General features: G+C 43.1%; 8 protein-coding genes across 8 annotated transcripts; 4 read left to right on the top strand and 4 right to left on the bottom strand.

The window, feature by feature from the left end:
• Positions 1-22,318: 22,318 nt before the first annotated feature.
• On the bottom strand, positions 22,319-29,341 carry J4E88_006339 (uncharacterized protein; the record flags this gene model as incomplete). Its single annotated transcript, XM_049399965.1, has 3 exons — positions 22,319-24,482; positions 24,540-24,667; positions 24,719-29,341. The coding sequence occupies 3 exons, from the start codon at positions 29,339-29,341 to the stop codon at positions 22,319-22,321; spliced, it is 6,915 nt and encodes a 2,304-aa protein (XP_049254276.1).
• A 608-nt stretch (positions 29,342-29,949) lies between these two features.
• On the bottom strand, positions 29,950-31,894 carry ALV1 (5-aminolevulinate synthase, mitochondrial; the record flags this gene model as incomplete). The annotated part of the gene is made up of 2 exons (XM_049399964.1): positions 29,950-31,475; positions 31,555-31,894. The coding sequence occupies 2 exons, from the start codon at positions 31,892-31,894 to the stop codon at positions 29,950-29,952; spliced, it is 1,866 nt and encodes a 621-aa protein (XP_049254275.1).
• Positions 31,895-32,769: 875 nt separating this feature from the next.
• J4E88_006337 (uncharacterized protein) lies at positions 32,770-34,199 on the bottom strand (the record flags this gene model as incomplete). Its single annotated transcript, XM_049399963.1, has 2 exons — positions 32,770-33,702; positions 33,762-34,199. 2 exons carry the CDS (start codon positions 34,197-34,199, stop codon positions 32,770-32,772), a joined length of 1,371 nt encoding a protein of 456 aa, XP_049254274.1.
• Positions 34,200-34,607: 408 nt separating this feature from the next.
• Positions 34,608-36,146, top strand: J4E88_006336 (uncharacterized protein; the record flags this gene model as incomplete). The annotated part of the gene is made up of 1 exon (XM_049399962.1): positions 34,608-36,146. One exon carries the CDS (start codon positions 34,608-34,610, stop codon positions 36,144-36,146), a length of 1,539 nt encoding a protein of 512 aa, XP_049254273.1.
• A 1,953-nt stretch (positions 36,147-38,099) lies between these two features.
• On the top strand, positions 38,100-41,310 carry J4E88_006335 (uncharacterized protein; the record flags this gene model as incomplete). Its single annotated transcript, XM_049399961.1, has 4 exons — positions 38,100-38,424; positions 38,475-38,604; positions 38,652-39,088; positions 39,134-41,310. 4 exons carry the CDS (start codon positions 38,100-38,102, stop codon positions 41,308-41,310), a joined length of 3,069 nt encoding a protein of 1,022 aa, XP_049254272.1.
• Positions 41,311-42,858: 1,548 nt separating this feature from the next.
• Positions 42,859-44,498, top strand: J4E88_006334 (uncharacterized protein; the record flags this gene model as incomplete). The annotated part of the gene is made up of 3 exons (XM_049399960.1): positions 42,859-42,917; positions 43,053-44,262; positions 44,316-44,498. 3 exons carry the CDS (start codon positions 42,859-42,861, stop codon positions 44,496-44,498), a joined length of 1,452 nt encoding a protein of 483 aa, XP_049254271.1.
• A 2,290-nt stretch (positions 44,499-46,788) lies between these two features.
• On the bottom strand, positions 46,789-48,211 carry J4E88_006333 (uncharacterized protein; the record flags this gene model as incomplete). The annotated part of the gene is made up of 2 exons (XM_049399959.1): positions 46,789-46,852; positions 47,748-48,211. 2 exons carry the CDS (start codon positions 48,209-48,211, stop codon positions 46,789-46,791), a joined length of 528 nt encoding a protein of 175 aa, XP_049254270.1.
• A 2,770-nt stretch (positions 48,212-50,981) lies between these two features.
• On the top strand, positions 50,982-52,087 carry ERG3 (c-5 sterol desaturase; the record flags this gene model as incomplete). Its single annotated transcript, XM_049399958.1, has 2 exons — positions 50,982-51,250; positions 51,301-52,087. 2 exons carry the CDS (start codon positions 50,982-50,984, stop codon positions 52,085-52,087), a joined length of 1,056 nt encoding a protein of 351 aa, XP_049254269.1.
• Positions 52,088-54,560: the final 2,473 nt, after the last annotated feature.

The following is a 54,560-nucleotide window of genomic DNA, read 5'->3' as shown; positions in this document are numbered from 1 at the left end:
AAAGTACTACTACTTAATTTATTCTTAACTAATAAAGTAAGTACTTACGCTAGTATCTATAAGAGTAGTATTCTTTTACTATATACTTTATTATTACTTTAGCCTATATTAAAACTATAGCTAATAGCTAATATTAGTTTATAGTCTATAAAGAGTAGTATCTAAGATATAATAAGTTCTTTAGATACTACTATTAATAGTATAGAAAGTAGTAGTAAGCTTTTAAACTTTACTTTATTAGACGTAATATTATAAAATCTTTACTAAGTTATACTATTATTACTTCTACTTATAATTTTAATTAGAAGTATCTAAAAATTTATCTTATTAGTCTTATTATTATTAATAATATTATTATACTTCTTAGCTTTATTCTCTTTAACGTTAATTACTACTAAGAGTAGAATATTACTTAATACTATAATAGATTTACTATAATAAAGTATATTCTTATTAAACTAGTTATAACTTTTCTTACTATACTTATAGTAAGTATTATTATTCTAAAGCTTATACTTCTTCTTTATAGTTTATACGTCTTAAATTTTATATTTAGTATAGTAGTTTAACTACTACTTTTACTTAGGTAACTAATTACTAGAAACTTATTAATAAAGCTTAGAGAAAAAAGCTATAGTAGTATTAGTAGTCTAATCTAAGTAGACGTTCTAGAAAGCTTTATTAATACTATAAGTATATTAAAGAAACTTTATAAGCGTCTTTTAGTTATTAAAAATAGTTACTATTATATTACTAAGGTAAGTATTTATAAGCTTATAGGCTTTTTTAATTAAAGTCTACTAAAAGTAAAAGTAGAAAATATTAGTAATACTAAGAAAATAAGCTTACTAAACTATAAATATTTTACTTTACTTTTAGTATAGACTATTATTTATAAAAGAAGTTTTAGCTTTACTAAACTAGTTATATATTAAGTAGATACTATTAAGAGCGTTTAAGTACTATATAAAGTTAGTAATTTTTATTTTCTTAATAATAAGCTATATAGTACTACTAATATACTATCTAATATAAGTAATATAGAGCGTCTTATTAAAGATAGTAAGATACTTATTAATAGCTATCTTACGCTAATACTTATAGTTTTAGTTAGTATTACTTTTAAACTCTAGAATATCTAGTATTTTATATAAAATTAGAGCTATACTTAGTAAATAAGTTCTATCTAGTAAGCTTTCTATTAATATTTATAGAGTAGAGAAGTAGGTCTAAAAGCCTAGTAGCACTAATATATATAGGTTCTATAGATATAAAGAGAAGATAGTAGTTATAGACTATAATAGTATTACTAACTACTTTAAGTTCTAGAAGAAGTAATTATAAATTATATAGATATTATAAAAGTTATAAATAAAAGAAGTATCTTAGTAGTTATAATAATTAAGATAAAGCTCTTAGTAAGAGTCTAGTTACTTATAGCACTTATACTAGAAAAAGAAGTATAGCTTATAGCTTAGTTTATAAGCTAGTAACTTAGAGAAATAAACTTTCTATTTATACTAAGTATTCTATATACTTAAAGTAGTCTAGTTAAGCTATTACTAGAGATAAGTAATCTTAGTATCTTTAGTCTTAATCTTTATCTAAGTATTAGTATAGTTTTTAAACTTCTAGTAGTACTTATAATACTACGTATTTATATTATTATTAGTAGTATTAAACTTAGCGTATATTACGTTAAATATAGTAGTATTAATAGTATCTTTAAGATAAGTCTTTAACTTATCTATTTTAAGAAGAGTAGTATTATACTTAGTAACTATAGCTTTATAAGTTAGATATCTAGTAATTTTATCTAAATTAGTAGAGAACTATAATTAAGTTATAGTCTTCTTAAGCTTCTTATACTCTTAATACTTTACTTAATAAATATTATAGCTAATACTATTAAAAGCTTAGAACTAGTTAATAGTTTTAGATAGTTTTTTAATACACTAGTTTTTTAATTTAATAAAGTAAGTAGTATTATAAAGTATAGTAAAGAGTATAGTAATATAGAAATACTAATTATTATAAGGTAGACTTTACGCGTAAAAAGATAGGCTAGTTAGAAGATAGCTTATATTTAGAGTTAAGAATAGTAGACGTAGAATCTAAGAAAGAAAAGGTCTAGCTAGATCTATATAGAAAGAGAGAGAGAAAGCTAGTAGAAGCTAGTACTAGATAGTACTAGCTTATAGTAGTAAATATTTTTTTTAAAGAGTTTAGTAGCTTTAGCAGAGTCTAGTAGCTTTAGTAGAGTTTAGTAGCTTTAGCAAAGTCTAGTAGCTTTAGAAATAGAGATATTTAAAGTTAAAGTAAGAAGATAGCTCTAAGTAAACCTATAAGGTTTATAGAGGCTATATTCTTATATATACTTTTCTCTTTAAAAAGACTATAGCTAGTTCTCTAGCTAGATCTACTAATAGTAAAAGAAAAGAAAAGAAAAAATAAAGAAAAAAGTTAAAATTTTAACTATATTAAAAATTCTTAGATATAGCTTATAGTTTATATAAGCGTATATATGTCTATATAGTTTCTTATATAAAAAAGCGCACCTCTAAGATATTTTCTACTACTCTAACTCTAGAACGTAAAATTTAAGCTAAATAACGTTTTTACACTCTATAAGAGATAGTGTTTTAATTAAGGCTATATTCTAAAAGACTTAAGATAGTAGAGTAGAGATACTAAGTAATTAATAGTTAACTATAGCGCTATTTAATAATTAGGTATAGTATATATTAATAGCGTAGAGTTTAGGTAGTAAGTGTAAAAGTAGCCTTTATCTCTTACGTACGTAGACCTCTTTAGAGGCTTTTTATACTAAAATTTTATTACTACTAGTATAATTAGACTTCTAATTACTAATATTTTTAGGTAAAGAGGTCTAGTCTAAAGATATATTAAGGCTAGAAGGTTTAGGCTTATTAGAGAATTTCTAGTAGAAAAGTTTAGTATTATAGTAACTAAGATAGTTACTAGCTACGTACTAGAAGGCTTTAGAGAAATTAGTCTATTTAATAAGGTAAGCCTACTTTCTCTAGATCTTATTTACTTCTAGTAGAGCTATGTTCTTAAATAAATCTATAAGCTACTCTTTATAATACTTACTAGTACTATCTACTACTTTTACACTAACTAGTTAAGTATAAGCTTAATTAGAAAGAGCCTTAGTAGCTAATAGGCGTAGTAGTTAGAAGTAGAAGACTAGAAATATACTATTTTAAAGTATTTTATTAGAAAGCTTTAATTTGTATATATATTCTTTATAGATAATATAGATAACTATATAGAGGCTAGCTTATTAATATATAAGTTTCTTAGAACGCTACTTAGTTTACTAGTTAGTTATACTTATATAGACTTTATTACTAATAAAGTATAGTAGAACTATATAGTAAGTAGAATTAGCTTAAGTACTTTATTCTTACTATAACTATAGAAGTTATTTCTTTAAATAAGCTACTAAGTTACTATAGTAGTTTATTATTTTCTTAGCCTATAATTATTAGTTCTAGATAGGTAGAGAGAGACTAGCTTTAATATCTTTAACTAGGTAGACGCTACTATAGAGGTAGTAGCCTAAGTCTATAAAAAATAGAGTTATACTAATACTTAAATTAACTATATTATTTATCTAGAACTTAGTAATATAAAGCTAGGTAGTCTAGTTATCTTGCGCATAGTTAATATATTACTATAGATAAGTCTTAAGAGACTAATTAGCGCGCTTAGTTTATCTATCTATTTTAGAGTAGTAAGTAGTAGATAAAACGCGTTTAATTCTTAATCTCTAGTAAATATGCCTTTAAAATAGAGCTATAAAGTTAGTACTATAATTAGATATAATAATAAAAAATAGCTTATAATTTTTAAATATATCTATAAAGTAGTGTAAGGCCTTATAAGTAGTTTGTCTATAAGTAGAGTAGAAGAGCTTTTATTTAGTTAAGTAATTAATAATAACTAAAATATTTTAATACTCTTTACTATTAAGGTAGAATAGAAGTAAGTCTTAAATAAAATTAATAGTTAGATCTAACTATTAGGTGTAGAGAATAGAAAGTAGCTATAGGTAGCTATGCTTTCTATCTTATAGGCTCTTTATATATTTATAAGTAGTATAAGCGTTATAATACTACGTAATAGACTAGCTTATTTTAGACTAGTAGTAGTAATTATATATTAGATAAAGCGTAGACTAAAGACTCTTATAACTAGTAATCTTATAATTATAGTATAGATTAAAAATTTACCTCTAAAGTCTAGCGTCTCTAGAGATATAAAGCCTAGTTTAATTAATAAAAATTTAATAGCTACGTCTAGTACTAATAAAGGTAAGATTAGCTATACTAAAATAGTAGCTATTCTTATAGAACTATTTAGAAAGTTTAGTATTATAACTATTAATAGCAGTAAAAGCTTACTAGACTATAGAGTTATTCTTATAGGTAGTATCTAAAAGATTTTTAGTAGAGTAGAAGTTATCTTTATAAGTAGAAAGATTAGAATTATAAGCGCTTTTAGGTAGTAGAGTATCTAAGTTATTAAAAACAGCGTTTTTATTAGTAAAAACTATATAAAGAATATACTACTATTCTAGATTTAAAAAGAAATTAGACTATATAGTAGAAGCTAGCGTATAAAGAGTAGTAGTAATTACTAGCTATATACCTAGTAAAAGTATCTTTAGCTCTAGAATAATTAAAGTAATAGTATAACGTAGATCTTTAGAGTCTAAGAGAATATCTTAGAGTTAGTAACTAAGTGTATTAGCTTTAATATTTTTAATACTAGGTACGTAGGTTATCTTAAAGTTAAACTAGAATAAAAATAAGAACTAGTAGACCTAATATTAGGTAAGCGTCTTAGTAGTTATAAATATTTCTAGGTTTTTATAGTTAGTTACTACTATAATAAAGTAGCTAGAACTTATAAGTTTAGACTTCTATTCTTTAAATACCTAGATAATTTCTATAAGCTTAAGATTATAGATATTATAGTTATATTCTATAGATAAGTGTTTCTTAGAAAAAAAAGTAATAGGTTATAAAACGCTCTAACTATTAAGTTACTTTATAACTCTACTAGTAGTCTACGTAGATATATTAGTAGTAATATAAATAGGCTTAGAGAGGTTAAAATATTAAAGTACTAGACTTTTATAGAAAGTAGCTTTTAGTATATTAAAAGCTTTCTAATACTTAGAGGTTTATACTAGTAGGTTATAAATAGTATATACTTTACTACTAGAATTTTTAATATTTAGTATAACTTTAGCTTTAATTAACTTAGTAAGTAGAAAAGTAATAAAGAAGTAGCGCTTAATAAACTGCTAGTAGAAGCCTATATAGCTAAGAAAAGCTAGTAATTCTTTTACGCTTTACAGCTACTTCTAGTTATAAATAGCTTCTACTTTAGATAGATCTATCTCTACACTCTTATTAGTAATAATTATTTCTAAGAATTTAACTCTATTTATATAAAACTTAGATTTCTTAGAGTTAATATAAAAGCTTTATTTTTTTAGATAGGCTAAAACTTTCTTAATATAGATAATATACTTTTTAATAGTTTCTTAATAGATAAGAATATTATCTAAGTAAGTAGTGTAGAACTAATCTAAGTATTTAAAGAGTGTGCTATTAATAGCTTATTAAAAGGTTATAGAGGCGTTATAAAGGCTAAAAGATATAACTTTATACTTATAAGTATCTATTTAAGTAGTAAAAGCTATAAGCTACTTAGAACTAGGTTTTATCTAAATATAATAAAAAGCGTAAATAATATTAAACTTAGAAAAAATAGTAGCCTTATTTAGCTTAGCTAGAGTCTTATAGAAGAAAAGAATTAGGTACTAGTTCTTAATAGTAGTATTGTTAAGGTTCTAGAAATCTATATATACTCTAATACTACTATTAAGCTTACTAATAATAAGTAGAGAGTTATAGATAGAAGAGTTATAAAAGCTAATAAAACTCTTTATTTCTATTTTAATAACATATACTTAGATAGCGTTCTCTTACTAGCTAGAGAAAAGACGTAGATAGTAATTAGAGATCTTAGCTCTAAAGTATAATTTAATCTTATAGTTATACTTAGAATGCTTAGATAACTAAGACGTAGTAGCTTTATTAAATACTAGAATATAATTAGTATATTTCTTAAAAAGTTCTAGTATTAGAATATTCTTAAAAGTAATCTTAGTAGAAGTACCTATAAACTTAGTATAGTCTTTATCTACTATAGCGCGCTAAAATTAAGAGTTTTAGAGCTCTCTAGTAGCTATTAAGTAAATAGTTAAATTCTACTTCTTATATAGCTTTTGTATTACTTTAAGTAAAACTTATTAAATATTAATCTTAGAAGTAGGCTTAGGTAGTAGTGTTAGCACTTTAGAATCTATAGACTTAGAGAGAACCTCTACGTAACTAGAAAACTAGAGTAGTAGTAGAGGTTCTATATTCTTAATAGTAATACTATAGTCTATTAAACTAAAATTCTATTTAGTGTAACTAGAAGGCTAGGTATTAGAAGAAGTTTCTACTTCTAGAAGGTTATGCGTATAATAGAAATCTAGTAGACTAATAGAGTCTATTTTCTTTTTCTTATAAATAACTAATAGTATAACTCTAGTAAGCTAATATAACTAGTAATAGTACTAGTTAGTAAATTTAATTATTTCTATATAGTAATTAAGTTTAGGTTAGTAAAGCCTTCTCTATTTAAATCTAAGTATAAGATTAAAAAGACTATAAGATTCTACTATATAAGTAGTTATACGTTCTACGTAGGTGTCTATTTTAAGAAAGAATTTAATCTAGTAAGTAATTAATTTAGTAGCCTTACTATTATAGCTCTTATATATAATAAGTTATAATAGTAAGATTAAAGTAAAGGCGTAGATTTAGTTTAAAAACTTTTTTAAAATAAAATTACTATCTACGCTATTATTAGCTAAGATCTTATACTTATAAGAAACTACTAGAGTAGAGCTAATAAAGAAAGAAAAAGTAAACTATTCTAAATTATAGAGAGTAATATAGCTAGAGCTAGTAGTAGATATAAAAGTAAATTATATAAAGCTTAGAGTTAAGTAGTAGTCTTTCTACTACTAGACCTAGGTTTATTAAAGTAGCGCACTAGTATTATAGATAGTAAGGCCTATAAATAACTTAGCTAGAGCGTTTTACTATAGCTATAGTTTAACTCTAGAAGGTAGCTTACTTTCTAGAGTTAGTAGTTTTCTAAATTAGATTTAGAAGCGTCTTTTATATTAGAAAGGTTAAACTAGTTATTACTATAGTTAGGCTCTAGAAAAAACCTAGCTTAACGCTAAGTAGCTTTAACTAGTTCTTCTTTAGGCTTCTTAGAGTAATTATAGGTAATATAACTAGACTAGTAATAAATAAAATAAACTTTAGACTTATTATTAGCTAGCTTAGAGGTATAAGGCTTTAAGAAAGTTAGCTTAGTAGTATCTAGCTAATCTATACCTTAATATATAGAAGCGTCTTTTACCTTAGAACTCTCTACTATAGTAGTGTTATTAGTAGTAGTAAAACTATAGTAATTATAATTCTAAAAGCGCTTATAGAAAGCTACTCTAGAAGTATAGTTAAAGTTATATATATAGACTATAATAGACTCTAAAAGCTAATAGAAAGCCTCTAATATAGAAGTAGCCTAAGATAATATATTAAGAAAATTAGCGTAGCGTAATAGAAGCTTACTTATAATCTTAATACTACGTAACTTATAGAAAATATAAAAGTCTATAGCTAGAATACTAAAGTTAACTTTAAAAAAGGCCTAGGCCTTAGAGTTAGTCTAAACGTTAATAGATATATAGAGATATTAAAGCTAGAATATTTTATTTTTATTTATAGTAAAGAGGTTAGAGTTACTTTAAGTCTAATATAGAATAAGAAAGTACTCTATCTTAGTAGAGAAAGTATAGCTATACTATAATTCTAAAGAAGAAAGAGTAATATAAGCTAATCTATTAGTATACTAGTAGATAGATTAGGCCTAAGTCTTAAAATCTTAGAACTACTTACTCTTAGCTATCTAGTAAGTAAATATACCTAAAAAAAATAAGTTTAATAATATAAAGTTACTCTTAAAGAGGCGTAGCTTAGATAGACTACTATTATTAGCGTTTATATAGACTTATATATTATCTATAAAATACTTTATTTTATAAAAAGTAGATAGAAGAATAACTACCTAACTCTTAATAATAATAAATTTATTATTCTTAGTAACTGTAGATACTAGCTAAGTAAAAGAAAAGAGCTAGGTAGTAGAAGTAGATTTACTACGTTATATAATTAAAAGTAGAAATTTAGAAGTAAAATCTAAAGAGGCTTTTATAAAAGTAGAAATAAGTATAACTAAGAGTGTTTAAGTAGGTAAATTACTTAATAAAGATAAAAAAAGTTATAAGAGCTATAAATTTACCTATTCTTTTAGAAGAGTATTACGTTAGATAAAATCTAGCGTGTTTTTTATCTTAGTAAGTAAAGCTAAAAGCTTAGTAGTCTACTTCTACTAGGTCTTAGTGTTATTAGTAGTGTTATTATACTAGATATACTCTTTATTAAGCTACGTAATTAAGTAGAAGTAATAAGTAGAAACATTTTTAAAATTCTTTTAAAGTAATTTAAAGTTCTTACTTAAGTAGATATAGTAGTTCTTAGTATTATAATACTCTAAAGTATAGTTAGCTAGAGTATAAAAGAGTCTAGAGGTAAGAGTAGCTAGATAGTTATAGTTTAAAGTAAAAAATATAGATAGGTTAGTAGCTTTTAGTAGGTATATAAAATAGAAGCTTAGAAAGGTTTACTTATCTAGATTAAACTTAGCTATATACTTAGTAAGATAGTTCTAGATAGCCTTTATAGAACGTAAGTAAAATATATATAGATTATTAATATTTAAAAGCTATTTACTAAAATAGCTAAGTATAGTAGAAAGCTATTATAGACTAGCCTTAGAGTTAGAATATACTAAGTATTAATAGAATATTATAAGACTTAGAACTTAAGAGGCTACATACAGAATCTAGAGGTTTATATAGTAAGTCTAGACCTTACCTATATCTTTCTTATTCTAGTCTAAGCTTAGGTAAAGCCTAAGACTATTATATACCTCTAAACTTACTCTTATTATATTAGTTAGAAAAGTAGCGCAGCGTTATAGAGAATACCTCTACGCTAAGGTTATAGGCCTAATAGATAACGCGTAGAAGTAAGTTTATATATATAGAGTTTTTAGACTATATAAAAATTTTACTTATATAACCTCTACTATACCTACGCATAAGATTATAACAACTCTAAACTATATCTAGACTAGAGTTATATTATAATTTTTTATAATTATAATATAGCTTTTATCTAAGGCCTTACTTATACTCTAACGTAACTTACCTTTATTCTAACCTACTCTAAATTCTTTACTTTATAACTTCTATACCTACCTCTTTTAAAAACCTATTAGTTCTAGACTATATCTATATCTTTTATTATAAGGTTCTATATTATTCTTATCTAGCTTATAGCTCTAGTACTATTTACTTTAGCTAGTTCTCTTAACGCGTAAAATAGTAGCACTAGTATTACTACTACTAGCGCCTCTAGTAGCTAAGATCTAAGAAAGCTAACTAGTCTCTCTAGATATAGCTTCTTCTATAACTCTAAGATAAGAGCTCTAATTAGGTCTAGACTATACTCTAACTAATATATAATAGAGTAAGTAGCGCTATATAAACTAGTATAAAGTTAAGAGTAACTCTAATAACTTTAACTTTACTAAGACTAACTCTAAGAATTATCTATATATTCTATATATTATACTACTCTTCTAGTTTAGAAAGTATAAGTATAAGTCTAGTACTAGTTTATTCTATTTAGGTTCTCTTAAGAGTCTAGACTATAAGCTAACTTCTTCTAGACTCTTTATATTCTTTCTATAGCTATTGCTTTATTAAATATACTAGTGTAGAAATGCAGGCATAACGTAGTTAAGTAACATAGTATTTAATTATAATATAGGTGTATTTTCTAAATACCTTATTTTATAGTATATAGTAGTATATATTCTTTTAAAGGTTTAGAAATTAAAACTAAGCTATAAAGTTTAACGCTCTTAAACCTTATACAAAAGTATAAAGGTAAGAAGCTAGAATTTAGCCTAGATTCTATAGAGAAAGAGAGTATATAAGTATTCTACGCGCTCTATATGCCTCTAGAAAGGTATTTAAAAGTTGCATATATATCTTATTACTTTCTAGAAGCTCTATACAAAAGTATAGAGTAGAGAGAGCTATAACTATAGAGAAATAGCTATAAATATCTAAGAACTTAAACGCATTTAAAGCTGTTTCTAAAATAAAGCTATAAGATAGTAAGGTAGTAAGGCGTAGTAGTTTATAACTCTAAATTCTATATGTAGTAACTCTAAATTTATTATATAATAGCTATTCTAATAGAAGAGTCTTATACGTGTAATTACACTAGACTCTTTAGTAGTTATAGAAAAGCGAAAATCTCTACTCTCTTATCTTTCTCTCTTCTCTTATCTTTCTTATTCTTATTCTCTATATCTTCTACACTTTCTAAATCTTTCTTTACATCTATCTTTCTAACTATAATATACTATAATATATTAGATAACTTTATAACTCTCTATATCTCTAAGATGCGTAGGTACTACGTACTATCTATAGTACTAGCTACAGTAGCTTATAAATATAGAAGTAGTAAGTTTAATCTTATAGAGTATATCTTAGTAGACTAGTAGTATAAGATAATTATAGATAAGACTACTATATACACTAGGCTAGTCTATAGATTTAACGTTCTTAATGCTGTATAACGCTACGCATCTAATGCTATATTTAGAATCTATATAGCTACCTTAGAATCTATCGCTATAATAGTAAGTAGTAGTAGTTCTCTAGAGTATGTAGACTTTACTAGTCTATAGTATTCTTATTAGCTAGACCTTATTAAGGCTTTACACTATAGCTTGCTCTCTAAAGTCTAAACTAACTTTATAGAGAATATTATATAATTAGATAAATATAAGGCCTAGATACTATAGGTTCTTACTATAGTAGAGAATCTTCTTAACGTAAAGGCGCTTTAAACTACCTCTATAGCTACACCTGCAGCTTCTATATAGGCTAGTAATTAATAATAATAATAATAACTATAAACCTATAATTAGACTAATAATATAAGTAAGATAGATAATCTAGATAATAGAGTAATACTAATAGCTTGTTAATAAGCTTATAGTAGGCTGCGCAACTAGTCTAATAGACTATAGATATATTTAAGATCTTTCTAGAGTATTTAGCTAGCGTATTAGACTATAGAAGATATATAGCTCTTTTGTAGCACTATAGATATATTACTACTACTAATTCTAGAATTTTCTTAAGCCTTTAAGTAATTACAACTATAATAGAAGTAGTAGCAGCGCGCGCTTTTAAAAGAGACTACGTATAATATAGTAGTACTACTACTACCTAGATATTATCTATATATTATTAGTAGTAATAAATAAGTTAATATAGATTGTAAGTCTTTGTTGTAAATATGTAAGAAAGAGAAGTGTAGGTAGGTAGTAAGAGGCGTTTAAGTTTAGGCTTAGTTTTAATAGCTTAAAAGTTTATTTATTTATTATTTATAATATAGTATAATGTTATAAGATATAACGTAGTAGGCTCTATCTCTAAGGCCTAGAGGGGCTTTCTATAGCTATTATAAGGTAAAGTATACTTTATATACACTTAAGTTCTCTATTAACTCTAAGCTACGCTGCGTATTCTATAATTAGAACTACTATATTAAGTAGAGTACTAGGCGTAGAAACGTCTATATTATAAATCTAGAGATATATAGTACTATATAGTCTATAACTAGAACTATACTAAAGTTTACGCTACGCTTTTATATTCTCTACTACTACTTTAAATTAACTCTTACTATAGCTAAGTAAGGCTCTAGTCTAGCTACTTTTTATAAACTCTTTACTTAACACTAGTATAAAGCTTTACGCCTATCTAATAACTAGATATCTCTATTTAATCTTTTTTAGAAGAATATAGTTATTTCTATAGTATCTAGTTATAGCTTAAATAATTTAAATAATCTTATACGTTTTATTAGTAGCGCTCTAAATGTTATTAGTAGTTAGTTTTAGTAGTAGAAGAATATATTTAGTAAGATTATAGTATAGGCTTTAACTTTCTCTACACTATCTATATATTAACTTTTATTAGAACTAACTTCTACTTAGTATGCTTTTAAAACACTACTACTAAGTAGACTATCTACTTCTAAGTAGCTTTAGTTTCTACTACTAAGCCTACTAGATTAATAACTAGTCTAAGAATAAATATAACTTAAATAATAAGAAGTATAGAGTTTCTACGTACTACGCTAACTACTATACTAACTTCTTTTATAACTACTCTTAAACTACTAAAGATACTACTTACTATAGTTACTATTACGTTAATATCTAGCCTAGCGCTATTTCTTTTCTAAACTTAAGTGTATAAGCTCTTTCTACTATATATAAGTAGTATAGTACTTCTAGATATAGTACTCTAGTATCTATTTCTATATAGAATTCTCTAGCGCTTTATATAGATATAGTCTACTATAGTACTAAAGCCTATAAGAATGTTAAGTAGAACTAGAATAAGCTAATAAAGAATTTTGCTAAGTAGCCTAGTAACTCTAAACTAGCTCTAGACTCTACTCTATCTACTAACTCTTTTACCTCTAACTAACTTTAGCGCTATATCTTAATATTATCTAGCTAGCCTACGTTTAACTCTAAGTCTAAGACTAAATTAGAGGCTTACCTTTTCTAGATTCTACTATTATTAACTTCTAGTAGTAATATTTTACGCTAAGGCTCTATTAAGTAAGAGACCTCTCTACTACTATATAATAACTATTCTACGCACTACTATATTAAAGGCTAACTTATTCTAGAGCTACCTTTCTAAAGCTTTAGCTACGTCTAGAAGTAGCTTCTACTTAAGAAAGAGCTTTCTCTACTTAAAAAGAATCTAATTCTATCTAAGAAGAACTTATAATAGTAGCTAGAGTAGAAATTTTCTAAGATTAAGAAAAAAATTCTAGAGCCTAATAAGTAGTTTAATATAAGTAGTAGTCTTTCTAATAAGTAGATCTATTATAAGATAGAGAATAACTAAGTAGACTTTATATACCTCTAGTCTAGGTCTATATAGTGCCTATAGAGTTACTATTCTTAAGATTTATAGTATACACTAAATAGCGTAAGCTAAAAGCTATTAAATTAACTTCTTTATTATAGGCCTAAGACTAAACTTATTATATACCTTTTCTTTTCTTATTATAACATACTAGTCTATTATAAAAATACGCGTCTTTATATTTAGATTTAAAATAATCTAGCGCTTTAGTTTTAAAGAGTTTAAGTAAGTTAACTTATATTAGCGTAATATAGCTAGTCTACTTTACTAAGGCCTTCTACTAGCTCTAACTAAAGGCGTTTTTTACTTATAAAACTTTCTCTACTATCTATTTATACAAATTCTTATTATTCTTATATAGGTCTACTATAGGCTCTAGTTATACGTCTATTAGCAGCTAGCTTAGTAGAGAATCTACTACTACCTACTTTACTAGATCTATATAGATAGTCTTATATAGATTTCTAGGTAGATCTAAAGTAACTATAAGAGAGAATAGCACTACTATTATAGTATACTTTACTTAGAGCTAGTCTAACTTCTTACTAGGCTAGTTTATCTTAATATTATATATAGAGAACTATACTCTATTACTAATCTAGAATTACTTTATAAAGTAGCGTAACTAGTTTATAGCTTCTTATTACTACTACTAGATAAAAATAATTATAGCTTAAGCTAGATTAAGCCTAGACTTTAGGTACTTTATAAACTAGATAGTGTAGCTCTTAGAGATATGCGTAAACTTCTTTTAAAGTAGAATCTACTATAGTATCTTTACTATATATTTATTAAGTAGTAGGTTTAGGCTAATCTTTATAACGCTTAAGTTATAGTTATTTAAGGTAAGTTAATACGCTAGAAGATAATTAGGCTAGTTAGTCTATTTAAAGTTTACTATTATATATAGCACTATCTATACCTTCTAGTTTATATACTCTATACTTTTATTAGTCTAGAGATAGTATAATATTAAGAGTAGCTAGTTTACCTTTATAAGCTTATATAAAATAGTCTAGAAAGCCTCTAACTAGTTAGAGCTATAGTCTATAATAAAAGCTAAGAGAAATCTATAGAAATACTACTAGTAGTTATAGAATATCTATGTAATATAGTCTAAAGCTATAAAAGAAACTACTTCTAACTAGATAAATTTTAATAGGTAATCTATAATAACTAAAAGATACTATAGTAAAGTCTTATTATAGGCTAGTAGTTTTATTATAAAGTCTATTAAGATTTACTACTAGTACCTATCTACTACTAGAATAGGCTATAATAGCTTTTAGCGCTTCTTCTAAGAGAAGTAGATAGCGTAGTAGTAGTAATTTCTAATATAATACGCAATATTACTTAATATACTATTCTAGTAATAGTTTTAGCGTATATAGTAGAAAGTAACGTTCTTCTTTAGATACTCTACTAGGCCTAACTTATAGGCTCTCTAGATTACTATTATAGTAAGTAGCTTCTAATTTAGTAGCTACAAAACGCTTCTCTAAAGTAGTATACTATATACGCTAATAGCGTAGTCTCTAATTTACTAAGTTATATTAGCTTTAGATAGAAAAGCCTTTATATCTAAATAGACTACTCTCTACCTCTTAATATAGCTAGAATTCTCTACTAGTATAGCGTTCTATAGGCCTTATATATAGAGATTAAGAAATACTAAAGAGCTTAGTAGAAGTATATTCTCTACCTAGACTTAAGCTATACCTACTAAGATCTAGATAGGTATTATAATACGCGTTAACTAGCAGAAATTCTCTATATAGTCTTACTTATAGTAGCTTAATATATTAGAGCGCGCTATAAGACGCCTAGGCTAATAACGTAATATATACTAAAATTTAGAGAGGTACTCTACCTAGTAATACTATTACTTACTAAGGTTTTATATACTAGTAAAGTACTCTAGATTCTTATAGTTAGTAAGAACTTTAAAAAGCTTATATACGCTAGTAAGCTTAGCTATCTATACCTTAAGATAACGTACTATAGTAAGTAACTTCTTATTATAAATAGTATAGTTATACTTCTTACTTATAAGAGCTACTAAATAGTAAGTAACTAAGTATAGAATACTTCTAATATACTATAAAAGATATTCTTCTAGAGTAACGCCTAAGTAGTTTATCTTAATAATTATTTAGTAAGAGAGGTTCTACTAATAAAGAATAAAGTCTATAATAAATATAGACTTTAATGTTTAGAAAGCCTAATTCTTCTCTAGTCTCTATTTAAACTAGATAGCCTTTTCTATAAGTTAGTAGAGAGAAGTAGCTACTTTAGAGAAGTTAGAAATAAAGTTATAATAAAAGTTTATAAACCTAAGAAAACTATATATACCTATTACTATTATAGGCGCTTGCTAGTTCTAGACTACCTAGAGCTTATCTAGGTCTAGATGTATAGCGCGCTCTGCCTTAATAACGTAACTAAAGTAGTAGACTTTCTTTACTATAAATACACTTTTCTTAAGGTCTAGGTTAAGTTAGGTATTACGTAGTAGAGTTAGAACCTATTTTACTTTAGTAAAGTAGTTAGCTCTACTTTCTCTAGAGTAGATTAGAACGTTATTAAGATACACTATTATAAAATTACTTAATACTTTCTTTAGCGTACTATTAATATACTACTAGAAGAATATAGGTATACTAGTTAGGCTAAAAGAGTAGATAAGCTACTTAAATAACTTAAATTAGATATAAAACACTATTTTTACCTTATTACTATTAGCTATATATAGCTTATAGAACGTAGTATAAATATTAACTTTAGTAAACTAATAAGCCTCTAAAAGTATACACAGCGTCTTCTTAATTAAGAGTAGTAGATAGTAATTTATAACTATAATTTTATTAAGGCTATAGTAGTTAACGTAGAAGCACTAACCTCTAGAGGTCTTTTTTACTAGAAGAACTAGCAACTCTATAGAGAAGAAGCTAGTCTAGATCTATCTCTTATTAAGTAGATCTATAAGCTATACGCGCAGCTTTAGTAGCTAATTATATAATATTAAATATAAAAGGCTTTATAGCGCGTTTTACTTATAGCTATACGTGTTTATAGATAAGTTAATATAATAATTAAAGTAGCTCTAGTAAGAGAGTAGCCTACTAGTTTTATCTTTATTAAAGAAGTTATAAAACGTAGCTAACTTAGGTAGTAATTTACTTAGCTTAAGCTCTATAAAAAGTTAAATACCTTCTAATAAGAGGTAGAACTAACGTAGAGTATAGGTAAAAGTATAGATACCTATAACAAGAACTACGCCTCTATACCTAGAAATACGCGCTTTATAACCTACTATCTTAGCTACTTTCTTAATACTAATTATTATAATCTCTAGCTACTCTAGAGCCTAATTATACTTATACACTACTATCTCTCTAGTATAACCTATAGTAAGAAGGCTCTATAGAATATTAAGAACAACGCTCTCTTAGCGTATCTATAGCTTACCTAGAATAATATTATAATATAAGTTTAGAACTATATAGGTAATAAGGTAAGTTAGCTAACTATTAATATTATACTCTACTATAGCTAACTATAAAATAATAGAGTTCTATAAAAGACTTACTACTTAGCGTAGTAACTATAAAGTTAATTTAAGAAATTAGATACTTACTCTTTTAGTAACTATCTTATTAATTATATAGAAATATTTACACTCTAAGTTAACTAACGTTTATACTTACTTAGCGCTCTTTAGAAATAAAAATACTAAAAATAAGCTCTTATCTATAAACTAGCTAATATTAACTAAGTAAGTATTAAGGCTACGTATTAGTAACTTCTCTACTAATATAACTATAGTCTATCTCTAAGCTAGACTCTTTCTAAAGGTAGTTAGTTTTCTAAATATACTTTTTCTTTATCTAAACTAACTAATTATATTATAATAAAGCGTATTATAGCTACGTTTAGGTATACTCTTATATAGTAGCCTACACACCTATACTATATATAGATACCTACTACCTTATACTTACTAAATATATCTATAGAAATTTAGTTCTTTTAGTTAGAAGCTAAACCTCTATAAAAGCCTCTAGATATAGTACTTACTACCTCTATATTTACTATATAAATATTACTATTATAGTTCTACTTCTAAGACGCTATAAGTATAGAGTAATAGAGCTAGAATCTCTAGATAGACTTTATTTCTACTATCTTAAGGTTAACTATAATAGTCTTATATGTAAGAACTACAGCGTTATAGTTAGTGCGTAATACGCTCTAGTTTATAGAGACCTCTTTTATATAATTATTTAAAGTATTATAAAGCTAGTCTAGCTTATACTTATTAGTCTAGTAGAGCCTACTTATCTACGCTAGAGTCTAGCTAAAGGTAATAAAGAATTCTATAAAGAACTAACGCTTTCTCTAGCGTAAGTAGTCTAAGTATACTAGAGTCTACTTCTTACTATAGATATTACTATAGTAGAATAATAAGTAGTTAAGAAACTCTAGTAAATTCTAGATACTATACCTACCTATCTTAAAGTATAAAGTAACCTACTACTAGACTATAGGTAATAGTTTAGCGTTAATAAATATAAACTATAACTTCTTATTTTCTAGAAACTCTTAGTCTATTACTAGCTTATACTTAATTATTACTTTCTAAGCTTAGAAGTACGCTTTATTACTTTTAAAGCGCTCTTTTATTTAAAGAGGCCTATACTTATCTATATATATAGATAGAGAAGAAGAAGAAAATAGAAAGTTTATACTAGCGCTAAAACTACTAATAGATACTTCTATAGTAGAAGTAGCGTTTCTTTTTTATAAAGTATTACTAGAAAGAAGTATAGTATTAAACTACGTACTTAAGGCTTTAAGGCGTTAGGTAAGGTATTTATTCTAAACCTAAAGTATCTAGAATAAAGTATAGTCTTCTACGTAGTCTTAGGTTAGTTATTATAGTTAGTTTAGAATTACTTATAGAGTTATATTTTTAGCTATTTTTATTTCTTAAGTCTAGCTAGTCTATCTTTAAACTTATATATAGTACGTAAGAAAAAAGCTTTATAAATATTATAAACTAGCCTTAGAGTTAGAATATACTAAGTATTAATAGAATATTATAAGGCTTAGAACTTAAGAGGCTACGTACAGAATCTAGAGGTTTATGTAGTAAGTCTAGACCTTACCTATACCTTCTCTATTCTAGTCTAGGCTTAGGTAAAGCCTAAAACTATTATAAAAGCTAGAGAGTAGTAATCTTTAGCTTAGAGTAAAGAAGTAAAGTGCTAGAGTAGCTAGCCTATAAGGTATTCTTATCTAGAAATAGAGAAGAAGAGTAGAAAAGTTTAGAATCTAGAACTTTAGTAGGTAAATCTAGTAACTTAATTATATAACTCTAAATATTCTAAGCTATATTAATACTAGAGTTAACGTAGTAGAGTAGAGTAGCTAAAGAGAGTAGCTTTCTAAAAGCTATTTCTAAAGATAGAAACTTATTAAAGAGCGCTTAGCTAGTAGTATTAAAGCTAGAAAGCTCTCTAATAGACTTAATAAAAGAGAGTTAACTAAAATAAGCTTAACTAGTAGTGTTAAGTCTATAAAAAAGGTTATAGCTCTTAGACTAAGACTTCTTAGTAATCTTAATAATAAGCTAAAACTTCTTAGTAACTTTAGTAATAGGCTAAAGCTTCTTAGTAACCTTAATAGTAGGCTATTTAGTATTTATAGAGTTTTTAGAGTTAAAAGTAGAAAGAGCTAAGTAGAAAACTATAAAGGCTTTACGTAACTAGCTATAGAACTAAGAGTAGATCTTAGTATAGATATAATTTTTAAAAAAAGAGCTATTAAAGAATATCTAGCGCTACGTAGAAATACTATAGCTACGCTAGAACTTATCTTTATTACTAGTATTAGCTATTATATATAGTACCTTTTAAGAAAAGTAGAAAAATTAGTAGTAACTTTATAAGAAATAACTTAGAATAGAGTTAAAGTTAGTTAAGAGTTCTATCTAAGTATATAGGTAGAGAGAAGTAAGTTTTAATTACGTAGGTTCTTAAACTACAAAAGTAAAGTAGCCTAAAGTAGTAGTAGATAAGTACTTATCTATATAATAAGTAAAATTTCTAAAATTTACTAGCTTACTAAACTTAAAAGTTTATAGCTAGAAATAGAGCGTACGTATATAAGCGCGTAAAGGTAGATAGATAAGTAAAGTAAAGACTATAGCTCTAGACTATTAGGTAGTAAAGGCTATTCTATAGTAAGAGAGCTATTCTTTTCTACTTAATAGCGTACTAAAATAGAGTCTAAATTTAACCTACGCTAGTAGTAATTAAAGCGCTAAAATTTTAGTGCGCTTTTCTACTATTTAAAAGCGCTAAACTTAGTAAAGAGCTAGTAACTAAAGCTATAATTTTATATAATAACTAAGAATAAGTAAAGGCTACTTATTTTTATTAAGACTAGAAGCCTATAGTAAGTAAAAATACTTATAAGGTCTACTATTATATAAGATAAACTTTACGCGTAGAGAAGTAGGCTAGTTAGAAGATAGCTTATATTTAGAGTTAAAAATAGTAGATATAGAATCTAAGAGAAAAAGAGTCTAGCTAGATCTATATAAAAAGAGAGAAAGAAAGCTAGTAGAAGCTAGTACTAGATAGTACTAGCTTATAGTAGTAAATATCTCTTTTAAAAAGTCTAGTAGCTTTAGTAGAGTCTAGTAGCTTTAGTAGAGTCTAGTAGCTTTAGTAAAGTCTAGTAGCTTTAGAGATAGAGATATTTAAAGTTAAAGTAAGAAGATAGCTCTAAGTAAACCTATAAGGTTTATAGAGGCTATATTCTTATAATTATAAAGCTAGTCTATAACTTACTTACTAAAGTTATTTATATTAGTAATAGTAGACGTAGTTATACTATAGTATATACTATTACTAGTAGAGTAGTCTTAATCTACTTAGATTATAAATAATTTAATATTAGTCTTACTATTATTAGTAGTATTATTATACTACTATAGCTTAATCTAGTTATAAGGTTTATTTTTATTATTATAGAAAAGAATATATACTTTATATAAGTTATTCTATAAAGCTTTTACTATAATATTACTAATTTTAATATAGATATATTTAATATCTAAAGTTTAGAGTTCTTTATAACTACTATTTAAATCTACTAGCTAGAGAAGTTATAAGTAGTATATAAGAAAAGAGCTCTTATATTATTAGTTAGATATTACTAATAGAGGTAGAAATAAAACGCTCTTATATTACTAGTTAAATACTAGTAGAAATAAAAACTATATAAATTCTTAAGTATCTTCTATAATAGTCTATAATTAACTAGTATTTTTACTAAAGCTAGAGTTCTAGCTAAAGCTTATAAAGAATACACTAAGTATATTAAAGCTATAACTTAATATAGTAGTAATATAGAATTATAAATATATATTATAAAAACGTAGTTAGTTACACTAAGAGCGTATACTACGTCTACTTACTCTAGTATTTACTACTTTCTTATTTACTAGTAGAATAAGCTAATTCTTTTCTAATTTTATAATTCTCTATTATTTATATAACTAAGTCTAACACTTCTATAGTATTTTTTATTAATAAGTCTAACTATTATAGTAATAAGTATTTAGCTAGCTCTAAATAGACTTTTTTTATCTTTATAGCTCTATACTTTAGTACACTCTTAGTAACTACTTAGTAAGCTAGCTTATAAGTTCTACTCTATAGTTATATAATAGAGCTTTATAGACTATTAGCTACTACTAGTATAATATCTTTAATAGTGTTATTTCTAAAAGAGTATAAGTATTTAATTTATTTAGTAAGTATAATAGTAATTACTATAATAGCGTTAGAGCTTTTTTAGCTTATTTAAATTAAGTATAGTTATTATAACTAATTATAATATAACTTAATAGAGTAGAGTATAGAGTCTAGGTATAGATTTATTAAATATAGTATAGTATAATAAGTAGAAATATAGATTAAGATTATATTACTTATAAAATACTATATTATTAAGTAAATAGTAATCTTAGGCTAAAGTTTTAATATTTCTATATAGGCTACGCGCTAGTGCAGCGCTAGGCCTAATTAGAATAAGAGTTCTAGATTTAATCTATAATATATTAAAGCTATTTATAAGATTAATATTTAATAAAAAATTAATTAAGTTATAAAGTTAAAGAAGTAAAACTAAAAATAAGATTTAATTATAAGTATTAAAGTTATTAGTTATATTTAGTTTAGGTACCTTAATTAGTAATAAAGAATAAATATTATTATTCTAAGAGTACAGCAATAAAGTAGACAAATCTAAGAAGGTATTTTACATTAAGGCGCGGAGGCAGGTAAATTAGTTAACGGGCCTCGCTTGTATGTATGTATGTATGTATGTAAGATGGCGGATCTGTCGTGCCGCGGAGGAAAGTTTTCTGCGGGTGAGATAGGGTCGTTGGTATTTGTGAGATATCGTGGATGCACTGGAAGTCTGTATCAAAGTATTTGACTCATCACCGATTACGCACTTTCCAAAGAAGATGTTCTGAAGATGTTCCACGATCATTGACTAGCATTCGCGAAAGATCTGTACTCATATCCGCAACTCCTCGCTCTCTGCCTTCTCTCCCTCTTTCTTCAGCATGATGATGTTACAAACAACGAAACTATGATAGCCAAAATACCATTCCAGCTACCAGAAAACAAAACTCCCAAATGATGCAAAATCTCCCGCTCATCCGTTTTTTCTGTAATGCGCTCGAGAACCAAGAAAGGGTTTGTTTTGTCCTTGGGGTATCGTAAAATGCCTTAGCAACCTCTGTATGGGCGGGGCGGGCATATAACAAACAAGCAAAAACGCCGCGCAATGCACAATTTCTCCCTCTGGGTCCCAAATATCGAAGAATTACAATGAAATGAAATGAAGTAAAAGGTGAAGTTGAGTTGTTCTTGAAGTTGATGTTGATGAAAGTTGTTGGTTTCAAGTGTCGAGTCCCCTCCTCATCCACGCCAAACTCGTAAGTGCTGATGCTGAAATAATAGGGCGCGTCTAACGCCTCCTCTTGGTATCTCCATGGGCTTGATCCTGGGGATCGCGTCCCCTCTTGCGTGCTTCGTCTCCCTGGCTGCTTCCTCCGCCGCCACCACGGCTCCTCCGATCCGAGCGTCCTTCTTCCCTAGCGCCTGAAGAGCGTCCGTCGTCTCGGGAGCCACGCTCGCGTCTGCTGCTTTCGCGAGGCTCGCGTCCTGATCTCGGTTCGCCGTCTCGTTCGCCGCGTTCGCGACGGCTGCTTTCTCGGTTGCTGCCGTGTTTCTCGCGGCCGCGGTCGGAGCCACGTTCGCCCTCTGCGCGTTCAGAAGGGGCAGTGCGGCTGCTTCGCTCTTCGGGATGGCGTCCGGATCGATCGGGTGAGCGCTCGCGACCTGATCGGTGTCGATGACTGCGAGATTCCGAACGGCCTTCTTCTTGTGGAGCGCCCTCCATCCGGCTCGGTACATCGTCGTTTCGACTGCTCCTCGGGTGCTGGTTGGGCGTTGAGTCAAGCGAGGGCGGTGGCATTGGGCTCGTCATGTCTGATCCGTCCATTGGGCCGTTGGCGCGAGTAGCACCGCGACCCCGCACCGGAGGGTTGGAATGAGGTGCATTGCGTTCGCTTGATCGATCGGCAGGCGCGTTTCCAGTCAATACGTTGTTGATCGCACGTAGTGGGTTGCCGGCATTCCTAGGTCCTCCAGGACCTGTGGGAGGTCGCGGACCAACTGGTGATGATGGGATAGGACCTTGAGGAGCACGACCCCCGTTACGCGGACCGCTTGGAGCGTTCGGCATATTGGTCTGAAGTGGTGGCCCGCTTGGTGCTCTGCCCTCGATGTGTGCCAGCCTACTAGGATGGATGCCTGCTGGTAGTGATGCTGCGGGGCCGGTGGGTGCACTCGGTGTTGAAGGCTGCGATGTTCGATCGCTGCGTGGGCCAGACGGCGGCGGCGCCGGCTCTGCAGGCTGGTTCAGCCGGCCATAGTTGGGGTCTTGTGCCCGTGGTCCAGGTGTAGGCTGGAACATCTCCCGCGAGGCCCGGGATGTTGCAGCGGCTTCGTTGCGACCACCACGCGGACCGGTTGGAGCACTGGCTCCTGGATCCTCACGGTGGTTTCGCCCACTAGAGGGTGGCATCTGAGGACGCTCATCCCGAGGATCCCGTGGCGCATCATTCCGACCATGATATCCAGGAGGAGGGCGTTCGTCGAGTCGACGGTCATCACCGCGTCTATCATCGCTATGACGAGGCGAGTTCAAACGAGCATCTCGCTCGCCGCGGTTGTCGCGGTCAGACCTCGGTGGTCCATGTCTGCCATGTTCTGCTTGATTGATCAAGGCAGCACGCGCTGGGTTGACTGTAGGTTCTTCTTTGGCTGCGACTGGCACCGGTGGGAGTCGCGAAGACCTGTCGTTCTGTTCCGCAGCATACGGGGCGTTGACCGGGGGACCATCTCGGCGGTACTCGTTGGCCAATGATGAAGTAGACGGCATCCTGCGAGGCTCCGTTGCTGCAGGTGCAGGATAACCTCGGGGATCAGAACGCTCACGTGAATCCCGCGCATCGTAAGGGTCTCTTGGATCCCATGTGGGCGGTCGTACCGCAGGCGCTCGCCCATCTCGCGGAGGTGCTCGCATAGCCCGCTCGTCGTAATCGTAATCGCGTTCTCTGCCAGACCATTCGCGATGCTCGGCCGCTGGCGGCATCCTCTCGGGTGTTCTGCCACCAGGTAGCGGTCGCCCACCGCGCCGACCTGGCGATGCCTCACGCTGACGTGCAGCATCCGCCGTACGATCTAGTCGGCCATATTCGGCTGGGGGACCCCGACTGTCATATCGACCATGCGCGGCCTCTGGCGTACGGTCGACCATGGGGCGTTCCGATTGTCGTGTCCTCGGTTGCGAGTCTGGTCGTGTTGGCAGTGCGTGCGTTCTACTGACTGGGGTGTTGTGACCAGGCGTGTTTCTATTATCTGGTCGCAGCGGAACAGACGATGGATGCATCGGAGGGCCCTTGATTGGAGGCCTGCCAGAACCTGTCTCCGGTTGTGATGGCGTGGAAGGCCTACTGTCGGAGGCTTTTGGCGTTGGCCTGAATGGCTCTCTGTCTCTCGAAGGCGCAGGTGTTGTGCTATCATGCTTCGACCTGTCGTTTGATTCGCGTAGTGGGGTACCGTTTCTGGAAGACGTCGATCAGTTTCACCGTTGGTAATGTGGGCGCAATTTGTTAACTTACGTTTCGGGCTTCGGCTTGAAAGCAGGCGCAGATGCGTCGAGCTTTGTGTCCTGTGGCTGTGGAGTCTTACCCTTCTCCACTGTCGACTTCTCACTTCCATTTGTCGGTAGTCCAGGGGGCGCCGGTACCTGAGGCGTATTAGTTCGCTGTCGTGGACGTGTCGATGGAGATGAACTCACGTTGCGGAAGACATGGTCCTCCTGCCAGAGCTTCTCTCCTTTGAGGATGGGACCAAGAACAGATTCCAAAGCCCTCTTAAGATCCTGCCTCTCCTCTGCCTCCTTCAAGTGAGCAACCGTCTCCTTCAGCTCTGTGCCCAAGCTCTTCACTCTAGGGAAATTGGTACCCAGCGCGTGAAGGACGTTGATGGCATTACGCATCTGCATATAGTCCCCGCTCTCCAGACATGTCTTGAGCGCAGCCGCGAGTGCCTTATGCCACTTAAACAAGACCATGCAAAACTGATCGTACGTGAAGAAGCTCGTCGGGTTCCGTTCTCCGTCGTAGCCCCTGCCGAAGCCAGGAAGGTTCTTCTCTGAACCTTGGGCGCGCTTGACAAAAGCATCATCTTTGTTCTCCTGCCAAATTTGCAGCTCACGCAGAATGCCACCGAGGAAACGACCAAAAGATGAGGACTCTGCTTCGGTGTACATGCTGATGATGGACGTAAGTCTGTTGGCGTTGAAGAGCATATCCAGTAATCTGCTCATGCGGAATCCCGGCACGCCTGAGCTGTGCATGAAAATGAGCATGGAGAACGCATACTGTGCGTCTTCTTGAGATATGCGACTGCGAGGAATGAAGCAATCCTGGAGAAGAGCGTTGTGCAGGAGGTCACACTGCGGACCCATCATTGGAATACCCTCGAACCATCGGCGCAACTCAACGCGGAGACTATCCTGCGTCGCAGCGTGGTTCTTAGTGACAGTTTGCTGCTCTTCCTTGAGCCTGGCAATGTTCTCCTTGATACTCTTCGTTGCTTCGGAATCAGCTTTGGGTACGTTGGGTCGGTAGCCGCGGCGCTCGGGAACAGGGGCGGGCAGCTGTCGCTCCAAGTTTTCGATCGACTCCTTGTATAGCTGCTTGATGCTCTCGGCATCAGCGACAACGTCTGGCAGAGACAACTGCCAGAAGGTGACGTAGTAGGACAGGCAAGGGTAGTCGCCAAAAGCGTCGGGTAGCTGTTGCTTGAGCTGGCTCGCAAGACCTTCAATCTCCGCGTTTGGTACATCGGCCAAAGACAGCTTATCTGAGGTAGCGAAAGTAGACTCTCCAGGCGCTGCGGAGTCTTTCATTTCCACGTCTTCGGTTGCTTTCGATGCCTCTTGCTCTCCGTTCACGGCGGGCGCCTCTTCCACACCACTCATGGCAATATCGCCATTCGTCTGCGCATCGAGGACTAACTTCGAGCGTTGCTCAACCCGGAAGGCATTAGCCTTGGCTGCTATGCTCGTACGAGCGATGGTGAAAGCGACATCTGGCGCGATGTGGTAGTCCGCTATCATCTCTACCAGAGAAGGGAAAACAGCGTCAAAGTCATCCACAGAGAGGTATGTTCGGAGGAGCTCCATATACTGGAGCATGTCGGAGCGCAACTTGTCGACGGTGAAGAGTACAGGCTTGTCGGGTACATCGAGCTGGTCGTTGCGGTGAATGTACGCCTCTACGTGCTGCGCAAGCGCGATGAGAATTTGTGGTCCCAGGCCCGTCTCTTTTAGACACCTGACCAGACGCCTTGCTGAAGGAGCAGCCTGGGTACGGTTGTCGGCTAGGCGATACTGCAAAGTGAAAGTGCGGAGCGCAGGGCCTGCACAAAGCGCCAGAGCCATCGACTCCGAGACGGATCCACTAAGGCTGATGCCACCCATGGACTTGACCATCTGCTCGAGAACGTCCAACATGTACAGCTCGCCTTGGGCGTTCAGAAGTTGGTGTGTCGTGAGCTGCAGAATTGGAACAGGATCCATCAAGTTGTATCTTGCGTAAGCTTTACCGACAAAGGTAGCAATGTTTTTCAGCCACGGTGCAGACAGCATGCCATCTTCCTGATTTGACTCTTTATCAGGGCTCAGAAGGTATGTAACCAGGGTCCAGGTCAGGACGTCGTATCCAAGTAAGGTAAGATACCTGCTGCACTCTACCAAAGCAGTGATCATGTTGGGATAGTTGACCAACTGCTTGACTGTGGTCCTGAAGACGATTCCGGGACTGGCATACGAGATCTTGGCAATTTTACGACCGTACTCTTTGGTGTTGGTGGCGGAAACGCGACTCAGGGTCTTCCTGGTTTCGACTTCGACTTGCTTGAAAGCTGTCTTGATTACCGGCTTGAGCATTCCGTTGAACCACTGCTGATAGATAGTATACCGAGTGGCTGTGTCGAAATGTCTGAACAAATCCCAAGCCTCATTGATGACTCCAGGATTCCTGCCGGTGAAGGTGATTGCGGGTGCAATGAAGGCTGCTGAAAAGTCGACCCATCGCTTTCGATTCGCTTCGGAGGGATTGTCCGCTAGGTTCTTCTTTCCGATACGTATGATCTTGGTCAGGAGAACACTGTCCTTGCCGCACTCTGGTCCCACCAAACCTAGGAGGCTGGTGCAGAGCTTGATCACATCGTCTACCTCTTGGCACACGGGAACGCTGTCGACCCAGTCTTCCCAATAGAACTTGTAGTCAATTCCCCCATCTTGATCCTTCTTGTCGGGCTTGGCCCATCGTAGAGTTCGTCGAGGAACGTAATCGCTTGGCCTCATAATACCCCGGTTGCCAGCACCCTTGGTGGCGATGACGGTTTCTTCGGCTACGGCTGGCCTGGATTCCTCGTAAACCTTGCTCAGAGAGTGGTGCGCCAGACGGAAGATAAGGTCCAGCAACTCGGGGTAAACATCGAGCATCCAAGGATGCCGTCCAAGGATGAACAGAGCTTCCGGTAGTGCGCCGATGCACAGTAAACTCTTCAAGAGGGTGAACTTCTGGTCCTTGGGCTCGGGTAGGGCCTTCTTCTTATCAGTGGGCTCGTCAGACTTGGTAGGCGTGCTTCGTGCAGTATCCGACTTAGACCTGCTCTCAGCATCTCTGAGACGAGAAACAGCTGGCGGGCCGGGGGTCTCGTCGGGCAGTGCGCCGGCCATTGTCAGCGCATTGGCGACTGCACCTCGTTCACTGTCTTCCTTCTCTTTCTTGGCCTTGAGGAGCTTATCCTTGTGTGCAGCCATGTCTTCCTCGAGAGGATACAGATGTGGGTAGAGATCCAGCATGGAAATGAAGCCAATCTTGATCAGAAGCGCAATCAGATACATGAGGTTCTCGGGGAGTTCGTCGGAGGCATCGCGGACATCGGATGCGTAGAACTGGAGCTTGAAGCCAAGCAGTTGAGCGGCGATGCTGTTTCCTGAGGGAGGGAGTGTCTTGGTCTGCTCCATCCACTCGTCGGCCCATTTCCGAGCTGCCTGCTGATTCGACAGCGTCGCGCCCTCTGCGGGTAATGTCTGGTCCGGCTGCCGGTTGTTCGCAGTGATACGACGGCTTCCAAGCTCAAAGTATGCCTGGATGCCTGCCCTGTCACCCAACTCGCCAACACGCTGCCAGAATTTGCGATCGCGCGACTCTCGTAGCCGTGATTGTTCATCCTTCTCTTCGTCGGTGTAGTACCACTGTTTCGCATCGGGTCGTGCCCATTGAGGAAGTGTGGGTACTTCGGCCTCGTCCCAGGTAATGTTGTCGAAACCACGTAGCTCAGGCCACCATGCGCTCGTTCGCAACAGCTTGACGAAGAACCTGCCGTGCTTGACAAGAAGGTTTGCAAACACATCCAGTGTCACGTCGAGGACTCTTCCAATGTCTAGATCGAATGCGCCGATAAAGGCATTCACCCGTTGCCAGGTCTCGGCGACGACTTCTTGTGTAGGCGGTTCGTTGTTCACGGTGGTGAAGTACTCGGTCATGAGCTTGGAGTAGCCCTCGGTCTCTTCGCGTAGGAGGTTGTAGTTGGACTGCCGGTACAGGGCGTGGGTTGCTTTGCGAACGGCCATCTTGGAGAAGCTATCGCGGACGAGGCCTAGGGACTTCAAGAGGTCGTTTTCCAGCTCGGCTCGCATGCGCGCAGGCTCAATGTCGGTCGCGACAAGCATTTGCCGTACGGGCGCGTGTTTGCTCTCATCCTGCGTGAGCGTGCTGAGCGTGCCCAGCGTGTCGAGAAACGTCGAGACTGGGTCGAGCTGGTCGTCAGCTGGGGCGGAGGTGATGTCGCGTACTATGGATCCCAGTTCACCAGCGTCTAGCAGCTGGTGCATAGACGCCTCGATGATTTCAGTGAATATGACCGAGAGGGTGAGTCGGTCGCCTGCACCCTGGGCAGCCACAGCAGCCGTCACCACAGCGTCGCGTGCCTGGCCATTCCAGTGAGCGACGCGGTCTGGTGTCAGGAACTCATTGCTGTTTGGCACCTCACGCGGTGTAGAAGGCGTCGAGGGCTGTGACGGAGTGGGCGCTGGAGCAGGAGTGGATGGTGCGGCCTGAGGTTGCCGACTCAATGGGAATGTGTTTGCGGGTGGAGACATGGCAGTTGGCGATGGGTGTGAGACATTCGGACTTTGCGGAACACTCGAGTTGCCGCCGCGTCCATTGTTTCTGCTCTGACGCCTGCCACCACCGCCGCCGCCGCGCGGGCTGTTGGCTTGCTGCTGCTGGCCGTGCGAGAGTCCGAGGTTTTGGGGGCGATGCGGCGACGGTCGTCCGCTGCGGTCGTCGTCCTGGGAGTAAGTGCGGTCGCCCCGCTTGCGCTTGGGTGGAGGAGGCATGATGGCACCCTCTTACGATCGAGAGACCGGCGCGAAAAGAGAGTCGATGCAATGTGTGGAGAGCATGCGGCGCTGGCTCGCGAATGGGCCGGGGTGTCGGTGGTGGATAGGCGCGCGCCGCAGTCGACAATTAGGGTAGGGACTGGATGAGGCGGCAGGTTGATGGATCGTTGGCAGCGCCAAATCGGGGAGTCGCGTTGGGGCGGGCGCGGGTTGATGATGGAGCGTGTCTCGATTTCGTGAGGCTCAAACCCTGGGAGCTCTACTAGCGCAATGGCTGACGTGAACCCAAGGCTGCAACCGTGCATTCCCCATCCGTCCTCCACCAGACAATAGCAAGACACGTTTTCACTCTCACTTCAGACTACAATGGCAAGAATTGGTTGTACAATCTCGTTAATCAGTCAATGATATCTGACGTATTAATCATAATCACAATAGAAATATACGAGACTCAAGCATCACGGCAACATGCATTATGACGATGTACTTGGGCAGACGGATGATGAATAGATTTCGCTGCGCTGTTAACGCGTCGTCCAACTACATAGGTCTCAAATAACAGAACGAGCGACCAGACCTCCCCAGCAATTGCTTGATTCAGATGCCTAAGCCGCAGCAGCTACAGCCTGGGCCGTAGCCTTGCGCTCATTCTCAAGCACAGCCTCGAGAATTCCGGTCGCACCCTGGCCAGACTTCATCTCGTTGATAACGTCGGTCAGACCGAGCTGCTCGTCCGTCCAGAGAGGAGCTACTTCCTCCTTGCCAGCCTCACCGACGCCGATGAAACCGCCCTCGGCAGCCCATTCACTTGTGCGCTTGATGCCCAGCTGGTTCCAGACAGCGTCGACGGCCTCGACTAGGTGGTCGCGGTACTCACGGATGTGGCCTGGGGTAGGCGTAATGCGCAGGCGCTCTTGGCCGACAGGAACGGTAGGGTAGTTGATGGCCTGGACGTAGATGCCCCAGTCTTCCATAAGCATGTCGGACGCCTTCCTGGCTACTTCGGCGTTTCCGACAAGGACCGGAATGATGTGGCTAGGGTTCGGGATAACGGGAATGTTCTTTTCGTTCAATGCATCCTTGACTGCACGAGTGTGCAGTTGCTGCAGGCGTCGATCGCCCTGGTAGTTGGCCTGGTATTCGATGGCGGTCTTGGCACCTGCCATGGTCGCGGGCGGGAGCGAAGTAGTGAAGATGAAGCCAGGAGCGAGCGAGCGAATGGTGTCGACGAGTTTGGTAGAGCCAGCAATGTAGCCACCAACGCAGCCGTATGCTTTTCCGAGAGTGCCAGTGATGATGTCTACGCGGTCCTGAACGGTGCCTTGGGGTCTGCCTGCCTTGTGGGCTTCAAAGTCGAGATGCTCAGCAACACCGGCGCCGTGTGGTCCGTACATGCCTACAGCATGGACTTCATCCAAAAAGGTGATGGCTCCGTACTTTTCAGCGAGATCACAGATTCCTTCAATGGGACCAATCGAGCCGCACATGCTGTACACACTCTCAAATGCGATGATCTTGGGGTATTCGGAAGGAATCGATTGCAGCTTCGCCTCAAGATCTGCGAGATCGTTGTGCTTGAAGACCATCTTCTTCGCGCCCGAATGGCGGATGCCTTGGATCATAGATGCGTGGTTCAAGCTGTCCGAGAGAATGACGCAATTGGGCAGCTTGCTTCCGAGAGTCGCAAGCGTCGCATCGTTGGCTACATAGCAGGATGAAAAGACAAGCGCAGCCTCCTTGGAGTGAAGCTTCGCGACCGTGTCTTCCAATGCTACAGCGTGCTGGTTGTGTCCGGAGATGTTCCTGGTACCTCCGGCGCCAGCTCCGTAGTTGTCCAGGGTCTCGTGCATCGACTTGAGGACGTGCGGGTTGCGGCCCATGCCGAGGTAGTCGTTGGAGCACCAAACCGTCACCTTGTCCTCGGGGGACTCCTTGTGGGCGCGCGGGAACTCCTTGGCCAGGCGGTTGATGTTGTTGAAGTAGCGGTACGACTTGTCCTTGTGCTTCTTGTCCAGCTCATTGTGGTAGAAGCCTTCGTAATCGAACGTAGCGGCTTGTGGGGCGGATGCGGATGCGACATTCGAGGGCTTAGTGTTCGCAGGCTTCAGGGCTGCGTGCGGGAACGGTGGTCCTGGGCGATGTTAGCCTACAATTCGACATTTTCTGCTACGTTCAAGACGCGGTCTTTCTGCTTCGTGGGAATTTCGTACCCTGCTTGCCTCTCAGGCTCTCAAGATCCACAGCCTGGGCTTCCTTGGACGCCGTCGTGTGCAGCCTGGCGCGGTTCACGCGGGTGTGGTAAGCACGCACACCGCCGAAAGCGCCGGCAAGAGCGTTGTTGCCATTGCGGGAGCTCTGGACGGCAAGCGCCTTGCCCATGATGGGGCAGCGACGAGCGATGACCTGGAGGTTGGACATGCTTCCAGCGCCGGGGGAGACCTCCTGGCGGGCGGCCGCCGTGGTCGTGGTAGAGAGGGAGCGGAGCGTGGCGGGTGACGTCTTGTGTAAGAACGGGCACATGGACTTCGACTGGCGCAAAAGAGCCTCCATGTTGGTCAAATGCGCGGCGTGTATGGGTTTTGGGTGTGTTGTAGATGTGCGGGCAGATTGGGTGTAAGGCGAGGTGAGGAAGAGTGCGAGAGGGAAAGATGGTTGGAAAATGTGTCAAAGATGCGACTACATGAATTACATGCGGTAATAGCGCGGAATCTAGCATGCCGGGCGTCGGCATCAAATGCAATCGTCATGATTGGCCCACCCATATTAGCTTGCAGAGCTGCCGACGCCATCTTCATCAGCGGTACGGTACTCCGGAGAGTAATTACTCGGATAGTTCCATGGTTGGCACTGCGCCTGCGAAGGGTCCTGGGTCTGGCTCACACTGTAACTCGACAGCACCCGCAGTGCCGCCTGTCAGCCCCTTCATGATACCTCTAATACAATTCCACGCTTTGCATCAAGTTGCCACCTTTGTTCACCTTACTGCAGAAACCTGGTCGTGTTCCAACTCAATCGTACAACATGTCAACTTCAACTACTCAGGTGTAGTCTGTGATCTTAGCGTACCCCGCCTTTTGCCCGGCGACCTGGCCTCTACCCTCTAACTCGGAGCCGCCACCGTCCCATTTCGTGAGGTTGATCTCTACGATTCCAAGAGGATCTGCAATCCATAGGCCTGGATAGTATGTCTCTCCAAAACTTTCGTCTGCATACCTCGGCCTGCACTCAGTCATGGTCGTGCTTAGCGTACAGTGCGGAACTGGAAAGTCTTGCCGAAATACGCCGCACGTGGTTCGATAATCCCACTCTTCGGCATCTTTGCTTGAGCCAACATTTCATAAGCAGCCTGTCAGACCTGAGGCCTAGGCCTTCCTACAAAACGGCCTTTTCTGGATAACAAGTGTTTGACAAAAGATGCCGCTGGTTCAGTCATCGTCGGAAATCTCGATGATCTCGGCCTGAGATGGCTGGTGAGGATGCTGCAGAGCCTTTTCGCTGAATGTCGTCCCCATAATCGTATACACATAGTCGTAAAATGTGCTTGTCTCAGCGGCCCCGCTATCCATACATTTCCTGAGCTCTTCAAGATCTTTCTTGGATGCATTGGGTTCTCGGGAGTAGTTGCTACAGAACCACCAAGACAGGAACAGCTTCGTGAACGTGAGAATTTTTGGCATATCTCGAGGAAGGACGCCCTGTAGCTTCTTTTCTCTTCTGTATAACATGCCGATGCACGCCCGGATCTCTTTGATCAGATTCGTCTTTCCAACAAGCCGAATTCGATTACGAATAACTTCGCGATCGTTGAACTTCATTTCTTGGATGACTTTGGAGACCACGCGCTTGCGGTCAAGATGCTCGACCAAATCTTCCCATTTCCAGCGGCGAACTGTGGCGATCGAGGCGTTCTCAGGCGCATCTCCATGGTTGATAGGTGTACGGGTAGACAAGCCGTCTGGCTCAAGAAGCCCTGGGTGCGCATACATGATTGGCTCTACGCTGTCAGCGATGACTGAGTCTCGTGTCGATGATCGCGTCAAGTCTTCGAGCTGGTCTTCGACTGGATCAACTTCAGCACCGAGGTTCTTTCTCGATAGCAATGCATTTCCATCTTCAATGTCTGACGAATCTGGGGGTGAACCCAAATCAATGATCTCATTTCCCGGCTCTACTTGAAGAGATGATGCAGCCGGTGGTATATCCGGCTGGTCGCGCATCGCGGTGTCTTGATCGTCGGGTACTTGCTCTTCATCGCTGTCGTCAACAGGTTCCAACTTGTAGATGTCGCGTAACCAGGCTGCAAATTCCATGGAGTCGACCGTGACCTCGAGGTTGCTGCATTGTCGCCGTACTTGCTCCTGCAGTATGTCACCGTTAGTGAAGATGTCATATATACCGTCAGGGTGTTATTGCTCACCGCATTGCTTCCAGGAAATTTGACGATCTGGTCGCACAATTCATCCAGTCTTGACTTATAATAGTTGAGCTCTGTCTCGTATCTCTGCGCCAGCACTTCTCGCTCTCCTTTAGCCTCTGCTTCGGTCCACATGGCGACTGGGTCGTAGTCCACCTCCTCGCCGCGAGCAACACCCTTGTTCGGCTTCCAGGCATCTGTGAAGGACTTGATTCGCTCGTTGATTATGTCGACAATCTTGTCCTGACTCAACTTGGTCCGCTTGCTCGGTTCTTCAACTGCGTTCTCAACCTCATCGTCGACTGATCGAGAGTCCTCCTCAGCAGCATCCCCCAGCCCGGAATTATCATCCTCTTGTAGGTCGTCCTCGTCAGGCAAGTCTATGATCTGGTCACCTCCTGCCACGTTCTGCCATCTGAGTAGGTGAGCATAGTCGTCCATGTTTGATAGCGCTGGACATGAGAGCCCGGTGGCTGCCGTGTTTGATGTTTGGTGATGGCGAGAGATGCGAGATGCTTGCTACAGCAAGTTGCGGATTGGACGCGGCGCAGAAGGTGGGGCACCCGTCTAGGCAAGTGCGCGCTGTCACTTGATCACGCGACGAGGGGCAAGTATCACCAAGGCCATCACATTTCACGGTGAGGATAGTTAGCAATGGTTGCTGTCACGTTGAAAAACCGCCAAATATTTGCTTTGAAATGCGCGACGAGGGTCCTTCGGTGCGCCCCGGGCTTCGGCGGGGCAGGATGAGGCAATCGCTCTAGCGCCGACAGCATTTGTAAGTCTCTCTCTTACCTGAGCGATCTACTCTTCTAACGACACCGAAGCAACTCAGCCACCATAAATTCAATGTCGCTCACCGATTACCCACCAGAGCTGTCTCAACAGGAGGAGCAGTACCTGCTATCCAATCTCAAGGACTGGTCGATTGCTCATGGCTTAGCGGTTCGCCCGGCTCCGTCATTCGTCCAGCCATCACAGGATCCGTCTGGTGTACTCGCAAGCACAGCACCAGTCACCTTGTTTCCAAGCTTATTCCCACGATCCTGCTTCGAGGAAGGGCTTTCAATACAACAGGCTTACAACGAGTTGTACTCAGCCATTGCCAGGGACGAAACATGGTTGAAGAGTATTGTGGAGGAGCTTGTCCATGTTGACGACTTTGTTGCAAAATTATGGCAGACCCATCTAGAGGTTAAGAAAGAAGGCTACGTGCAGGACCTTTCGTTGGGGCTCTTCCGCTCAGACTACATGGTACATCAAGACCCTTCGCAGTCAAATCCAAAGTCCGGTTTGAAACAGGTCGAGTTCAATACCATTGCTTCGTCTTTTGGCGGACTATCGGCTCAAGTTTCTGCGTTACACAAGTACCTGCTCACGATCGACGCTTACCCAGATTCAACATCATCCATTATCAATCAAGAGGCTTTGCGACAGAGCCAGTCATCTTCTTCCTTGGCAAAGGGCCTCGCTACAGCACACAAGGCCTACGGAACTTCGCACACCAAGCGTCCCCTATGCGTGCTGTTCGTGGTGCAGGACCCAGAGAGAAATGTGTTTGATCAAAGACATCTCGAATACGCCCTGCTCGAGGATAATGGAGTGCGCTCCTTCCGACTACCTTTCGGAGAGACACTGTCTCACACGCAGCTCGACACAGACCGTACACTGGTCTACACACCACCGAACTCTCCCTCGACGTCGTACGAGGTGACGACAATTTACTTTCGAGCAGGGTACTCACCAGATGATTACTCAAAGGACGAAGACTGGAACGCCCGCACTCATCTCGAGAAGAGCCATGCTATCAAGTGCCCAAGCGTCTTGACCCAGCTTGCGGGATGCAAGAAGGTTCAACAAGTGCTTGCTACACCGCATTCACCGCACCTCAAGCGCTTCCTACCCGACGAAAAGGTCGCCGCGCGCGTACTGGAGACGTTTGCACCGATCTACCCGCTCGACAACAGCGAGGCTGGCGAGGAAGCGAAGAAGCTTGCGACAGACGCCTCTTCGGCCACAAAGTATGTGCTGAAACCCCAGCGAGAAGGAGGAGGAAACAACATTTACCGGAAAGCCATCCCACCATTTCTGCAGAAGCTGCCCGAGACTCATTGGCCGGCATACATCCTAATGGAGATGATTGAGCCACCTCCACTGACAAACGCCATCCTGCGAAACGGTGAGCTGCAGAGGGGTGGCGTGATTTGCGAGCTTGGGGTGTACGGCGTGTGTCTTTGGAGAGACGGGAATGGAGATGGAAACAAGGGCGAGATCTTGGAGAACTGGGAGGCTGGATATCTACTCCGCACCAAAGGCGATCAGAGCGAGGAGGGCGGTGTGGCCGCGGGATTCGGAGCGGTTGACAGCTGTTGTCTGGTGGACGGATGAACACACCGTTGAGCACGTACTGTACGCGCAGCTCGCTACAGCTGGCAAGTTGGTAGGAGCCTTCGGTTAAAACGGTATTCTGAAGCCGTTTGCATCTTCGATCGATCTGAACCAGGAATAAACGATGTGATGCGATGTGTTGTACACTGATGGCGTCGACTTCCACCGTGCATCCAGCATCAATACGTTCCCACTACCCCCAATCTGCATGCTACCGTGTCCATCACTCCTTTCTTGTCAAAACCTAGTTGTGCGTATTGGAAGATGGACATCGAAGCTGGATCTTGTAACTCGCGGTGGTGCCTGCGCCTCAACCCGGAAGCTTTTTGCATGTATTGCCAATCTTACGGGACCCACTATAGTTTTGGAACCACGTGCAGACCTCCGGGCTACCATGCCAAAACTCCGAGTAGGATCTGTGCAACGACCTATGTGAAACATATGACGATGTGATGCCTCGACAATGAGGCGCGAGCAGATAAACGTCAAATCTGTGAGTTAGAAGAAGTGCAGCTGTGAGAACTGTCTGAGGGTGTCGTGAAACTAGTGACAGGAGGTAAGCCGATAGCTCGAATCGCTAGTGCTAACGTCAGGAAGCACGGAAGTGATTCCCACGCGAAGGTTCGCTCAGAACTGGATCGTCGGCAACGCGCACGGCTGCTTGCAGATCTGATGGAGCATCGGTTACAGGAGATGCCGTGCCAGTCACATCATCACTCCCTTTCGGGCAACGCGATGATGAACTTTTTGCTTCGATCCAGACTACATATCCCTCCGCCTCGGGGAGCTGAAGAAAAATGAAAGATCTTACAGATAACGTATTTGGAGGCTTGAACCTTGCGGGCGGACTACGGGCTGAGGCTCACTGGGCTGCACGTTGTTATGTGAGGAGCGCCCTTGCGGAGGGTCTTTATGCACGCTGCGGCAGCTTATGCATGGGCACGTAGCGAGACCCCTGCCTGCGGAGTTTGCAGCCCTACCTGCGAATGGCTGCACCTCAGCTCACGACGCGTTCGACGCGTTCTCCTTCATCAACATCTCACTGGATGACAGCCGCCATGTGCCTGCTTGGCGAGCGTAATCACCAATTCATCTCGCATATGTGCGTGCAGCTCGCTGGGAACCCGCAGCGCGCGCCTCCATGGCATTATCGACGGACGGCACTCGGCAGCCTCAAACGCCTCATCGCATGTCTGGTACGGCTGTCTGGCACCGGGTAACGTCCGAACTCCGCTCTCAAGTGTCAATACTAGATGAGGAATATAGGCTACTGAACTATACTTGTTTTGCCCTAAAGCACCTGGAGGCGTTGCTCGCGAAAACGTTAGAATGGCTGGTGGCTGCCATTGCAATCTTAATTTCAACCTTTCCAAGGACCACACCACACCCGTTGCAGTATGGGTCATCCCTAAAGGAGCCGCCGTTTCTGACGCCGCCGAGCTCGATGGGCTCCTGGGCTCTGCTTTTTTCCTTCATTGCAGGAACAGGGCCGTGCTCGCTAAGCCTCTCGCTTTTTGCAACCTGCGGGAGGAGGCGTCGATCTCCTGTCTAGGCTATGCTGGCGCTCACCCATGTGGCTTCTCTCGTCTGATATATGCCCAGGTGCGCCTCCACCTTCCGTTTACCTGCTTTCTGCATCTCGTCTGCACCACTTGCATATCCTGCATTCGCGTATTGGCCGTTTGTGCCTACCACACTCCTTCTTCATTCGCTCTTTTTACTACTAGTAATCCGACCTCGCTCCTTGAAACAGTCTTTACCACGTCGATTTTTGCTCTTTCGACATCTCTGCTCGTGCGTCATTGTTGCAGACACCACCTCGCTGCATATCAGGAGTCGCGCTTTCCTCTTCGAGTATCCTCGGAGGACCGTTCAGACGCGAAATCCAATCCTAATCGTAATTTCTCCATGGCATTTGGCTCTTTGTAGACACGTCTACACCGCATAATCGCCATGCGCTTTTCTGGTCACTACTTGGTTCTCTGTCTTGCGCTTGTTCTATGCCTACAGTTTGCGGTGGCGGCTCCTCATGCTGCTGTCCGTAGACAGGATGACACTCCTTCCGCGGAGTCGACGCGTGAGGCTCAGGACAGTGCGTCTCGACAGCCTTCTGCCACACCCACTCCATCGGGAATAATCTCTTCGAGCATTGAGGCTGAACGCCCTTCGTCGACTGAAGCTTCCTCAGTCAAGCCATCAGAGACACCGGCACCGAGCTCTATCAATGATGTCCCTACTACGACTCCATCTGATGATGCTACTCCAGCAGAGTCTTCTGGTAAGTTATGTGGTCAGAAGTATTATGAGATGGCTAATAATGTAATGTAGAGAGTGCCTCCGCGGACCCAAAAAACCCACTGCCCATTCACCCCAAGCTGACCCCCGCTATGGGCGTCACTGGAGTGCTATTGCTACTTAGTGGATTAGGATATGCCATCATTGGTATCAAGAACAAGTGGTATGTACATTGGCACCCATCTACCAACCTATACTGACAAATAGAAGGGTATACGTGTTCGGGTCTGCTGCTTACCTGACCGCTCTCGCCGTCACTGTTTTGATAGTATACTTGATGAACCCTCCCGTCTCGGATGCCATCCAGGGAGCCTTCTTTGTGGCGGCCTTCTTCACTGGAGTGATCTTCGGAGTCCTGTCGTTGGTCTTTGCAGACATTGCCGAAGGTTTTGGCTGCCTACTCGGTGGCTTCTGTCTAAGCATGTGGTTCCTCAGTGTCAAGGACGGTGGCCTGATCACCTCAGGAACTGGTCGTGCCATCTTTATTGGTTGCATGTCAGCTGGAGGCTACTCGCTTGCTTTCAGTCACTACACACGCAACTACGGTCTCATCGCCTCAATCGCCTTCTCCGGAGCCACCGCTGCCATCCTTGGTATTGACTGCCTGGCTGGTTCCGGCTGGAAGGAGTTCTGGCTTTACCTCTGGAGTAAGTTGCCGCGCAGTATTCGCAGACTATTGCTAACCTCCGCAGACCTCAACGATGACATCTTCCCTCTTAACACCAATACTTACCCGGTTACCAAGAACATCAAAGCCGAGCTGGCTGGTGTTGTCATTATTACAGTAGTCAGTATCGTCTCTCAGCTGCGCGTTTGGAAGCTAGTCAAAGAGCACCGCGCAAAGACTGCTGCTCAACAACTCGAGAGACAGGCGGATCAAGACCGTGAGGAGGAGGAGCAAGGTCGCAAGGTGGAGGAGGTCTTCCAGAAAGAACGTGCCCAATGGGAAGCTGCATATGGTGACGGACAGAATGTGCCCGAGGACAGCGTTCGATCTTCCACGTCAGATCCCAAAGACCTTACTCATGTCCATGAGAAAGAGGTTTCTCCCAATGACAGCGCGGTAACGGTCAACATGTCAACCGGAATGATGCGATCTGCCAGCCGCACCGCCAAGCCCGACCCCACCGTCACTGTCGCTGTTCTGGATGACGATGCTATTCAACAAATCGAACCCGAGGCCGACACTGCGCAGGACGAAAAGGCTCTTCCAGAGGCCCCCAAAGACGACTTGAGGCCTACTCTGGCCAAAAGCAACAGCCTACGCCCTACAGCCCCTCCGCCACCTCCAGCAGTCATCCCACTTCCGTTCAAAGTCCCTACCGAAGATGAGGCGCACACTGACGAAGACAATACCTCCGTCTCTGCTGTTCCTGAGACTGATCACGATGCCGAGGTGCCCAGGAGTCTCTCGAAGCGCGTTTCTGATGTCTCCGCAATGAGGCAACGTATCTCGAGGGACATGGTAGCATCGCAAGAAGCTCTCAACGGAATGCGAGGTGACGAAGACGACCGCGCTTCGTCTATTGCCGCCACTCTGGACGATGACCTCGATGTTCTGTCCGTCCGCAATCTGTCTCCAGTCGAATCGCCCATCGGAACCGAGCACGACAACCCATTTGAAAAGCCCGGACTCAAGAGACAGGACTCCGACACTGTGCCCAACCGGAAGAGCGTAGTCAACACCGCTGAAATAGTAAAATCTCTTACGACTAGTACCGACCCAAAGACAGCAGACTCGCCCAAGGAACAGACATTCAAGCACAGGGCTGACACGGTCATGTCTAGCTCCAAGGCGAGCAGCGAGAAATACTCCAAGTCTACCAAGTCGGATGAGATCTCTTCAGGCTCACAGATGGAGCAGGGCGGATCACAGGTTGGCACTCTGGCCGAGAACGTGATGCCGGAGAAGCTGTCGAAAATCGCCCTATCTTACCGTACGAACGAATGGGCGAAGCATCTCGAGGCTGCCGAAAAGCCAGACTACGAAGACATGTTCCTGCCATCATCACCCGGTATCATGCTCGCCGACGGATCAGAAGAGCAGCCTACACCTGTCAGTGACGAGCTCCTCTACGAGAGCAAGCGCGAATCAAGAAGGATGTCGACTGGCAGCCGAACACAAAGGAACAGCAGCCAAGGACTCCGACGCAACACGTCGACCTTCTCTCAGGAATCACTCGTCAACCAGCGATCCCTAACCTACTCACCCTCCATCGCCTCTCCCCAGGTCCTCTCGCGCTCCAACTCCGCCATCAGACTCGACACCCTCTCGCCCCTCCCTAGTAACACCCTCCTCAGCAAGCGCGAGTCCCTGATCAAAAACCGCGCCTCAGCCCTAACCCTCACCCCCCAAATGTCGTCACCCAACCTCTCCCAACGCGGCGCCGACGACGAAGACATGACGCTATCACAACGCCGCGCACTCCTCCAAGCCCAACAACTCTCCCCCTCCCTCTCACACCAACCCTCACTCCGCTCCCCGGGCCGCACACCCCCTTCTTCCTCTCAAAAATGGCAAAACAAAGCCTGGGCGACCAAAGGCGCGCCCGCCGGCTTCGACAGCCACCAACCCAAGCGCTCCTCGAGCGCGCAGTCCGAGCAGAAGCGCGAGCAACTCTACGCGGGTTGGCGCGACACGATGCGCGATATTGCGCCGCCGGCGCAGACGGCTGCTCACGTTGCGGAACAGCAGCGCGCGGCGCTGTTGATGGAGCGCCGGCAGAAGGAGATGGAGAGGCAGCAGCGCGAGGTCATGCAGCAGCAGCGTGCGAGTCAGATGGATAGTATGATGCGGAGTGGACAGATGATGGATGCGCACCGGGAGGCGATGAGGAAGATGCAGGCGAATGCTAATCGACACACTTAGCTTGTGGATATATATTTCCTTGGATAGGTACTTGAGTTTTCGAGATGAAGTTACGAGCCGGCGGGCCCGTACAAAAGAACCTTTTTTCTCTTTCTGTTTGTAGGTAGTTATGTAGTTGTTGTACACGAGAGCCTTTGAGCTCTGCGAGCGGGTTTGGGAAGGTTCGGTTCGGTCAGGTTCAGGTCACGATAAGCGTTGGATACGGACTGGCATATCGACGAGCAACGCGAAGGATATACCATTACACGAGGGCGGGACTTTGTGCTTTTATTTACTTATATACGATCCTGCAGTATACAACAATCTTGGAGCTAGTAGCAATACGAGAGCATATGAACCGGCATAGCGACTCCATTCGTGAAATGTGAAATGATCAGTAGTGTGTGCTTTATAGATCGACAGTAATAGGATGTGCAGTTATTATTATAAGAGTGTTATACCCAGGATATGAGAGGTGTAGTCGCCGTCTACCATACACAAGCGACGACGATCCTGGATAACGGGAAAAGTGAGGCTGGAGACAGGATTGACTATCACGACACTACGCCGCACGCAGCCACACGACCCACGATTGCTACTCTACCAACGGCACCATCTCTCCACCGCACCCGGCAAAGCTGCAAACAGCCAGCCTCGTACCGCATCGCCACCAGCACAGACATGCCGGGCTGACATCATATACAGACTAGTCATCGGAAGTAAACGCCAGAAAAGGGGTCAAGTCGAACACACGGACTCGACGCTGTTCAGATGAGAGCAAGTGCGCGGAATCCCGACGACGCGGTTCTGGGTAAAGAGCTGACAGGGCTTGCCGGGGATGTGGCTGATGTGTGGGTAATTGGTGGAAGGGAGTTGCTACTCATGGGTGTGGGCGTGTGAGATGGATGGAGGGTTAGTTGGTTAGCATTGAGAGGGTTGACGGGGGTGTGAGGGGGATGGAGATGGGGATGAGCGTAGAGTCATGCAATTGATGCAATTGTCAGCAATGGAGGCAAAGACGATGTCGATGACGATGGCGATTGAGCGGGTTAGTCGAGGAACAGAGTGTGTTAGGAGGATCGTGTGGACATTGATTTGTGTTGTGAAACAGGGCTGGGCTGGTGTACTCGAGGCTTGCGCCAACGTCATGGTCTGGTCAGGGTCAGGGTCAGGGTCATGTGAGCGACAGCGGAGGCGGACGGCGGATGTCAACGGTGACGGCAGGCGTGGGTGTGCCCGCCAACGTGTTACCGTATGGGAGGGAATGCATGTCGAGTATGCTTAAGATTGACATCAGTCGGATGGATTGTTAGGGATGGGTAGGATTGTCCGGGCTAATGCAGGCACAGTGCGTGGGATAGGTGAGGGATGGGTGAAGGGGCAGGGGTCAGCGTGATGCGGCAGGCAGTCATCAGCCTGCACAAGCCATGGCAGGCAGGCGCTTTTTCATGAGCCTGGGCTGGGAGGTGCCCAAGTTGCGCCGGACGAGGCGGACGTGTCGTGTCGTGTACAAGAAGAAGGAAGCACCCTCGCTCTTTCCTTTCGTGGTGACGCCTCTCCTGCTGCTGCATGCGACAAAGTTTATCCCCATGGCCCGTTTCTGTCTCTGCTATTGCCAAACCCGCCGTGTGAGACGTTGACACCAACACTGCGACACTGACCACGGCGACCACGACACGACGACGTCCTGCCATAACAGTACAGCGCACGCATCCACCACACCTGATTCCCCGCTGTCTGCTCCTTCTTCCCTAACAGTACAGCACCCACGGCAAACTTGGTCTTGTCGGCAGGCAATGCTGCAGTGAGCATGGACCACTTGCCCTTGGGACCCCTAAGGAATTCACCACCACCCAGCACCGCCCGTTCACCACCGGCACGACGACGACTCCACGCCCGCCCTCCGCTGCTTACCCGCCGCCTGCTGCGTCGCCAGTGCCTGCCCGCTGGTCGCTGACCAACCGCATCTTCAACCTCAACCTGCGCGCGCTGTACCAGGGCCCGCCGCGCCAGCCCGCCTCGCGTCTCTGGAACCCCGTCAACTCGTCGCCGCGCACCCTCCAGATCCAGCACCCGCCGCCTGCGCCCCAGGCCCTGCCCCCGCGCCGCGACGACCACTACCCCAATCTGCCCATTGAGCGCGACTTTGAGACGCAAGCCAGGGAGGACGGCCGCGACGAGTACCCGCTGCTCTCGCTTCCCGAGCGCCGCCTGAGTCGCCAGAGCCCTGCGCCGAGCTCTCTCGCCGTCCAACGTTCCACGGGCGAGGACAGCATCAGCGGTCGCACCAGCATCGCCCTTCCGCGTGATCGCAGGAGCCAGCCACCCACGCAGCCGCCTACTCCAGGCCTCGTCATGGCCTCTGCCGCCAACCCCAGGGACAGTGTCTCGCCCGCGCCCCATGCCGACAAAGACATCGAAGCCGGCCGCAACCACCAGCCCGCCGGCCTGTCGCGCGTCTCCCTGCCCGGCTCCGGACGCACCTCGCTGCACTCGAGACGATCAGGGTCTGCAGCTGACGACGACGCCGACGCCGTGTCCGAGTTCCCCTGGGGCCCTTCGCATCCCTGCTTTCCCCATCCCAACCCGCATGTGCCACTCGACTCCGAGCTGTACAACACGACGCGCATTATCCGCATAAAGCGCGACTGGATGATGAAGGGCGACCTGGCGCCGACGTTTGCCAATCTTTACCCCGAGATCCTAGACCCCCTCGTCACCGAAGACGACTTCCGGATACTCATCAAGAAGATTAATGATACCCTCGTCGACGCCTTTGACCCATTCACCTTCCGCGCCTGCCTCGACACCGTCCTCGGCATCGCGACCTTCTGGCTCTGGGAAGACGCGGGCTTCACCGGCGTAAAAAAGCAACTCGCCGACCTCGAGCGCTGGATCGAAGATTGGAACCGCGACATTGGGTCCAAAGAAGCAGTCCGCATAATCCCACTACGGCGGACTGGATACCTGACAGTGCGTATACCAAAACACAATGAGTAAAACCCCGTTCAACTAACTTTCTGTAGCTCGACGTCCAAATACCAGATCCCCATCTCGGCCCCGACACAGGCACACGGCCGCACACGCAAGAAGATAATCACCCCACCGACGCTTCACACCAGCAGCAGCACGACCAATACCTACCATACCCCATTACGCCTACCCTCCAGGTTAATTCCCAACCCACCATCATCGAAGCGCAGTCATAATACCATACTACCAAACGTACAACACAACACAAAGACATACGAGGAGAGACACAGTTCAGAAGCCAAAAAGGAACGATTCACGCGGTTTAGCGGCATATCGACATCATTTGCATTGGTCGTTTGAGGAGTTTGATGGTGTCAGTCAGTCTTGATTCTTGGGTCTGCTTGATTGGGTGGGCTGGGCATTCCGGTTGCCCTTTCTTTTTTTTCTACTTTTCTTGTTGTAAGAGCTGTTACGACCTACTACACAATATCTGCGGCGACGCACAACCCTCACATACAAAGTCATAATGTTTCTTTTTTTCCTCATCGCATCGCATCTCGGGTCTTTGTCATGGTCGTTGAGATCGTGGTTTGTTTGTTTTTTGCGCGATCGTTTTCTTCCGAGTTTCTTTCCGATACCCTGCTGCGAGATGCGCTGCTGTCGTCAGTGCGCGGTCTTTTGTTTGTTCGGTTTGGTTTGGTCGGGCTGTGTAGGTGTGTGTGGCTAGACGGACCGGGCTGGACTGGGCCTTGTGCCATGTGCTATAGAGTGTGGCGCGTGTATGTACTATATTTATTATTACCATTCCATCTATTCACGTCACACTATCCTTCTGTTGAGATTCATTCGGCGGTATTACAAATTCCCTACTTGCCTGTTGTGGTCTTGGTGTTGCAAGGAACAACTGACTCGACATCTCGCTTCAGCCTTGCGTGGCCTCCTTATAAGTGGCAATGGTCCTGCATGAACGCCCTTCATCTCGGTAATGCCGTCGTGTGTCTTGATACGGAATACGCAACTGTGTAAACTTTGAGATAAGTCATGACGACCTCAGATTTGGGGAGGGAAACGCGTCATACGGAGTGAAACGCATGGAGTGCTGGGATGCTGTCATGCATGCGGGTGACTGGGAAGGGACAGGGGGGAGTGGGAGTGGCAGTGTAAGCCGACGTTCTTCCTACACAGAGGAAGGATGGTGGGGGGAAGGGAGGAGGGGTGCCTTGATATGTTGAACGTTGGTCATGGAAGAAGCGAAAGATTCAGTGCGATTAGGAAAAGGCGAGTACAATGTTGTGAGTGACACGTTGGTTCCGTATCTCTACAACAGGCTTGTTCAGTCAAACTATCAGACAGAAATCTCGCAAACTCACTACATGGGCAGACCTTCATTACGACTTCTCTAGTATCCTACCCATCACCTCCCTTCGCATCCCCCCTCCCTCCCCTTACAGCTTACTTCCTGACCATCCCCGGTCTAACATGTAAACTCGTACTCTTCCTTATCCTCTCGCTCACACTCTCGCTTGCCGCCTCCACACTACCCTCCTCGCTCTTACTTTCTTCGCGAACGGAACTCATTCGACGCGTTGTGTCGGCACTTGATCGGCGGGTGTGGTTGCCGTGGGGGTTGGGGTTGGCGATGGGATTAGGGATGTGATGGTCCGGGTTGGTGGATAAGTAGGAGGAGGAGGATATTGAGCGGCGGCGGGGTGGAGGAGGAGCGGGGGGTGATGGGACGGTGTTGGTGTTGGTGGAAGGGTTGGTATGAGGGAGGGAGGTAGGTGAGGTGAGGACGTTACGTGTGACGACGCGCCTATTCAATGTCAGTTGTCAGTAACCAATCGACCAGTCAAACAAACACCACACACCACACCCAACCCACTCAATCCCTATCACACCAACTAAACCACCCCATCACCCCATCCACAAGAAAGCCACGCACTCACCGATTCGCCGGCAACCTAAAACACGGATGCCAGCCTACTCTCTCCCTCTCCCCATCACCATTCTTCACTCCATCCTCCCCATCTCCCCCCTCATCTCCAGGCCCAACAACCCAATACCAAACCGCCCACTGCCCCTCCTCCCTCATCTCCCCCACCGTCTTCCTCACCCCATCATACACGTCTGGACAAAACGACCGTGGGATAGAGCCGTTGGCGTCGAGAGCGCTGGCGGGAAGCATGGCGGGGACGGCGGCGTGGGAGAGGTAGCGCCATGTTAGGTTGAATATTGTTTCTGTTGTTGAGGGCTCTTGGTTCATAGTCGGCGTTCGACTGTAGGACGGAGTGGGGTTGTCTTCAGAAGGTGTACGTCGTTTTGCGTGGAGGTTTCTAACGGGAAAGACTATGCGAGGGGTGGGCGTATGCGGAGGTGCGATAGTCTACTGGTACAGCAAAAGGGTACTTTCACTTTGCTGGCAGGTGGAGGTGATCTGTGAAATAGTGAAAACGGGTGTTGGTTGGACACGTACCGCAACTGAGTTTTCGCAGTGATTGGGGAAGTGAAAACGGGAGAGCCTTCTTCTTAGAAGACTAATTGGAAGACAGGGCATACGTTCTTGAAGAACTGTGTCTTGTTCTTTCTGGGTCTATCGATCGGATTACAGTGCTGTGTGTAGGGAATCTACCAGGCGCTATGCGACAATTGACTTACACGTAGGAGACGGTAGAAGCTTCTAAAACGCAATACCAGTCGTCAACCACGTATCACCACGATGCCAGCGTACGAGCTGTCCACCCCAGCACCACCACCCATCTCTCGCATCAGGTCCGAATCCCAGTCCGCGAAACAGAGAGATAGGAATAGGTTCGAAGAGCCAAACGCCCGCTTGAGCAAAGTCGTCGCAAAGAAGATGGGCCGTGTAATAAAACCAAACGTGGACGTACACGAACGTCCATGTCCGCTTCAGCCAACCAGGTAGATTCCTCTCCAGCCCAGTCCCCCTCGCAGCCTGCGTCAAACATGCTTCAACAAAAATGCCCACAGCCTGCAGCAAGAAAAACGCCATCGGCCCCTTCACCGGCCTCGTCTCCCCAGTCGCAGTATAACTCCCACTGCCATGCACAACGCCACTCAGAAAGAACGCGACAAAAAGCTGCAACGCCTTCGCGCCCACCCCCCTCTTATCCAAGCCCACCATCTCAATAACCCTGCGACTAGGTTCCTGGAACGCAAACCGAAAAGTCTGATGCCACCAGCTGCCCCACCAGCCCGCGAGCCCTTTATCCAAGACAACGCTGTACGGCGCCCACGTCTCAGGATACATCCAGGGTTCAGCGCGGGCGCCGAGGAGAGAGGGGGAGAGGAGGCCGCTGAAGAAGAGGGGGCCGAGGGCGAAGATGGTTTGGAGCGCGTATTTTACGGCGAGCATGCTGAGGAGGAGGTGGTAGATGTGTGTTAGTACGGGGTTGTTTGTGAGCCAGGAGGGGAGGTGGGCTGGTGGTGGTGCTCTGTCTGTATAGCCCCAAAAATAGGGATCCCACATCATTGTTGTTTTTAGCAAGTCGAGGACTAGGTAGCCTTTGAGTAGGCGCCAGGTGTTTTGCCGCAGGAGGGAGCGCCGGTTTGTGAATTGTGCTACTTGGCCCGCGTGGGTTTTGTAGGTGTGCTTTGGGACGGTGGACTTGGAGTTGCTATCGAGTTGGATCTGGATGGGTTTGGGAGGTGGGGGCAGGGCGGTGGTGCGCCAGTTCCAGCCCATGCCCCGGAAGTTGCAGAATATATCCAGGACCCAGTCTAGGCGCTCGATGAAGGGGTGGACGGGGTAGGGTTGCCATGCGTATTGGCCGTGGCGGTCTCGTGGGCCTGAGGTGCTGTTGACGAGGTCGTCTTCTAGTGTCTGATTCTTGATATCTTCTTTGGCTTCAGCACCTCCATCGTGTTGTGTCTTCTCTTTCCGCTGGTCTGGATCCGAACCAAAAACGCCTCCGGTCCTTTCAATCCTCATGAAATCTGTCTGTGCATCGTTGCACACTATGATCGCGCCAACCCATGCTATACTCCATGCGTTGACCAGACCTATACCCAAAGCTGGTGCTACCGCCCTCGCCTTTGTGTATAAGTTGCTGTAAGTTGCAAATCCGGCAATCCATGCAAATGCCAAGTATCGTCCTTTCTCGAGCCACGGCCGGTTCTGATGTGGGATGAGAAGATATATGATAACAAAAAGTGCACCAAGCGTCCCCCATGGATACAAGAATGGTTGGTACTCCCCAGATGCGATAGCTTTATCGTGTTGAGCGTGGTAGTGATCTAACAAGTCGTGATGCGAGCGCGGCCAAGGATCCTCGGATTTAAACAACATGCTTCCAAGACGGCACGAGAAGCGATACAGAAGTAAGAAACGAACAACATAGGAAAGAAAGCAACAAGACTAAGCACTAGAAACTACAAAACAAACCAGCGTGGCGCGAAAGCTCATGGCCTTTCAGATGACGCACTGCATCTTGCGTTCGCTAGCTGACGCGCTAGACCCGAAGAGCAATGGCGCTGGGCTGCGGGCGCCTGCAACACCAAACCTTTACCATCGTGATACTGCCGGACTGCAGCCGCCACAAAGTGCGATTACCGTTCATCCTCACCCCAGTCCCTCTCTATCCGAGTGCGAAGAGTGCGCAGTAACCGTCAAGATGGTGAATATTACGGAGAAGATCAAAGAGTGGGATAGCGCCGAAGTTTCGTTGTGGCCTTGCGCTAACGCCCCGCCAGGATTGAGGATGAGATGAGGAGGACGCAGAGTGAGTGGGACAGTGCTTTTTGATGGTATTTGCGCTAACGAGATGCAGAGAATAAGGCTACGGGTATGTACAAGCAAATTCGATTGCATTGATACTGGATGCACTGTGTATCACGTGCTGACGCTCAAGTATAGAATATCATCTTGGTCTACTGAAAGGGTACACTATCCATACTCCTATATATAGTCTCTGTATGCTAACCATGCTACAGAAAACTTGCCCGTCTCCGCGCACAACTCCTCGAACCCGCTGCAGGTGCAGGTTCCGGCGGAGGCCAAGGATTCGATGTATCGAAATCCGGAGATGCGCGTATTGCACTCGTTGGCTTCCCCTCGGTAGGAAAGTCGACCTTCCTCTCCAGAGTCACAAAGACAAAATCAGAAGCCGCATCCTACGCCTTCACCACGCTTACGGCGATTCCTGGTGTGCTTGAGTATGGTGGTGCTGAGATTCAGGTCTTGGATTTACCGGGTATCATTGAGGGTGCTGCGGAGGGCAAGGGACGAGGAAGACAGGTCATTAGTGCTGCGAAGACGAGTGATCTTGTCTGCATGATTCTTGATGCTACGAAGAAGGCGGAACAAAGGCGATTGCTGGAGGCTGAATTGGAAGCCGTGGGCATCAGATTGAACCGCGAGCCACCGTAAGTTCACCGCAACTCTTCCCGCTATGGCATAATCTCATCGACATACAGGAACATCTATCTCAAGCCGAAGAAGGCTGGCGGCATGAAGATCAACTTCCAGGTCCCGCCCAAGCATCTCGATGAGAAGATGGTCTACAACATTCTCAAAGACTACAAGATGCTCAACTGCGAAGTCCTCGTCCGAGACGAAAACGCAACAGTCGACGACTTCATTGACGTCATCATGAAGGACCACAGGAAATACATCAAGTGTCTCTACGTGTACAACAAGATCGATAGCATCGGTCTACCGCACTTGGACGAATTAGCACGCGAGCCACACACCGTCGTCATGAGCTGTGAGCTCGATCTCGGTATTCAAGACGTCGTTGACAGGTGTTGGGAAGAGTTAAGGTTGATCAGGGTGTACACAAAGAGGAAGGGCAACGACCCAGATTTCTCAGAGGCGCTCATTGTACGACACGGAAGCACGATCGAAGATGTTTGCGACCAAGTTCATCGGACGCTGAAGGAGACATTCAAGCATGCGCTGGTTTGGGGCGCGAGTGCCAGGCACGTGCCGCAGAAGGTGGGCTTAGGGCATGTAGTGGCCGATGAGGATGTTGTCAGCATTGTGGCAAAGTAAATGTGTTGTCGAAGTCTGGTATGAAGTAGAGACGAATGAGCATCAGCTGTATACGGCTCGCAAGAGGGTCTGTCGAGACCGCCTAGACTCAAATCTTCCATGCCACCAATAAATGATTGTCACTACCAGTCAAGACAATGCACGCCACAAAACGCGCAATCACGGTTTGTAAGCGCAAGAGTGGCGTGTCAACCGTGCTGTCACCGTCCGAGCATGTTCCGAGGATCGGATGAGAAGATCTGATAAGGGGCAGCGTCTGTAGGGCTGTCAGTCCACTTTCGGAACCAGCGGATGCGTCGATTCCGGCGCGCGAGATTGTGATGCGTAGTCACGTGAGCGTCTCTAGTCGGCCGTCTTGACGCTTGATTGGCACAACGTCGACGGTTGAGGAGCCAAAGCAGTTAACATGGACCCTGGCGACATTTCCCTCAGGGACGCTTGTACTCGGGGCGCCGAAAACTTATCGCCGATAAATGGAAGCGTTGCCGTTATTGCTACCTACTTGAACGAGAGCATTCGCCTCCCCACATTCGTTTATACTCTATCCTAGATACTCTGCTCTCTTTGCATTGCTCTTATCGCCTGTCTCTTGTTGTGACGTGTACCTGCATTGTGTGCGCCCGTTGGTCCTCAAACATCACGAATCGCAGGTCTTCCGTACCTGAATACGCCGATCGCCGAGGCGTCTCCTCGCCCCAGCCGAATAGCCATGGACGTTGTCCTCGAACTAGCAGACACCTTTCTCTTCGACCCTCTCTACGCAACCCTCCTTCCCGCTTCCATACCCTCTTTCGTCGGCAATGCAACGGTTTCGAGCATTAGAGAGGAGCCCACGGGCTTTGCGCTTCCGCACGCGACCTGGCAGTACGAGCCCTCGACGCAGTTCTTCTCCGTCGAGCCCTCCAAGTATGCCTACATGAGCCAATGGACACGCGACGACTGGCGGCGACAGGCCGTGTCCTTGTACCTCATCACATGGTATGCGCTGCCCCAGCCTTTTACGTAGTTCTCCTCTAACAACGCTCCAGGCTCTTTGGTGTCCTAGTATACTACGTCTTCGCCGGCGCCTCGTACTTCCTCGTCTTCGACAAGTCGACCTTCAACCACCCGCGCTACCTCAAGAACCAGATCAAGCTCGAGATGAAGCAGGCCAACATCGCCTTCCCCATCATGGCCATCTTCACCGTGCCCTGGTTCCTGCTCGAAGTGCGCGGCTACTCCAAGCTATACGACACCGTAGACCAAGGCCCAGGGCTCTGGTACAACTACCTGCAGTTCCCGCTCTTCTTCCTCTTCACCGACTCGGCCATCTACTGGATTCACCGCGGCCTCCACCACCCCCGCGTCTACAAGCACGTCCACAAGCCGCACCACAAGTGGATCATGCCCACGCCCTTCGCCTCGCACGCGTTCCACCCGGCCGACGGCTACGCCCAGGGCCTTCCCTACCACATCTTCCCCTTCATATTCCCACTTTCGAAATTCGCATACGTCTTCCTCTTCGTCTTCGTCAATATCTGGACCGTCCTGATCCACGACGGCGAATACGCGCACAACTCGCCTATCATCAACGGTGCTGCTTGCCATACCATGCACCATCTATACTTCAACTACAACTACGGTCAATACACGACGCTCTGGGACCGTCTTGGTGGAAGCTACAGGAAGCCCAACGACGAGCTCTTTCAGAAGGAACTCAAGATGTGCCAAAGCGAGTGGAAGAAGCAAGCTGAGGCCGTCGATAAGATGGTCGAGGAAGTTGAGGGTGACGAGAACGATCGCACATATGCTTCTGAGACGAAGAAGCTGCGCTAGACGTTCTTCCCGGCTGCGTAATACTGCAGATGGGTTGAATTTGAGACGCCGTTACGATATGGGTGGGGTTAAGGTGTATATATGCTTGTGCGATCGCAGGCCGACCGTCATCGGCTACCTCTTTCTGCGTGTACATACCATTCTTTGCGTTCGTTGCATCAAAAGTTTGAGTATAGCAGTCTCGCTTTGTAGAGCAAAGCCCTTGTTTGTAATGTCATAGAACCTAGGGAGAAAGAGTCGCCTCTTGGAAGATTAATAGTAATTGGGTTGCAATTCAGTATTCAGGCCCACTGAAATCTAAGTTCTCGTGGTAACGTGCTTATATACACAGTTCGTCTTGACATGTTGGTAAGCTTGACCCCTCGTTGTAGGAAGCGGGGTATGCATCTTAGCACTTGGCTGTGCTCAGCACGCCCTACGAGTACATTTGTGTGGGTCGTGTATGGGATCCGGTAGTACGCTGACTCTGTTTATCTCTGGAGTGATAGATATATAGTCTCTCGAAATGTCAAGTTGTTGAAGGACATCTTCCAGGCGCTGGTTGTGTGGAGTTTGGATACACAGCATTATCAACTCATCGAATGCAAGGAAGAGACATAGGAAACGATATCAAATCACTAAACTGTCGGTACAAATACACATCATCCCTATCCAACATACCTACACATACTAACACCTCCTCCAGCCCAGCATTCCCCTGCACACCCTCACCCTCCACCATCACCACCACCAAAATGTCCACCCCTCCACCCAACCCCCCCTCCCCCATGATCCACATAACAACCGTCCACGCCGAAGGCGAAATCGGCGACGTAATAACCTCTGGCATCCCGGACCCTATCCACCTCCCTACCATGTACGCCAAACTCCAATACTTCCTCCACAACGCAGACCACTACCGCCAACGCCTAATGCAAGAGCCGCTCGGCCGCGTCTCGCAATGCATGAACCTGCTGCTCTCCCCCTGCGACCCTTCCGCCGACGCCGGTTTCCTCATTCTGGAGAGCGACGAGTATGCGCCTATGAGCGGGAGTAACACTATTTGCGTCACCACTGTGTTGTTGGAGAGTGGGATGCTGGAGATGAAAGAACCGGTTAGTAGGGTGGTGTTGGATACGGCGGCGGGGGTTGTGAGGGTGAGGGCGGAGTGTGAAGGCGGGAAGGTGAGGAGTGTGGAGTTTGATAATGTTCCTGCTTTTGTGCAGGAGCTTGGGTTGAAAATCGATGTCGAGGGCTTGGGCGTTGTAGAGGTGGATGTTGCGTGGGGTGGCATGTATTTTGTGCTTGTAGATACGGAGAAATTGGGGTTGGGGCTGAGCGTGGAGAATAGGCATGGGAGGCGGCTGGTGGAATTGGGGCAGAGGATTTTCAAAAGCGTGAAACAGGTTTATGAACCTGTTCATCCGGCGAATGAGCAGATTAGGGGGGTTAGTGCGATTGAGTTTACGGGGCCGGTGGTGGAGGAGCAGGATGGCGGTTTGGCGAGTGTCAATACGGTGGTGGTGAGCCCGGGTAGGTTCGATAGGAGTCCGTGTGGGACGGGGACTTCAGCTAGGATGGCAGTCTTGCATGCTAAAGGGCTGTTGAAGGTTGGACAGAAGTTCACCCATAAGAGTATTGTGGGGACGCAGTTTCAGTGTAGTATTTTGGGTACGACGGAAGTGGGCGGGTATGAGGCGATTCTACCGAGGGTCAAAGGGAGGGCGTGGATTACGGGGTACAGGCAGGTTTTGGTGGATAACGGGGATCCTTTTCCGGTGGGGTTTAGGGTTGGGGATGTCTGGGGTATGGAGGAGTGAGAGGTAGATGGAAGGATGGAGATGTGAGGAGATGATGAGTGTCACTGATTGGAGGATTGGGAGATAAATGTAAGGAATTGGATGAGAGTGTGAGCAGCTACATCCCCGAAAATCGATTGTATTAGCTTTAAGTACTGTGGTTCCATTTCTAGTGAGAATGGGAGAAGGGAAGCAGTGGATGCACCCACAGTGTTTCTCTCCTAATAAGGTGGCGACAGTACTAGAGAGTATCACGTAGTCAACTAGTTTTATGTTTACTATTCGCAGACGGAGGAGAGATATGACTAGAGTCTTTACAGTCCATATTTCAGCGAAATCTACACAGTGACTCTCGGACTATATGGCGTTGCAGAGTCGCATATAACGATGAACCTTTGTTACGAATGGAATGCATCCAAGCAGATGCGCCTCAGTAAAAGGAAAAACTCTCCCGCCTACATCTCAAGAAACTGAATGTGCTCTTCGCCCAATTCTGTCATGATTATGCGCCCGGGGAAGCCGACCCCCAGCCCCGTTCCGTAACAGGCACATTTGTCAAGCGCTAGCATACCTAGGTACACTTCGGATCTTCGGGCCATCTTGAAGCCCTCCGCGGATTCTGAAGACATGAGAAGCAGCAGTAACCGCCCATTTCCCAAAATCGCGGGGCATCCTCTTCTCTCCCACAACCACCC

This window comes from Alternaria novae-zelandiae (genome assembly GCF_023758075.1).
Source record: "Alternaria novae-zelandiae strain BMP 2774 chromosome Unknown scaffold_12, whole genome shotgun sequence".
NCBI lineage: Eukaryota > Fungi > Ascomycota > Dothideomycetes > Pleosporales > Pleosporaceae > Alternaria > Alternaria novae-zelandiae.
This window is presented reverse-complemented; position numbering and strand designations above follow the sequence as displayed.